Source organism: Cryptomeria japonica, chromosome 3, assembly GCF_030272615.1.
Source record: "Cryptomeria japonica chromosome 3, Sugi_1.0, whole genome shotgun sequence".
NCBI lineage: Eukaryota > Viridiplantae > Streptophyta > Pinopsida > Cupressales > Cupressaceae > Cryptomeria > Cryptomeria japonica.
In genome coordinates this window covers 852,420,619-852,492,707 of record NC_081407.1, presented here as the reverse complement: position 1 = coordinate 852,492,707, position 72,089 = coordinate 852,420,619, and the positions used below count along the sequence as shown (strand labels likewise).

General features: G+C 35.8%; 1 protein-coding gene across 1 annotated transcript; it reads left to right on the top strand.

The window, feature by feature from the left end:
• The first annotated feature begins 50,592 nt into the window (after positions 1 to 50,592).
• LOC131047139 (uncharacterized) lies at positions 50,593 to 51,933 on the top strand. Its single transcript, XM_057980988.2, has one exon. The coding sequence runs from the start codon at positions 50,593 to 50,595 to the stop codon at positions 51,931 to 51,933; it is 1,341 nt and encodes a 446-aa protein (XP_057836971.2).
• The last annotated feature ends 20,156 nt before the right edge of the window (positions 51,934 to 72,089 follow it).

Sequence of the window (72,089 nt, the reverse complement as noted above, 5' to 3'; positions counted from 1 at the left end):
ACAAACTCCTTAGGTAAGAATTAGTGTCTCCACTTCCTAAGAGCTTGGACAAGAGCATATAGCTTGAGATCATAGGATGAATACATCTTCTTGGCATCATTGCACTTCTCACTAAAGAAAGCTACATGTCTATTCTATTGACTCAAAACAGCACCAACTGCTATATTACTTGCATCACATTCAATTGTGAACAACTTGTCAAAACTAAGAAGAATGATTACTGGTTGTGTAGCTACCTTTTGTTTCAAAAGTTCAAACCCTTTGTTAGCTGCATTGGTCCACTGAAACTTAGTCTTAACTCCTCCTTTGATGGTATCCAGCATGGGTGCACAAATCTCACTGAACCCTTTGATAAACCTCCTGTAGAACTGTGCCAAACCATGAAAACTTCTTACTTCGCTTGCTGTCTTTGGTGTTGGCCAATTTGTGATGGCTTCCACCTTTGATGTGTCCATCTTCAAATCTTCTCCTGAAACTACAAATCCAAGATAGACAATTTCCTACTTCATAAACTCACACTTTTCTAAGTTTATTGTTAGTTGTTCATCATACAATTTTTCCAATACAATATTAAGATGCTCTAGATGTTCCTCTTTAATTCTACTGAAAATCAAGATATCATTTAGGTATACAACAACAAATTTACCAATAAAATCTTTCAGCACTTCATTCATGAGTCTCATGAATGTACTGGGACCATTACTAAGATCAAATGGCATAACAAGCCACTCATAAAGTCCTTTATTGGTTTTGAAGGTTGTTTTCTATTCATCACCTTCTTTTATCCTAATCTAATGGTATCCACTCTTGAGATCAATCTTAGTGGAGTACTTTGCACCTCCCAATCAATCCATCAAGTCTTCAATTCTTGGGATAGGAAATCTGTACCTGATAGTGATTCTATTTATGGCTCTTGAATATGTGCATATCCATCGTGTTCCTCCTTTCTTGGGTGCTAATATTGTAGGTACGACACAAGGACTTATGCTCTCTTTTCTCAACCCTTGGTCCAACAATTCTTGGACTTGCCTAGCCATTTCCTTGTTTTGTTCAGAGGCTGCTTTGTTGGGTAATGATGCTCCTAGAATGAAATCAATCTGATGGCTTATGGCTCTAATAGGAGGCAGGGTTGTTGGTGCTCCATCACTTATGATAGCTTTGAAGTTGTCTAGTATTTGTTGCACTTCATGAGGTATTTGAACCTTCTTTTCTTTCTTTTCTTCCCTTGGTTCCATTATAAGAGCAAACCCCACTCCTTCTCCTTCCTTGAGAGTGTTAATGAACTCTTTTTCACCTTCCAGTAACACATTTGGGCCTTTAGTTTTGCTACTCTCTCCTTCATCACTTAGGGACTGAATATGGTATGTAACTCCATCCTTTTGAAAAGAATAAGAGTTCTTCTCTCTATTGTGAATGGTCTTTCTATCAAACTACCATGGTCTACCAAGAAGTAGATGGCAAGCATCCATAGGCAGGATGTCACACAAGACTTTATCCTTATAACTACCTATGTTGAACTCAACCCATGTTTGTTCATTCACTACCACATGCTGCTCCTTGTTGAGCCAAGTGACCCTATATGGATTACTATGTGGAATTCTTTTCAACTTCAATTTACTTACTGCTTCTTCTGACATAATGTTGTCAATAGACCCTGAGTCTATCACCACTCTACAAACCTTACCAAGGACCTTGCATTTGATTCTAAACAAAGCTCTTCTTTGAGTATGTTCTTCTTTGATTGGTTCCTTAATCAAGGCTCTTCTCATTATTAATTTTTCTCCATCTTCAGGAACTAAGCTCACACCTTGTGTCTTGCTGGTTTCTGCATCTTCTTGCGCATATGTCACTCTTCTTTCACTTCCTGGAGATGAAGAGGATTTCTTTGGACATCTATAGGCAGGCTGACCCAACTTTTGGCAATTGTAACACTTCATGGTGGAGAAGTATGACCCTCTTCTTGGTCCACTAGATCTACCTCTTCCTGGGTTGCTAGATGATCCCCTTCCTCTATAGCTTCTCTTGCTATTTGAATCCTCACTTTTCTCTATAAGTTTGGACTCTCCTTGGGACCTTTGATCTATTCCTCTTCCACCAAAACTACCTATTTGGCCTCTACCATCTTTTCCTCTGCCTCTTCCTCTGTTGCTTTGTTCTTGCTTCTTTTTACTCTTTTCCTCCACCTTCAGTGCCAATTGATAGCACTTATGCACAGTGTTAGGACATAACAAACTCAACTCCTCTTGAATATTCCATCTCAAGCCATTCAAGTATCTAGCTACCTTGATGCTCTCATCCTCTACCACCTTGGATCTCAGACACAACTTCTGAAATTCCTCAGTGTAGCTGCTCACATCCAAGTCTCTTTGTCTCAGGTTTTGTCTCCTTTTGTGCAGTTGGATCTCATAATCTTTAGGGACATAGGATTCCCTCACCTTGGCTACCATTTTGTTCCAACTGGCTATTTGGTTCTTACCCTCTTTTTGCCTTTCTTCTTGGATAAATTTCCACCAAGTCAAGGCTACTCCTCTCAATCTAGACTTAGATACCTTCACCTTTTGGGCTTCACTAATTCCATCACACTCAAAGTGATTCTCCAATCCTTCAATCTATTCCATAACTACTTCAGCCTCCATTTTCCCATAAAAAAGTGGCACTCCTTCTAGAGATTTTCCTCCTAAGGATTTAATTGCTTTAAGGAAAGGTTCTTCAGGTAAGATAGGGTCTGGGGGAGGTATCCCATCCTCTTCCACTGATTCTTTACCCTTCCCTTCACTGACCTGGATTGTTACTTTCTCAGTTTTATCCTCAACTGTGTCTAGTTTTCTCTCCAATTGTAGCAATGTTTCTTTCAGGAGTCTATTCTCTTCCTCCTGATCTTCTACCTTCTTGGCTAACTCTACATTAGTCACCATTTTGAGACTATTTTCTCCTACTGATTCAGTGCCTAACATCAACTAATTTCTTCCCAAGTCTAACCTTGCATCTGATACCAATATGATAGGGATGCAACCTAGTTTTCCATCAATTTGGTTTCTTTGATGGTTTGCTTCTATCCCTTTCTAGGTTCCAAGTCTACCCCTCTAGACTTCTAAGGGCTTCCCTACCATTTGTTTTCTTATCTCATCTTCCTCAAGCTCACAAGGTAAGCTTGTTCACTAAATCCTTGCAGGGGTTTAGGACACACACATTCGCTCTCTTTTTTCAAAACCACCCATCTTGTTTGGTTTAGCAAAATTTTCCCTATGGTTACACAATGTCTCATTTTCAAGCTTGTAGCCTTCTGGATATTTTCCCAGTTCTCAGCAGTTTCCTTCCCCTGCAAGTTATCTCCTTCAAATTATTGATACCTAGCTGGACTATCACCAAGCTTTCCTAGGCTCAGTATACAGAAATGGCAATTTCCATTTTCTGGTCTCTCTCAAATGAAAACATACTGTACATTTTTGGCTCTGCTTGACAATTTCCAAAGATCTTGTGGAGTTTCAAGTCAGAGCCATTTGATTATTGCAAACAGGGAACAAAAACTGAAAAGGAAAGCTTTATTTATAGATCTTGAATTTATTCACAGGTTCAAACCAACAACTCACAAAACAAAGAAATGAAACAATTACATTAACAGCATACGTGAAACGAACAGAAATGAAACTCCAATTAAAAACCAGAAAATGGACTTCTCTATTGCATTTCAGAAAAAACAAAATGTGTTCTCTGAGGCAATCGGCAAACAACAATCAATGATCCACGATTAACCATTAGCCTCTTACAGATGCCCATTGGGTCCTTTTATACATACATCCTCTGTTTGGAACTCCTCCTATTAGACGAGATAAATCTCATTACCAACAGTTTCCATTTACAACTGCACCAACGGTTTGAAATTTAACCGTCTGATCTTCCTTGATCTCAATCTGTGCTCTGCCACGTGGCACCCCCTGATTGGCTATGGGGTCCCTGCCCTGCCACCTTAGCACGACCTCACTAACCGCCCGGAATGAAGCTCTTCTTTGTCGTTGGGTCGCAATGGATATTGTAACAAGCAGTTTCCCATCACGACCTAGCGACCACTGTTGGATCAACCTTGATCTACTCGACCATTATCTCCCCTGAGCTGCTCTCTTGTCAGGCCCCACCTTGGTCACCAAGTCATGAAGGATAACCTTCGTGCATCTTGCCATAGCGGTATAGCGACACTCGTTCGATCATCCTGAACTTGCTCACCCGTTAACTCACCTGAGCTACTCTCTTGTCAGGCCCCACCTTGGTCTCCAAGTCATGGAGAATTATCTGGCAATCATCTTCCCAGCGCGACATAGCGACAGTCGTAGGATCATCCATGATCACCGTCCGAATACAGGTCAAGTTAATCATTGGGGTAAGACTTGCCAATCGGTGGTAGGTCTTGCCGATAAGAGAAATTTTAAAAACTGCAATTAAACTCACCATACAAATGGACTAGAGCCTATCCTTATGTATTTACATGACCACTGGAAGGTCTCACAAGCCAAAATTGGTTAAGGGCATTTCAACCCTTAGGTGCTCTTGCACCACACCGATTACCGGTTCACTCCACAAATTCTTCCTACCAGTTTCAGTAACAATATTACAACAATATCAACAATATCATTACCGGTTTAATCAACATCAATGACAACATAACATATCATCAATGTAATCTTCATGCAAACGCCAACAATATTGTATGAAAATGCCAAAAAAAAATTCAATGAATAGCCAAATGCTTACATCATACTAATAACACTGTAGAACATTGTAGAGTACTATTATCCAATACAATAATAGATAAAACAATTAATGTCTTTTGAAAAAATATAGACATTAGAAAAATTGGTCAAACTATTTTAATTCTTGATTGTCATTGATTGATGCCTTGACATCAATAGATTTGGGTGAATGCATAAGTATTCCTGCCAATGGCAAGAACAAATAATACTTTCTTTCTACTTAACTTTATGGCCTTCCAATTTTGTGTTTTCTTATGTCTAATAAGATTTTAATATATTTATATGATTAGTTTAGTATCTTAATTTGATCATGTAAATATTTTTTTTGGGTCAAATTCTATGAGTCATCATCAAGATAAAATAATTATAGAGGAGCGCATATATATAGAGATATCCACCTCAACCACCAATATATGTATCAGTACAATTTGACAATCATTTGGGAATACTATTTGACAATCTCCATTTCTTTATAGCTCCAATTACGTCAATTCAAGGGGGTGATTTTGCACTCGTACCATTGAGATTGATTTGGGCACTAATAGTACACAAGTCTCAAGGTTTGACTCTTGACAAAATTACTATGATATAAAACCAACAAAAAGAAAAGGTCTTACATTTGTGGTGATCTCTCGTGCAAAGTTCTTACAAGGACTAAGGATTATGCTACATTCAAATATAACAAATACAAAAAAATGAAGGGAAAACAAATTGTAAGAAGAAAAAGAGAAGAAGACGAGTTGAAAGACTTGGAAAATAATCAATATAAAAAATCCATTTATCAATTCAATTTATTTGTCATTTGTTTAAATAGTACTACACTATTCACAGATATTGAGAATTTAGTAATCAAAACAACCTTATTTTACTTGATTATCAATAGAATTTTTTATTAATTGTTCATCATATCATGAATATAAAATGTTCCCCCTTCATTTCTTTCACTATTTTTCAAAAATTAATTGTTTGTACATTCTTTACCTAAGCACATTTTCATGATCAGTTTCAAGCAGAGTGTATGACATTGTACTTCTATAAACAATCTAATCCAAAAATGTGACATTGCTATTGTAAATATGATTTGAACCTTAACCCTAAAAGTATTTCTCACCCCAACACTAATAATACTTATAAATCTAATCCTAACCACTTATTTCTAAATGAAACACTATTTCTAATTGAAAATATAAAATAATTATTTTAAAAATTTATTATTTATATTATCTATAGTTAAGTTGATTTTCATGACAAAATTGTAGGGGATTGTATCATATATTATCTTTATGCACAATCTGTTACTTCAAAGCCGATTTTAGATACATTAATAATAATATAATTTTGTTAATAATTTAATTCTTTGTTTGTTTCATTTATCTTAATGTCAATTATAGTTTGGGTTCTATTATTTTGATGATTAATCATGCCCCTTATGTCCCTATTTGATCATTTACTCTAATTGATCTAACCATCAACCTAATCCTAACCCTAAAACATGGGTCAATGATTTTGACTAAAAAACCTACACAGTCGAACCCTAGTAGCAATATCATAGTTTGACTTGTTGTGCAAAAAACCTCCTACTTATCAATTGAAGAGCTAAAGGGGACCTATAATGAATGGTTCATAAGGCACAACACTTGTTGAAGTTTTTGCAAATGGGGTTGCAAGCTAAGTGGTTTTAACCTTCGAGGGAACTTTGTGGTTAAGCGCGCTTGAGTTGGAGTAGTACTAGGATGGGTGACCTCTTGATAAGTCTCATTGCTTCACCCTTGTGAGAATCACCTAGATGCAATGAGTGATAAGTGGACCATTCATTCTCATGAGAGATGGGTTCTTGTGAACCACTAAACATGAAACATGGGTCAATGAGTTTGACTCAAAAACCTACACAATTGAACCCTAATAGCAATATCACAATAATTATAGTTTTAAATGTGACCTCAACCCTAACCCTATCACTATTTCTAACCTCAATAATAATAGTATGTACAATTATAGTGGTATCCACTTGTTTCTAAATGCAAAACTATTTGCAATTAAAAATACAAAACAATTATAAATATAGTATTGTATACACCTAAAAATGGTCTAAAGAAAATTAATTGAATAAGCAATTATTTAATTAATCCCCCTTCTCAATTTAATTGAATTCACTAAGCATTTTGATTAAATTCCCCCTTTCAGCTACTTATTATTTAATAGGTTCATTTTCATAATCCCCTTTGATTAATTAATTCACCCTCCATCCATCTTCAATTAATTCTCCTAATCCCCTAATTAATTAAAACAAATCAATTTATGAGTTGTTGAGAATTAATTAGTCTTATTTGAATTTTTAAATTCAAATTACCCACATGCCTCCTAACTTCTAACACCTAACCTAACCCCTTCTAAACCTAACTCATTCCATCTAGCCCTAGGTTTAATTAAACCCACTCTCCCCTTGAGACACATGGCATTATTGGGCCACATGTCCCCTTTCTTTAGAGACTTTCTCTCTCATGAGTAAAGTTTCTTGACACTTGTCACCATAGAGATGGCAAATGTTCCCTTTCATCCAACCTTTCTAGAAGCTTCTTGACACTTGTCACCATAGGGATGGCAAATGTTCCCTTTCATCCAACCTCCTCCAATTTCACCATTGAAACTCAATCTTGACCGTTGATTCCTGCCACCTCACCCCTGGCCTTGGAAAGCCTATAAATAGATCCCATTTTGGAGCAATAATGATCCCATCTCATTTGCATTTTGAGCATTGTTACTATAGGCAAATTAGCTCTTAGTTTATCATTTGAGCATTGTTATTATAGCTTAATTGCATCATTTTAGCATATATTCTAGCATAATCATGGAATCATGTAGCTTAATCATTATCATTGCTAGCTTAAATGCATCATTATCATCCTAAATCCTCCATCTAGATGTAGTCAAGTCACTGGAATTTGCTTATCCAGATCTGAGAGCAAATCTACACTTGCATTTATTAGGAGGCAATAGATCGATTAGCCATGGTTTTATCTTTCTTTGTTTTAAATTTGCTAACCATGCTTGTAATGATCTATTGAGTGTTTTGTGTTGCAACAATAGGTATACATTTCACAGACACGACATTTTGTCGCCCACTGTGGGGCCGGAATTATCATTTTTGGCCTCTCAAGCTTCATCAACCTTCATTTCTTATTGGGCTAGAACCAGAAACTTGTACGAGCTCCTTTGCTGACTTGTATGAACTTCTTTGCGAGTTGGCACGATAATGATTCTTTACTCGTGTAAGCTCATTTTTGTGTCATACGAGCCTGTTTCTGCTTTTGCACGAGATCTAATTTTTTGTCGTACGAGCTGGTAAAGCGTGTCGTATGACTTTTTGCTTCTGTTTTCTTTCAATAGACAGCATTTTAGAGTTTGCAGATTTTAATTTGATCATTATTAATGCTAATCCGGGTTTGTTTTGAACTTTTTTGGCAGTCTAACTAGTTTTGCAAGACGATTGTCAAAGATACGCTAGCCAAAGACTTATTTCAACCAAACACATCATGATTACTAATGGATCTATTTTGCAGATTGCCTAAGAAGAATTCAACAAAACTTTGTGTATTTCTTTAATCTTTCTAAGCACACTTATCTTTTGCTAAAGGAATGAACAATCATGTATTTTGTGTTTTTGATGATAGGTGAGTATGCTCTCTCCTTTCTTAGGTGATCAGAAAGCTAGACTCATCTTTTACTTTCATTAGTACATATCTTTAGTATGCCTGCCCTCCCGAGGAGCTAATAACTCTTAGCCATTAAGGTCGGTGAGAGGGGAACAACCTAAGTGGGAACGGCTAACGCCAAGTAATCCAACCCACTATAAAATAAATATGATTTGATGAAAATCAAGTCAACGGCAGTGCTCGGGAATAGCTCTCCTCCATACCTTCGGGTATAGAAAACCTTGGTTTTCAAGGTTGGGAGACCTCTTAATTGAGTATTATACCCCGACGCGCCCAATGGATCCCTTACTAGTGCTGGTTTAATTAGAAGCGACCCGATTCACCTCCAAAAGGGTGATAATCTTTGTGCAAGAGAGATAGTAACTCTCCCAAGATACTTGCCATATTGTGCCCCCATTAGCGTTCGGAGTCAAATAATACAGCATTGAGAATCCATTGTGTGAGACTCAGCGGTCGTATTTTGATTAGCTATTGGGTGTGTACCTAAGTTTGCAAGCAAAGTTTTTCTCTCCTCAGCCAACTTCCTTAGGGTTTAGCATGCTTAAGGTCACTTATCATATTGCATGTTTGTCGTGTATTCATCCCTAAATTGAGAAATCAGACATCCAAAACTAGAAAACATAAGCAAAACATCAAACTTCAGTGATCAAAATTCATCCAAACAAGCACATTTGCCTATGTTCTGCTCTCAGTCGTACAAGTCATTTATCTTGTCGTATGGTTCAGGAAAGTTTGTTGTATGGTCTCGTCATTTGTAGTATGCCTCAGTAGGAATTATCGTACGAGCCTCTGCTTTTTCACATGAAAATCTTTGTTTTTTGTAAGGGCTTGTATCTTTTGTTGTTTGGGGTTGTATAGTTTGTCGTACAAGTCTTTGTTTCTGCCAGTCCAGAGCTATGTCTGGCATGCCTTTTTCAGATTTGTCATTTTTGCTTGATCAATTTGCAGTAATCATAAACGCCCGTTCTCTATCATTTTGTGCTTGGATTGTCTTCTTGGTTCACTTGGTCAAGTTATCATCCGTCAAAATGAGACTTTAGAATGTAAGCACCTTAAGATTTTCAAGTGCTCTTCCTCAACAAGTTCAAGATCTAAACATCTCAAAATGCATTATCACCCTCTTTGGTAAACTGATCACTCAAACATAGTTTCTCATCAGGATCTATCATCCTCTATCACAAAACTGAAATGTTTGGTCAGGATAATCTTGTCCCACATCGTATGATATATCATTCCTACTGGACTTGGTTCTTATCAAATCATCACCGTTGCCCTCCAAAACCAAAGATCAAAAAACTTGCAAACCTTTAAACACTTGAACCATCTTTTTGTGTCATATCGTGCTATCACATTTACCTTGACAATTGATCACTTACCAAAACAACTTTTGGACAATCGAATTCTAGCACAATATCTAACACACGTGTATGCCTATTCTAACTAGAGCTTAGAGACTAAGAATCGCAGAGATGGAAATTAAAACATTGGAAACAACTGAAGAGCATATAACCATGGAACATGAAGATGAAATACAAGTTGAAGGAGAAATAACTGATAAAATATCAGAGATGTCAAAAAGGATCCTCAATTCAATAAATTTATGCAAAAATTATTGGAGGGAGAAAAAGAAAAAGAAATTCTAATGTTAGCAAAATCTGGTGCTACACTTCCCCAAGATTTTGATGTAAACAAATTAACACAGAAGAAAAATGATCCTCCCCCTAATAACGAACAATATGAAGATATTTTTGGTCTCCACATGAATGACACATCAATTCCCAATAACACCAAAACCAATGAAGAAACTTACATAACCAAAAGAGATGAAGTAGAAATTTTGAATAACATTCAATCTAACGAAGATACAAGGACTAGAGATGAAACAAGACGAGATCAAGATCCTCCTAGAATACAAAATCATGGTTTTGCAAGAACAAATCATGTTGATAATCCTATCACAATTCTCACACAACAACTACAAACAATGCAAACACAAATTCAAGATATGCAAAGAGGAAATGTTAGAAGATACTCACTTCAAGAAATCTATCCTTATCCATTTGACAAAAATCTAAACATGATACCATTTCCTATAGGTTTTGAAACTCATAGATATGAAAAATATGATGGAAACACTGACCCTAAAGATCGTATACAAGAATTTTGCACAATGAGTATGGAATTTGCACATGAGAATACCTACTTAATGAGATTATTTCTAAAAAGCTTAACTGGATTAGCTATGGAATGGTTCTCCAAACTTCCACCTGGAATCAGATCATTCTCAGAATTGATGGATAAATTTGATTTACAATACTCTTACAACATACAACATGAAATAACAATGCTAGACCTATGTAATGCCAAACAAAAAAGTGGAGAACCTTTCATGACATTTTTACAATGATGGAGACGATTAGCTTCGCGGTATCCTCGTATAGTGCCAAAGTACAAAAAAATGGACATACTCATTGACAACTTAAATGATCAAATGAGTTATCACTTAAAAATGCAAGGAAATCAAAGTTTTAGAAAAATGATTGATAATGGAATCAGAATGGAGGAAGCCATGATAAAGAAAGGCAAATTGAAAATATACAAAGAAGGAGTTCATCCTCCTCATAACAACACCAATAACAACAACCACAATGATAAACTAAAGTTTTGGAATAGAAATTGAAATGTCATCAACGATGGAATAGTGGATAACAACAATGTGAAACCAAAACAGTTGGTTTTCAATCTATCCAATCACTCAGCAGCAGCTCAACAAAACAACCATCACCAAAAAGCAACTATCAAAAATTTCTTTCGAAGCCAATTTACAAACATTGGTGAACCCCTTGGGTCAGCACTAAAGACACTTCTCGCAAACAAATTGATTACTTTGCCAAAAGAAAGGAACTACGAACCTCAAATAAAACCACCTTGGTGGAATGATAACCATTATTGTGATTTCTATCGAAACAAGGGACATCACACAGATAGTTGTCAGTGGTTGAAACATGTCATCCAAGATTTGATTGATAATGCAGTAATAATTGTGGGTGGAAATACAACAAATGCATCTCATACAACTTTTAAGACTCGGCTTCCAAACTATGAGAAAGGTGAATCATCCACAACAAATAATGGTAAGGGTAAATCAAAGGTAAGCTACGCTCATACATATGACAATGTGGTAAATATGATTGTAGTTAAAGAAAAGAAAAATCAAGAACCTGCTCACGCTATCACAAGAAGCAAAGCTAAAGTAGTTTTGTCGGGTCCTACGACAAACACATCATCCACTACCAAACAATACAACCTAGTGGATCAATTGCAGAAAACACCCGCACAAATATCCATCTTAGAACTGTTAAAGCTTTCACCTATACACAAATAAATTCTTGAACGAGCATTAGTAGATACAACAGTTTCCAAAGATCTTGATATCGACCAATTCCAAACCATGGTGGGACACCTCACAACCCCTCACTGCTTATCATTCACCAAAGAAGCCGACATGTCCTTGCAACATCCCCATAATGCTCCCTTGCATATCGAAGTCATCATTCATAAGACGTGAGCTAAACATGTCCTAGTAGATGGAGGAGTTGGCTTAAACATATGCTCTTTGAGTCTTGTCCGTGCTCTAGGTTATTCAGAAGATGCAGTTGATCCCCGGAAAAAGATCACCATTAAAGCCTATGATGAAGAAGAGCGTTCCTCTAAAGGAATTGTGATGTTACCCATCAGAGGTGGACCTTTGCAGAAAGACATAGCATGCCAAATTCTAGACTTAGATTTATCATATAACATACTCTTAGGAAGACCTTGGATACATGACATACAATTTGTTCCATCAACATATCATCAATGCTTAAAGTTTCCCTACAGTGGGTAGTAAATCACAATCTCAACAGATTCAAATCCATTTCAGTATTGTAGTAATCTTAAACTAATTCAAGAAGTCATTGTTCCTCATAATAGGGAGGCATCATCTTCGAACACACAATCCAAGGAATAATCATTTGCCTCTATCTTGTCAAGTATGGAAAACCAAATGCAGCTAAGAGATCGAGGGAACGAAGAATATTCAATATCACAATTACCACTTTCTCCTAAATCCTTTGGAAAACTATCAAACTCTAAACTATAACCAATTGTAAAACATCTTCTGATATTTGATGGAGTATTTGTTAGTGCTAGAACCTTATCAGAGGAAACAGAAGACAAAGATGTGCTACAATGGCTAGACAAGGATGAAGAATTTCAATAAAAGATCAACAATGTACGTATACTTATAGAAAAGTATGGAAAAGGATTTAACATTCTCAGAAAAATGGGATACACTAGAACAGGTCCTATAGGAAAAAGAAAAGAAGGTATCTCAGAACCTATTCAACCTTACACTCAGCAGACTACAGACAAAATAGGCTTAGGGTATGGACAAGTTAATCTACTAGAAGACACATCTTTTAGTCAACAACAAGAGGAATATGCAAACAAACAATAATAACTGGCAATTGAACAAGAAGACACATCAGCTAAGCAACAAACACAAGCAAACATGAAATGGAAAAAGAAGCAAGCTTCAAATCAACAAGAGAAACAAACTAAAAGCATATCTCAAGAAGCATTAAATCTCAATCAAAACAAGAAAGAAGCTAATATAAATCCAGGAGAGCTCATAGCAAAATTGACAGAACTCAATCTCAGTCTTGAAGAAGCTGAATATGAAAGAAGAAAAGATATAACAAGAAAAGAAGAAGAAATACTATATGAAAAAATCTGTAGATTGCAAGTTGTAAGTGATATAGAATCTAATGAATGGGAATGGGATTCCTATCACTCCAAAGAATCAGCTGAAGAAAATTGCTTTGAAGGAGATGTAGGAGTCAATGTAGTTCACACGTGTGCAGGACAAATGTTAGGAAATAGTTAACTTGAATTAGAATCACATTTGGCTGACTTGGACTTAACCGAGGATGATCAGGAATTTCTTATGTGAGGTCATTCTGATGAAAGTACCATTCTAGACATCGACATACATATTGAAAACTTTGATATATCTATCATGACCCTTGATACCCTCGAAACATCCCAACTTGAAGACCTCTTACCTCTAATCCACCATGAGCTTATTGATTAGGAAAATGAAAGACATACTGCCATTGATACCTTTCCAAATGACCATGCCATATCTGTATATCTTAATGCAATCGAACCTGTAACAAATCTCACCAGGAATTTCAGCAATGCATCTTCTAGTCAAGTGGGTGCCAAATATCCTAGTCTCAAAAGTGAAAATAATGAAAAAGAATATCAAGTCTAATGCTGAAAACCATTTATTGGCAACATTAGATCAAGAAAAAGTAAAAATAAAGGACGCATCTAGCAATGAAAACCTCCTCAAGGCACCGGAAGATGGGAGATTTGACGCTTTACTTGAGCAATATCAAGAAAGGTCATCCATTTTGATCGAACCAACAGAGGTAGTTAAAATTGGCACAACAGAGCAACCAAAGATTCTTCACCCATCGAATTCTCTGTCTGAGCAAGAAATGCAATATATGAAATTCTTCAAACGACGACAAATCAATTTCGCCTAGTCATATGCAGACATGCCAGGGTTAGATCCAGAGCTTATTATGCATCACTTAAATGTTAGTCCAAGAGCCGAACCAGTCAAACAAAAGTTAAGGAAAATGCATCCTCATATTGTCCTTCTAGTTAAAGTAGAACTAAAGAAATTATTGGATGTAGGATTCATCAGACCTGTAGCATATCCTCAATGGGTATCAAACATCGTTCCTATTTCAAAACCAGATAAAAGCATCAGAATATGTACAAACTTCAGAGATCTTAATAATGCATGTCCAAAGGATGACTTTCCTTTGCCTAACATCGACATCATTGCAGATTTAACTATTGGACACTCCATGTTCTCTTTAATGGAGGGTTTCTCCGGATACAATCAGATCAAAATAGCACCCGAAGATCAAGAAAATACAACTTTCACATGTCCATGGGATACTTTCTGATGGAACGTCATGCCTTTTGGAATAAAGAACTTAGGTGCTACATATCAAAGAGCTATGACAACTATATTTCATGACATGATGCATACATTCATGGAAGACTATGTGGATGACATATTGGCTAAATCATACAACAGAGAAGAACATATAGGGATACTGGAAAATATCTTTGACCAATTAGAACAATATAAGCTACAGCTAAATCCTAAGAAATGTTCCTTTGGTGTCACTTCAGGCAAGCTATTGGGATACATTGTTTCAGCTAGAGGTATCGAAGTGGATCCAGCTAAGGTAAAAGAAATCATGGAAATGGAATCTCCCAAGAATATAAGTCAACTCAAATCACTCCAAGGAAGACTCTAGTCAATCAGAAGATTTGTTGCTCAACTAGCAGACAAATGTCAACCATTTACTCATCTATTGCACAAAAATTTTCATTTTAAGTGGGACCACCAATGCAAGGACGCATTCAACAAGATTAAGGCATATCTCATACAACCACCCGTCCTAATGTCACCAATTCTAGGAAAACCATTGTTACTTTATGTATCAACCACTAAAGCATCATTAGGAGTTTTGCTTGCACAGCAGGATAATGAAGGAAAAGAACGAGCTATCTACTACATTAGCAGAACACTAGTAGGATATGAGATCAACTATTCACCAATAGAAAAAGCATGCTTGGAAGTAGTTTTTTCTCCTCAAAAATTACGACACTATCTACTATCTCACTCCATCAAGTTAATAGCTAAAATTGATCCTCTGGAATATTTACTCAGCAAAGCAACATTAACAGGACGATTAGCAAAATGGATCATGATCCTGAGTGAGTTTGATATTGAGTATGTTGACGGAAAATCTATAAAAGGACAAGTCATTGCAGACCAACTAGCAGAGGCACCACTTCAAGATGATCATCCTTTACAAATTGAATTTTCTGATGTTCATATCCTAACAGTCACCACAAAAACATGGCAACTATACTTTGATGGTTCATATACACAACATGGATCGGGAGCAGGTATTCTATTCATCACACCACAAGGTCATACAATCCCAAAAGAATACAAATTAAGCTTTCCATGCACCAACAACACAACAAAATATGAAGATTTGGTTACAGGTATCAAAATAGCTATAGAATGGAACATTACACAACTTCAAGTCTTTGGAGACTCTCAGCTCGTCATTAATCAAATCAATGATGACTATCAAACAAAGGACAAAAAATTAATGCCTTATAAAAATATGGTTGATGATATCAAGAAATACTTTGTAGAAATAACTTTTCGGCAGATTCCAAGAAATGACAACAAAGTAGTAGATGCCATGGCTACACTTACTTCTCTACTTTAGACACAGGAAAATCAACAGCGTTATGAATTCCTGGTGGAAGAGTTGTTTTACCCTACTCATAATTGTCTTGATTCCCAAACTATCTGTCACCTTGTTGGACATGATTCCTCACGTTATGGCCAAACTTACACATACCTGAAAGATAACACCTTACCTCCCGACTTATCAAAGAACCAAAAGAGGAACTTTATTCGCTAATCCTCCCATTTTACTCTTGTCGCAGATACCCTATTTAAACAAGGTCTAGACGGTACTCTTTTAAGATGTCTCGAACAAGAATAATCTGCAAAGGCCTTACATGAAGTCCATAATGACATTTGTGGCACTCATTCAAGTGGTCTTACCCTTTCGAAAAAACTCACACGTTTGGGCTATTATTGGTCGACTATGGAACGAGATTCTTTTCAGATAGCTAGAACATGCAAACAATGTCAGATCCATGGGAATTTGATTCATGCACCAGCACAAGAACTTCATGCTTTGACAACATCTTGGCCTTTTTGTCAATGGGGTCTTGATCTAGTAGGAAAGATAAATCCTTCTTCATCTAATGGTCACAAATTCATCCTTGTAGCTACAGAATATTTCAAAAAATGGATTGAGGCAGTACCTCTCGCAAACATCACAGGAAAACAAATTGTTGCATTTATCTTAAATTACATCATCTGTCGCTATGGAATACCAATGATCATTATCACTGATAATGGGCGACCATTCAAGAATCAAGATGTACAAGAGCTATGTGAAAAATTCAAGATCCAACATAGATTTTCCACACCCTAGTATCCACAAGGAAATGGACAGGTAGAAGCATCAAACAAAACTATTCTAAAAATCCTCAAAAAGACAGGGAATGATGCTGGAAGAGATTGGCATATTCAATTAAACCCTTCTCTATGGGCCTACCGTACCAGTATCCGCACACCAACAGGTGCCACACCTTTCTCTCTTGTTTATGGATCAGAAGCAATAATACCAATAGAAGTAGAGATCCCTTCTATACGAGTATCATTAAAAGGTCTCATCCTAGATGAAGAATAGCGAGTATCTAAATTACAAGAGTTAGAACTGATACATGAACGAAGGAAAAATGCCTTTGATCATCTAAAGTATATCAACAAAGAATGTGTCAGAGCTATAATCACAGGGTCAAACCATGAATCTTTCAAGTAGGGAAACTAGTACTAAAAGAAAATCCACGCAACCAGGCAGATCGAGAAAAGAAAGGAAAATTTGAACCAAACTGTTTAGGTTCGTTTGTGGTCACAACAATATTTGGATCAGGAGCATATCAGCTATCAACACAGGAAGGAGATCAACTTGAAGAACCCATCAATAGCATGCATCTAAAGAAATTCTATGTCTGAAAAAGCAAAAAAAATCAAAAACAGTGAAAAAGCAAAAAAATCAAAAACAATGAAAAAGTAGAAAAAAAAATCAAAAACAATGTAAAACCAAAAAAACCAAAAACAGTGAAAAAACAGAAAAAAAATCAAAAACAATGAAAAACCAGAAAACAACAAAAAAAATCAAATATGAGAAAAAGTGCAATAAAAACAGATGGTGAAAACCTAGCAAACAGGCGTTATCTGTCCGCTAGCTCTTCCATCTATTAGTTCATGCATTTTTCTGCTTGCATTCATTCTCCATTAGCGTTGTTCATATGCATAATAAAGCCTTTGTACATACGCAGGCATCCTGGGTAATCTCTCGCCATGGTTTGGATTATTGAGTATATCATAATGACTTTGTTTCTAGGCTTGGGCCAAAATCCTACACCTAGCTAGGGGCAAACTTCTTGATCATTTTGAGCTTAATCAAACAAGTAGAACAACAATTAGACAACTCTTAACAAGCAAAAACTAAGACACATCCAACGTTGAACACAAGATCAAATTATTAACCATCAAACTATGAAAAAGTCAGTCTACACGCATGGATGATATCTTTTGAATAAGGATTTTATCATGATTGTTCAACTTATTTTCTATCTTGATTTTCGCTATCATGGTTTCTGAGTGACTCCAGGATGTCTTTGGCTAGAGGAACAAGGAAGGAACATGATATTTTTCTTGTCTGCTGTCTGAAAATTAATCATTATATGTGCAAATTTGTCTCAAGACATGATCATTGGAGTATCATCGAAGACATTTCCGATTTGCATATTGAAATGATACAGCCTGTTTTACACAAGCAACACTCAGGTCATCTCGGTTTAATTATACCTCGATGCTTGTGCTAACTTTCCATATCAAAAGCCAGGAAAGCAGTGCTCAGGTCATCATGGTTTAATTATACCATCGATGTTTGCACTCACTTCCCACATTTCAAAATCTCAATGATGACAAAATGCAATAGTCCAGTGACTGGTCTGATCATAGCTTTGCATTTTATTTGCATTTGCATTTGCATTTAAGCTTGCATTTCATTCTTGCATGGGATCCCACATGCTCCTTTTATCCAAGGTTAAATATATCGCAGGAATCATCAAGGTATCATCACAAGTGTATACGTAATCAAACTAATGACTCATATCTCTCAAGATATTGTCGACCCAACAAAAATCTTATGCTACCCTCTCAACAGAATCAACATCGGCATATTTGAATCTTTCTGCAACTTGATATCAACAAACTGTTTGTTCTTTATCCAATCAATCTTATCAATTCTATCGAATCAAACCTAATCGACTCTATCATATCTTATACAGGATGTATCTTTCATGAAACCAAACGTTCTGATCATGTCTTATACAGGATATATCATTCCTGAAATCAGATGCTTTGATCATCTTTGTCTTATACAGGAGGTGTCATTCCTGAAACCAAACTGAATCTCAATCTTATCAATCTAACCAATCAAGCTTTATCAATAATCAAGAACCACATCACCATGATTGTAGAACTCGTACTTTCATCAACCATAGTTGCAGAAATCAAATCATTTCTAATCGGGATATCAATTTTGCAAAAATTCGCAAAACTCCAAAGATCAATTATCTCAATTGATCTCCCGAGGGGGCATCATCATATCGCAATCTATCAATCAAGAGTTGGGGCATCCTATCAAATCAATACCATCATCAAAATGAGATTATTCTTTGAATCAACGCGTCATCACACCTCACTTCAATGAGGGGAAAAATGTATACACCTAAAAATGGTCTGAAAATAATTAATTGAATATAATCCCCCTTCTCAATTTAATTGAATTCACTAAGCAATTTGATTAAATTCCCCCTTTCAGCTAGTTATTAATAAATCTAAGGATTTTTTAATAGGTTCATTTTCATAATCCCTTTTGATTAATTAATTCAAATTAATTAATTCACCCTCCATCCATATTCAATTAATTCTCCTAATCCCCTAATTAATTAAAACAAATCAATTTATGAGTTGTTGAGAATTAATTAGTCTTATTTGAATTTTTAAATTCAAATTACCCACATGCCTCCTAACTTATAACCACCTAACCTAACCCCTTCTAAACCTAACTCATTCCATCTAACCCTGGGTTTAATTAAACCTACCCTCCCCTTGAGACACATGGCATTGTTGGGCCACATGTCCCCTTTCTTTAGACACTTTCTCTCTCATGAGCAAAGTTTCTTGACACTTGTCACAATAGAGATGGAAAATGTTCCCTTTCATCCAACCTTTCTAGAAGCTTCTTGACACTTGTCACCATAGGGATGGCAAATGTTCCCTTTCATCCAAACTCTTTTCCAACCTCCTCCAATTTCACCATTGATATCTTCAGACTCAATCTTGACCATTGATTCCTGCCACCTCACCCTTGGCCTTGGAAATCCTATAAATAGACCCCATTTTAGAGTAATAATTATCCCATCTCATTTTCATTTTGAGCATTGTTACTATAGGCATAATAGCTCTTAGTTTATCATTTGAGCAATGTTATTATAGCTTAATTGCATCATTTTAGCATATTTTCTAGCATAATCATGGAATCGTGTAGCTTAATCATTATCATTGATAGCTTAAATGCATCATTATCATCCTAAATCCTCCATCTAGATGTAGTCAAGTCACTACAATTTGCTTATCCAGATCTGAGAGAAAATCTACACTCACATTTATTAGGAGGCAATAGATCGATTAGTCATAGTTTTATCTTTCTTTGTTTTAAATTTGCTAACCATGCTTGTAATGATCTATTGAGTGTTTTGTGTTGCAGCAACAGGTATACATTTCACAAGTACGACAAGTATAATAAATATGAAACCAATATATATGTATGTATATACATACATATATGTGTGTGTATGTGTGTGTGTGTGTATACACATACACATGCATATATACTATATATATACATACACACACACACACGCATTTGAATATAAATAAAAATTTATATAATATACTATAATATAACAATTAGGATTAGGTGTAAAATAGGAGACAATGAACTCTGATTTGCATAGAACCCTAAGTGATGAAGGCAATAGGGAAGGAAATCATGCAGGCAATTCTAGGGATGGCATAGGAGTTATAGAGGGCGACTCAATAGATGATGATTCAGATGGTGAGACAAAGGAAGAAAAGTTTGTTGAGGTGATAGTCAATCTTCTTTTGAAGAGGTAGAGATGGGATATTGGAGAAAATGTTATTTCTTGGAGGTGGCTTTAGTATTGAAGTCATAAAGGCCAATGACAATGAGCATAGTAGGTCCACAAATAAGCTACTCTAGGATCTCCTTTTTAGGCTCAAATGTGTGGTTTTGGTAGATTGAAAAATTCCCCTTTCTCTCTCAAGTACAAGAGCAACAATTTTAATTAGGGTGATTTTGATGATGAGCCCTTACTATATATCTTGCTTAAAGCTCATTGTGTTGCTACTCTTTCTCCCAATGTGTTTTCTCCCTCTAATTTTGGCCTATATGAGTCTTCCTCCCCTCTTTTTTGAACTTGGATGTGAAGTCTCAATAGTTCCCCCTTCCTTGTTCTATGGATCAGTGCATGAGTTCAGATGGTGTCATTTATGGGTCCCTTGCTCCCTTTTATGTTGTGTGTGACATGGATTCTAGGTTCCCTCCAAGGCCCCCTTTAGATGTGGTGGTCATTTTTTGTACTAACTATTCTAAGTTGTATCTGTGATCCTAAAAATGTGGTATATAGAAGGCATACACATATAATGAGACAATAAAGCTTAATTGAAAACTAGATTAAAAATGCAAACCATAAGCCTTCCTTGAAATGTCCCATTTTTCTCTATTCTTGAGGACCTTGAAGGTGTTGGATTGATGGGCTCTCAGTGGAGCAATGACCTCCAAAGTGGCAACTCAAGAGTTGAGTAGCTATTTGATCATGATTGACTATGGAGATGATATGAAATGCATGATTTAAGAAACTAGATTAACATGCTATGATTAATCCAAGATGCTAATTACTAGATGATTGAAATGTAAATTTCCTATAGTATTGATGCTAAAGCTATGAATTCAAGGGATCCTTATTGCTCCAAAATGGGGGATATTTATAGGATTTCCAAGGCCAAAGCTGAGATGGCAGGAATCGATGGTCCATATCTGATCTGAAGATATCAAGGGCCAAGATTGAGGAAGTTGGATAAGAGATTGGAGACAGGGACACTTGTCATCTTTGTGGTGACAAGTGTCAAGGAGCCTTGGTCATGAGAGGGCAAGTGTCCAAGGGAGGATACATATGGAAAAAGTTCCATGTGTCTCAAGGAGAGAATATCCACACCATGGGAGGTTAGGATAAGGAGGTTAGAATGTGCAAAATAAGATATGGTTAGTTAGACCCAGGATTAGGTGGAATGGGTTAGGTTAGGGGATGGTTAGGTTAGGTGGTTAAAAGTTAGGAGCCATGTGCTCATTTGAATTTAGAAATTCGAATAATTGGAAAATGGTAATTAATCTCAACAAACTTGAGTTTGTTAATCTTAATTAGGGATTAGAAGAATTGATTTATATGGGGGGACATTAATTAATTTAGAATTAATTAATCAAAGGGGGATATGAAATCAACTATATAAATAAATCATGTAGATTTATTAACTAGTATATGAATAGAGAAATTAATTAAATTGCTTGTGAATTCAATTAATTGGGAAGGGGAATTAATCAAATAACTGTGTATTTAATTAACTATCTTCAGACCATTTTTAGGTGTATACAGTATCAATCTAATCTTGCAATCAAAAGGGTTAGTAGGGATTGTGTTGTATTGTCTGCTAATCTATACCTACTAGTATGCCCATTATTGGGTCTTCCCCCTTGGTCCAAGGAAATCATGGTAAGGGGATCCATTCATACTCTGTTCAACTTCAACTTAAACCCCTTGGAGGGGATCTTGAGGTTCCTCTTCTTGCATATAAATATTTGGATGTTGCTAGAGTTGAGGTTGTCCCCCTTGATATCCATGTTGTTTCTCTTTAGCATAAGAACCCCTCTATATGCTCCCATGTGGCTCTAATGACCAAGATTTGAAGTAACCCTTCACTCTAGTGTCAAGGGGATTGTAACCTCTAATGGGTTGCCCCATGATATTTCTCCCTTCTCTCTTACTATTCCTAATTGATATATTGATATAACTATTGTTTCCCTACATTTAAATCTCGGAGATTTTAGGGCTTTAGACCAAATATTAGCCTTATTTGTAGTTGGGCTTCAAATTTATAGGAGGCTCTAGATCTCAAAATTCTTTCTATGAGGAATGGTTATATGTTATCTTACAGGACTATACTCACATTTATAAAGGTGGCCCCTTATTTTTTGGTAAGACCTTTCTTCATTTACAATAGTGGTCGGTTGGTTTTGACGCTACCAAAATTAGCTTGTTCTCGAGGTGGGTTCGTTACCTAAAGCTCCCTTTGGATTTTTGGGACAACTGTATTATTAATGGTATTCCTTAAATCTTTTGGTGATTTTATTACCTTGGACAAAATCACAAAATCTAGATCTAGCTTTCTTATTGCTAGATTCTATGTCAGGTGATTTTGATTCAATGTTGCCCAATTGTGCTAAACCTTGCTCTAGTCTTGGGGCTTGGGTTCAAGATCTGTAGTATGAGACCTCTTTGCTTCATAACATTTAAGTCTCTTTTGATGTGGATTTCCTTCAGCCTCTGGTTGGAAGTATTTTTTTTTTATCGGTAGAGTTGATACAGTACTATATTAAAATAAAAAAATTATACTATCTAAAATATCATAACCATCTTTAGATCAAACTATCCATCTACCCATATACCATATAGAAAAATTTTACAGTCAAATACATAACTATCATCCCCAATTTTTAATCCTAACATCATATCTGTATAAAACTGATATATAAGTCCACATATTAGCATATTTGAGTTCAAATTTTTAACCAAAATTACAACCCATCAAAATACTGACTATCTAAACATTCAATTTCTTATCTGGATTTGAAACCCAAATGTCCTCCTATAGGAAATTGAGTTGTTTGCATTTTATTCTAAGGCCACTGTCCTTCTTTGCATGTTTCTCCTCCTCACACTCCTGAATGTACTCCTTAATGAAGCAAAACACAATTGCCACTTCCTCTCACCGCTTATCCTTGTTCAATTTTGTGCTCCACATAATGAAAGGGTGAAGAGGAGTAGTATATTCTTGAACCTCAACCCATTCCTCTTCCCTGGCAATAAAACCTTCACCCGACTTCACCATTGAAATGAATGCACCAAGACCCAAACACCACTCACTCTTCACACATGATTCCATTATCCACCAAGTATCTTACTTCGAAACCAGTTCTAAACACCATGCGAGCATCATGGACAAAATGTCTACATTGGAATGATACTTATACTCTACACTCAAACTCTTCCCCCAACAACATTCTCACCATTTTCTAGAAAATAAGATCATCAAACTTGAAAATATGCTTCATATATAGCTCAGAAATCTCCCTCATGAATGAAAACTATCTTTTCCTCAATCTTAGGATAAAGTTGGCCTCCATATTTTCTTGTACCAACTCACTACACACTGCCCTTTGCTAATTGGGAATGAAAAGTGGTGGTGACAAACTATGAACCACCACAATATTAAGAAATAGCATGCTTTGACCTTTTGAGAATCCCACTTTCATTAACATTTTGGATGAAATAGAGTTTGTCGCTATAGGTTGTAATCATAATCCGTCCATCAACTCTCCTCAAAAATCCTCCGAGACCAATTCATTATGATTGGTCTTTAATGTCATCGCCCATTTGGAGATGATGTTGACCACGTCATCACCTCCATGTAATGTGTGGGTAATTTCAAAAGAATTAATTTTTTAAAGTTTTAATTTAATTGATTTAATCCATTTATTAATCCTCCATACCCAAGATTTCCAATTCATAATAGAATTAATAATAATTTGTGAATCTCCCTTCAGCTAAGATTTGAAATAGAGAGCTTATTGGCCAAATTTATCGCTAGATAGGTTGATCAAGCCTCAGCCTCATTGTCAGTTTTGTATTTTAACCTCTAGGCTCCTATTTCCATGATATTCCCCTTCTAGTCACGAGCCACAACTTGTGCCCCCAATGGCCCTAGACTGCCTTTCAAGGTGCCATCAAAATTAACTTTAATCTTTCTCTCTTTAGTCTAACCCATTCTATTTTTCTATCCTTACTACCCAATGTATTAACCCATGACTTCCCATTACAAGTAATTGGATGTGTTGGTTAACAAGTTTTCCCTTTTGAAGATAGTAAATAAAAAAACTCTTAGTAACTCAAAAATAAAGACAAATCATAATGACCATTTGCGTAAACTATCAATTAGTTTCCCTTTGAATTATAAATAAAGATACAATTCCATTCGTAAGATCAAATATTTTGATTTTTTTTTTTAATTTTAAACTGGATATACTTGTAACAAAAAAGTAGGAAAGGCATCTAACATTTGCACATCACTATGAAACAAATGTGAAAGATAAAACTGAAATAGAATAAAACATTTGAGATATCAACTTTGAGGCTCATGGACCATTTATTTTTTGAAAAATGAATCACCATTGTCATCAACACATAAATTGGAATGCCAATACAGAAATGTAAAGCTTAAATTTTAAAAATTTGCTAAGATTCCAAGATAATGAAAGTGTAATGGATGGAAAACTAGGGTTTCACAAGTTATGCTTTGTAAACTAGGAAATGAACTAACTTCCATATACATCACATTAAAAGGAGGATGAACTCAGTTGTTCCAACCTCAATTCTAATAAGAAGAGGCTTGAATGTTGATTGGAGTCCTGTTTCCTTTTGTTAGAGTTGAAAATGTAATTGAAAAGATGTAAATTAAATCCCAAACCTAGGGTAAGAGGTACCTGCATGAACTAGCAACTTGGACTGATTATGCTAACTGACAATGAAACATAAATTTCACAACAGGTACAAAAATGGAAGGGGAATCTAACTATGCACTTGTAATTGAAATCTGGAGCTAAACTAATAGGACTAAGGCACCCAACGCCTTGATCATTTGAGTTGTGGTCTGAACTTTTGAATCTTGATGCAATCTGAAAGACTCCTATTGACATGTTCTAGGAGTACCATGGTGCCCCAAAGTGCCCTAGTCCTAGACCATGGTTCCAAAGCACCCTGTTCCAAGCACTTTCAAATGAAATTTGGCTAGAGGCTCTTTTTTTGGGTCCTAGTGTTGTTCTAGTCTCCTTGGCTCCACTTGGTACTTGTAGTTGCACACAAGAGGAAAGAATGGGGGTTGTGGATTGGGGTTTTCCTTAGGTCAAACACTAATTGAAATAGAAATCAAATAGGAAAAGCTTTCCTTTTGAGGGCAAGGCTAGAGCTAAAATTGAAATGCTTGAATGTAGATAATTATAACTTCAATAGATGATGCAATGTTCTTAGGATAAGTCCTCCATGTGTTGACACAATAATATGATAAATCATATAAAATACATCATGAAATCATAATTGAAACACAATATGAAGATGTCTTCATGTAGTTTGTTGTTCGTTGAATCAAGTCTGCTCTTGAGGAAGAAGAATTGCTCTTGACGTGATGATAAAGTATGCATAAGATGTAATAATAAAAATAAATTGAGAGGGATGCCTTGTATAGGAATTCCATAGTTATCACCATTGAGCCGAATTAGAATTGATATATTTTTGTACACAACAAGATTTTAATTAAATAAGACTGCCAAATTATCCTCTCAAAATTCAAGGAAAAAAGTGCAGGTATACTACCTAGTCCTGTCGATATTTTTTTGACTTTTGGGGAATGAAAGATAATGGGGTTCTAATGTCGAATCTAACTCAATGGCTCAAACCATAATGCATAGGTATGCAAAATATGCTTTGATAGTTGAAATTGGGGTAAGATTAAGAATAAATTAGGATAAAATAATAAAGGGTACACCTAGAATTAAGGGCCCAAATAAGAGTGTGATGATGTAATAAAGTGGAATAAGATCCATAATATTAATTTAAATCAATAAATTTCCTATAATGTATAGAGGGAAGGGAAATATTAAAATAAGTGCTAGGAGAGTGTGAAATTGGACACACTAATAAAAGTGTACAATTTACGATGCTACATTTAGCACCTAGCGGAGCATGGTCTTACGATCATACTCTCAATAAAGTAGAAACAAAGAGATAGAGCATCTGAGAGAAAGACAACTAGGGATAGGATAATTTAGAGGGATGACCAAGCCCACAAACAAAGTATCCTATAAATCCATGCAATTAACCTTCAAGTATAAACAAAAGCAAACAACATTAGTACTAAAACACAAATTTCCGAGTCAAGTGGTTAAAGATACCTTGATAATCAAAAGTGTCTCAACCACTAATATCATTCTCGACATGTTATTTCAAGAGCACAAGTGGACTTAAATAAAGAACAAGGATTCACACCAATTGAAAGCATAAGAAACCATGATCCAACACTATCAAAGTGTGTTATGTCATGGGTTCATGGGAGAGAAAGAAGGAACATGGATTCCATGGGCTAGCAAGTTCTATTATACTAGGTGATCCATGTAGGAATGAAGAGTCGGAATAGTCTACCAGATTGTATTATGCTAGTTCAACTCATTTTGCTAAAATATCATCTGGTTTTAAGAGTTAAGCATCTCGTCTAAGACTTTGGTCTAGTTTCAAGCATGCAATAACCTGCATAAGACATGCAATTCAAAATTAACGTTTTTGGTATCATGAATGCAACATGAGGATGCAACAACCCATCTAAGACAAATGATGTCCAAAATCAGGATGAAGCATGAAGATAAACAATCCTATAAATAATAGATAAGTTGATGATTATGCATGAGGATTCAATAATCCCAAATTTATAATCTGTAGTTGAAATTCAATTAGGAGATAACATATATTCCCCCACTTTAAAGATGTCACCATAGTCCTATGTTGATGTCTTAAGTTAGATAGAAACAAGGATATCCGCCTTCAACACCAAGGAAATATTTGCTAAGAAAAAATGTATGCATTCCAAGCTAGGAAGAAAGATGCTTGAATAGGCTTCATTCACTAAGCAAGGAAGAGATAATTGTAAAAGAGATATCTGGCAACAAATGTAAAGGGATCCTTTCGAGGGATGCATGAGTGACAAAGGAGGAAGAGATATTTTCATAAAGATACCTAGCTCCAAGAGTAGATGAGATCCTTAATCAAGATGACATCTTGGAAAGGAGAAGGGGACCAATAATATACACCTTCTCCAAAGTTTAGAAAAAAGTGGATTCTTAGTTAAGGATTGCACACATTCACTAAGTGGAGATTATATATAAAATATAAACCATTTCAAGGAGTAATATGTCCTAAACAAGGAACACACATGAACTCGCATGAAGGATAATTCTATGCAAGAAATGACATCAATTTATGAGAAAAAATGCAACTATACAAAGGAAAAGTTAATCCTTAGAAAGAAATAATGACTCAAAGTCTGTTATTTCCCCCCAAGTGTGGAGACAAGGACAAAAATGATATTATGTTGCTATCTAAGTATGATGCACCTTAAATTATACCACTATGAATGACAAAGAACCCCAAATAAATAAGCTAAAAATATCACATAGTGAGGAGAAACATAATAGGAACATAAATGTTATTTGGAAGGAATAATATGGGAGTCCAACTCAATGTCATCTAGTATTTGAATGATACCGATTACAATAAGTTGTTGAATTTTATCTGCTAAATCATGGCATTCATCAATGGAATGGCCATGGATTTGATGATACTTGCAACAACAAGAATTGTGTTGATTTTTCTTATGATTATTTCTTTGATTTTTTAAAGGGAGGGTAATCAAGTTGGGTTTAAGAAGCTCATACAAGATACTCTTTTATTGTGATGAGAATTTGTAACAAGACATATATGTATTAGACAATGGGGGAGGGGATACCAACAAATGAGGACTTTGGAAAACTAGACCTTCTTTGGAAAAATGTGATGTAGATTTCTTATAACCGTCAAAACTTTGTTATACACATCCTAAACCATATCCATTGTATCCATGTGTAGAATTAAATAATGTATTGAAATGTCAAGAGGAGAGGGTTCATTCTTAGTGTCAAAGTCTAAATAACCCCCATCATCATCAAGACATGTGTTGGAAGGAGAGGTGGGAATTTATTTAGAAGGAGCTTGGATAAATGAAACACAAGGCTCCTTCAAGGCTTCATTCTTAGATTGAGGGATCTTATACCCATTGAAGGAGGGTGTAAACTCTAATGTACCCTAATTCCTTGCTAAGGAAGTGACATTGATAGGATATTTTGTTGTTGAAAGAATCATAGTATTAAAGGGGGAAATGCATCCCACTTCATCATGAATGAGATTATAAGGATTAGGATAAACCTTTATTGTGTGAAGTTCATTGTTATATATATGAATTTGATTGTACGATGAAGGGAAGAAGGAGCTATTTTCGTAGTATGAATCTATGGTCTACCTAGAAGAATATTATAATTAAGATGGTTGGGCATGACATGAATAGGAGTAGTTAAAATCATGGGTCCTACATTGATAGGTAATTTGACTATACCAAGTGACTCTGTAGGAACATTATCAAAACCACAAACACAAAGAGGATCAGGTTGAAAAGTAAACACTTTGGTAGAGAGGCTCTGCAACCTAAGGTTTTCATAATCCTCCTAGTGTGAAGGCCAACTCCGCATGAGCGAGCGCTCGCTTGGCTTGGGTGAAGTCGACCTTACCCTAGTGGCGTATTGCCTACATTGAATGCTATATTTTTGTGGTGGCAAGGATTCCCTCACAATTTTTATGGGTAATGACTCCTCTGGAGTCAGTAATAATGCTATGCTCGACGTTGTCAAAGAACGTGGTAAATATTTCAGAGAGGTTTTTGTTGACGCCCCGAACGCTTCAGATGGGGCTGAATTTGTGGTTTCTCATCTCGTGTCATCTAAGGAGATCACTGGCAATGGAGAAGAACGAGTAAGGACTCCTCTGACGCTACTCTCATTGTTGTTCATAATTCTTACATGACCATAGCTTTAAACAATGAAAAGGATAGACTTGGGGATATAGCTATATTCCTTGTGGTTCTAGACCCTAACAAACTGCCTTCCGCAACTATATGAGCAATTGGTTGCAAAATGTATGGGTGAAGAAATTAGGGCTTCAATTTGCTTTTTGTAGAATGATTTAGCAAGGTCTTTTTATAATTTTCTTCAAGGATGATAAAAGTCAAAAGGAGTTTGTTAAAAAAGAATTATGTACTATTGGAAATGGATGCTTTAGGGCCATTGGATGGACACCAAAGGCCAACAATGATGAAATTGCGTCACTTTTATGCCCTAGATGGGCTACGATAAAGGACTTTTCCCTATTTAGTGGAAATTGGTTCTTAAAACCCTTGAATCTATAGGAAACATGTTGAGGATGGATGAATCCCCAACCGTCCTACCGCACATGGATGCAAGAATGTTAATTTTGATCAAACCAAGGCCTGATCTCCCAAAAAAAATTAGAGTGGAATTAGAAAAGGAAATGATTGTATGCCCCATAAAGTTTTTGGGAGGTATAAATGTCTGCTTTTTGTGCAAGGAAGAAGGGTATGTAAGGAAGCAATGCCCTCTATTGAGAAAGAATAAACAACCTAACAAATCCTTCTTGAAGCATAATACTGTTGCTAAACCTAGCCCTAATGGGAAGGGTGATGCCATTATTGGTTCCATGGGACCACCTAAAACCCTAGATTTCCACCCCCTAAACCTAATCTTGATCTGTATTTCACTTTCTTTGTCTACCTTGATCTCTAGACCTATCTCTCTTCCTATGACTCACCATCCCTCTCTCTCTCTCCCACATCTTTCTATATCACTCTCCTCTCTCCCCAATCTCTAGACCTATGTCTCTTACCCTTCTACTTTGTATCTCCTCTTTCTTCTCTACCTACCTCACACACATTCTCTCCTCCCTATCTCACCTCTCTCTCCCCCTCCCCACCTCTCTCTCTTTTTCCCTCTGTTTATCTCTATCTGCTCTCTCCCTCTTCCTACATACCTCCCATCAATCCCTTCATTTACTTCTCTACATACCTCTCTCTCTCTCTCTCATTATCCCACTCTCCCATGCTTCCTCTCTACTTATCCCACTCTCTATGCTTTCTCCCTTTATATTTCTCTTTATCTCACTCTCTTTGTCTGCCCCAAGATTTATACCTATCTCTCCTTATCACTCTCCCTCTCTCCCATCTCTCTACCTCTATATATCTCATTCTACTCTCCACCCCAAGATCTAGACATATCTTTCTACATCTCTCTCACCATTCTCTCTCTCTCTCTGCATACCTCCCTCTCAATCCCTTTATTTTTCTACATAGATCTCCTTCCCTCTTCTCTCTCCCCTTCTATCTCTACTTATATCTATCTCCCCTGTCCCTCTCTTTATACATGCATCTCCCTCCTTTCATACCTACCTTTATTTCTCTAAATAAATCTTCGTCTCACCCTCTCTCTATTCAAACATCCCTCCCTCCTTCCCTCCACCTCTTTACTTATCTATCTATCTATCCTCTCTATCTCCCCTCTCCCTTTATGTATTCATCTCTCTCTCTCTCTCTCTCTCTCTCTCTCTCTCTCTCTCTCTCTCTCTCTCTCTCTCTCTCTCTCTCTCTCTCTCTCTCTAATTACTTATATCTATCTACTTGACCTCTCTTTGAATACCTCTTCTTCCACCCCTCTCTTTGAGTCTCCTTCTCTCCTTTTCTCCTTCTCTCCCTCACTCCAACTCTCCCCTTCACTTTTGTTAATCTCACCTGTATATATCTCTCTCCTTCCCTCTTCACCTCTCTATCTATTTCCCCCTCTCAACTTATTACTATCTCCCCTCTTCCTCTCTCTATTTATCTATCTTTGAATACCTCTCCTTCCCTCCCTCTCTTTGAATACCTCTCCTTCTCTCCCTCAAGTCTAACTCTCCCCTCCACTTTTGTATATCTCACATGTCTTTATCTCTCTCATTCCCTCTCCACCTCTCTCTATATATTTCCCCCCTCTCAACTTATCACTATCTCCCCTCTTCATCTCTCTCTTCCTCCCTCTCTACTTATGTCACTCTCAATATTTCCCAATGTACTAACCTCTATCTCCCTTTTCCCTTTTTCTACATACCTCTACATCCCTCCCTCCCTACCTCTATTTGTCTATATATATATCCCCCTCTCTTACTCCCTCCTTCGAGATTCTTCCCTCTCTATTTCTCTGTCTCCCCCAATATTTCTACCTATCTCTCCTAATCACTCTCCCTTTCTCCCCTCTCTGCCTCTCTCTATCTCACTCTCCTCTCCACCCTAATATAGAGACATATCTTTTTTATCTCTCTCTCACCATTCTCTCTCTCTCTCTCTCTCTCTCTCTCTCTCTCTCTCTCTCTCTCTTCCTACCTACATATATCTCTACCTATTTGTCTTTTTGTTTCTCTCTACTTATCTATGTCTACCTACCTTTCTTGCACTCCCCCCTACACTATTTATCTAAATAGAAATATAGATAGATAGAGAGATGCAGAGGAAAGGAGAGAGATAGAGAGAGGTGAGAGACAAAAATGGATGGGATATTTTGAGTGAGGTAGGGAAGGAGAGGTATTCAAAGAGAGGGAGGGTAGATAGTGTATATGGTGAAAATGGGTGACAATGATAATAATATTGAAAGACTAAATGAATTCAACCACAAAACCCTAGCCTAACAATCAACAAAGATCCACCATAACATATGAAGATTACCTAAGACAATGCAAATCACATGAAATCACAAAGATTATACCATCACATGTCCAATAGGGTTTTGATCTCCATTCTTCCTATCTCCATTGATCTTGCTTGATATATTTGCTCTCAGATTTTATATGCACAAGAGCTCAACAAAGAACGGAATGTGGTTGCAAGTAGGATCGTAGTGTAGTCAATTGATCAAGTCATTGGGGTTTGATAATGGAGAAAGCATCTCCTTATATAGAAGACACTATATGAAATGGAGGGATAAGATTGAGAGGTGTAAAAGGAGGTCGGCTATGATTAGAGGGTAGGTAAAAGAAATAATAAAATAATGAGAGGGGTAGGTAGTGTATGAATTAAGAGATGAATGACATGTGTCATAGGTAGAAAAGGTTAATGAATTAATTAAATAAATAAAAATTTATTTAATAAATAGAAGAAGTGGGATCAATCAAATAAATAAGATATTTATTTAATTTAGGAAAATGATAATTTAAATAAATAAATGTATTTATTTAAATGAGAAATAAGGCTATAAAAGGATAAATGAATTAATTAAATAAATAAAGATTTATTTAATTAATAGAAGAATTAGGCTTACATAATTAAATAAATAAAATATTTATTTAATTAGACTGGACAATTTTGGGTGTCTACATTTTGCCCCTCTTTGAGACAATGCGGCTTGTCGTGTTGTTTCAAAGAAGATAAGATGAACTGATACAAAGTTGCCCCAAGATGGGAATGATATGCCCCCTCGAGAGATTGGATGAAAATGTCTGAAAAGATTGCAGACAATCTCTCGATAAGAAAGACAAGATAGAATGGATTGACCGGATAAAGTGACAAAGTCACGGGATAACGAAGACTAACTCGAGAAATGAATGCGAGGGCTAGGGTAGGCTATAAGATAGACCACGGGGGAAAATACATCCTTATTGTCATCTACACATTCACAAGAGCATATTGCAGAGCAAAAATAGAGCAGAAGCAGTCAGCAACGATAGCTTTCGCTCACAGATTCGACCACGTTCGCCGATTTCAGAGGCCAGCAGAGGCAGGAGAGCCGGTAAGTACCACAAAACCTCCTCGTACTCTGACGCATTTAATTTTGTCATTAATGCATGTCGAATAGGGTAATAAATGCACTTAGACTAGGGTCCAAAAATTGTCAAAAAAACGTCCAGGCGCGTTTGTGCAAAGCATAGGCACGTCTATGTCAAGAAGGCACGTCTATGTTTTTCAGGCGTGTCTATGCAGTCTTTGAGCGCGTTTATGTCATGTAAGCATGTTTGCGTTTGAAAAGTATGAATTTGCATCTTCTAGGTCAAATCGGCAGTTCTGTGATGAACATACGTTGTCGATTGGATAAGTTGCTGAGAGGATACACTCAAGCAGGTCCTCTAGGAAGACTAGGATAGATCAAGGCACTTTGTGATGAACAGGGAGTACCAAGATAGAGTACTTTGTGATGAACAGGGAGTACTAAAATATGAGTAGCACTTTGTGATGAACAGGGAGTGCAAATGTGAGTAACACTTTGTGATGAATAGGGAGTGTCACACACGTAGTACTTTGTGACAAACAGGGAGTACTACTAGGATAAAAGCAACACTTTGTGATGAACAGTGAGTGTCACTAGATTAGATAGACATATGCATTTAGATAGCGAGTAGCATTTTGTGATAAACAGTGAATGCCACTATGACTGACATGATTGATTTGCTTGACTGCAGGAGTATTTGCCGATGTTGGAGTCATGGGAGAGATTCCCGTCGACACAGAGGTTGCGACCTGAGTTGTCGCTCGAGGACAGAGCTGCCATCGAGGAGATGGGTTTGAGACATGTGCTGTATGTGCCTGAGTTTCGGGCAAACATGGGTTTGCTGACTGCGCTGGCTGAGAGATGGCACTCTGAGACGTGCACGTTTCATCTGCCGATGGGTGAGATGACAGTCACCCTGGAGGATGTATATAGGATTATGCAGATACCGATTGATGGGGAGCTGATTCCGTACGATCGAGATGGAGACAGGGATGCCCTTAGATGAGTGTTCTAGGATCCAAGAGTGGAGATGAGGGTGGGACACGTGGCATGGGATACCATGACATGGATAGGATTAGCACTACCAATAGTGTTGGCAGGAGTGATCAGTGAGTTCCTCTGTATCAGTTTTGTACCATTTTGTATAATGATGTAGACACCTGCGGGTGATTGTAGCCATATGATTTTGACATTATTGTATCATGACACTTTATATATATATATGAGATGATTCATCTTTGCGGCAGCTATATGCATGTGTACCTATGTGATGAGATGTTTTTATGTGATGCTTATGATATGGATGCAAATATGTATGTAATGCAATATTTTTGTTCTTTTATGTTTTTACATGTGTATGCCAATGCAAATGTGAATGTAAGTAATGCAAATGAATATGATAATGCAAATGTAGATTGTGCTAACAGGTGTTGTGTGCAGGATGTGATGCAGTTGTGATATCTATATGTATGTATGAAATGCTTATATGTGGTAATGCAGGTGAAACTACATGAAATGCAAATGTTTTTGGTGTGTCATTATACTCAGTCATGTGATAGCAGGCTACGCGGACTCGAGAAGGATGATGGAAGTCAATCAAGAAAGGGGGATGGAAGACAGAAGATATGAAACTGAAAAAGCTTCTTGTGCGTTATCATCATTGAGCTTTATTATGGCAAGTAGGTTATGACAATCGAGGTATATGTTCGACCCAGAAAGTCATTGTACCCGTTTGCATGGAGATAAGACAGTCACAAACAAGGAATGCCCCAGTTCATACTAGACTCACAGTGTCCTCATATCCTTGGACAAGTCATAGCATTACTAAGAGACAATCCACAGACAGAAAATACAAATAGGTGACGATACCCCATCCTCACCTTTCTAGTCAAAGACATCCTGGAGATAAAATCTCTAGTCAGAGACATCCCAGAAAAGCTAAAAGACATGTCACCAGAAAGATAAAATCAAAAGAAAACCAAGACTCGACACCAACATCCACTGTAGTCCTCAAGTTTAGTGTCTCTTGTCACTTGTATAAGTCTTATTTGATTGTGGTCACAATGTTTACTTTCACAGAAAGGATAGATAGCACTGAACCATAATGTTGTCTGAGTCTGTTGAAAGATTTGATTTGTTAAAGCCCATTGTTGTTGTTGTGTCTCCTCTGAAACTGACTGAATCCATGAAACTGATACTTTATTGCGGAGAAGATGAAACTTTATTGCGGATCTATGATGCAGATGTTGCTTTATTGCGGATTGTGCGCGAATAGACTGAAGAAAGCTGGAAGAAACTATACTCCTCGAAAACATGTGATGCTCTCAGTTCCACACCCATCATTAGACGTAGGATTTTGCCTTAGCCACAGATAGGATCTGATTTATTATGGATGGAAAAGGGGGGTTTAGGAATGTTTATTATGAATGGCTAACCAATCTTGGGTAGGTCAATAACAAGCCATGATGGGAATGGGTAAGTTTATTATGAACGAATAGGTTGTGAGTGTGTGCAAAGTGAAAGGATGAAAGTGAATCCTGAAGGAGGGAGGAGCAATGTCTCTATGCATGGTGCTGGTGACCCAGTTTTCACCATGGTACTTGCCCAGGGCGCCACCGAAGTGGTTTTCACCGTTGGACGAAATTATTTCTCTTTACTTTTTTTGATTTTTTCGATTTTTTTTGTGTCACAAGGCACCTGTTTGCCAGGTTTTCACCAAGTAACGATTTTTTTGTTTTATAATTTTTTTGTATTTTTGAAATTTTTGATTTTTTTTTTTTTTTTTGTATTTTTGATATTCTGAAGAGCTATGTGTAGAACCTGCGAAGGTGCATGTTGTTGATAGGATCCTCCAAAGGTTCACCTTTTGTAGTTGAGAGCTGATATGCCCCAGAGCCATATACTGCTGTGATGATGTAAGGACCAAGCCAATTTGGTTCGAACTTGCCCTTCTTCTCTCTGTCTTGTTGATTTTTAGGATTTTCTCTGAGAACCAAGTCACCTACCTCAAATGTGCGAGGCTTGACTTTGTGATTGTAGCTGCGACTCATTCGTTGTTGGTAAGCCTTGAGATGATTAAAAGCAATTTGTCTCCGTTCATCTAGCAGTTCCAGTTCTTGTAAGCGAGAGACTCTGTAATCTTCATCAATGATGATGTTTTGCAAAGAGACCCGTAAAGAGGGTAACTCGACCTCGATAGGCAAGATGGCTTCAGAACCATAGACTAGTGAATAGGGTGTAGCTCCTGTAGGTGTACGGACGCTTGTGCGGTAGGCCCAAAGTGCAAGATTAAGTTGAATATGCCAATTACGACCAGCATCGTCGACTGTCTTCTTTAGGATTTTAAGGATTGTTTTGTTAGACGCCTCAGCTTGGCCATTGCCTTGGGGGTAATATGGTGTGGAGAAACGATGAGAGATATGGAAGCGGTCACAGAGTTCGTGAACATCCTAATTTTTGAAGGGACGCCCGTTATCAGTGATAATGGAAACAGGAATACCATATCGGCAAATGATATAGTTAAGGATGAAGGTAGCAATCTGTTTTCCAGTGACTTGTGTGAGAGGCACAGCTTCAATCCATTTTGTAAAATACTCTGTGGCAATGATAATGAATTTATGACCATTGGAAGAAGGAGGGTGAATCTTGCCTATGAGATCGAGTCCCCATTGACAAAAGGGCCAAGGAGACGCAAGTGGCTGTAGTTCTTGTGCTGGCGCATGTATGAGGTCTCCATGAATTTGACATTGCTTACATTTCTTGACAAACTGATATGAGTCTTTCTCCATATTGGGCCAGTAATATCCAGTCCTAATGAGTTTCTTGGCCAAGGTAGGACCACTAGCATGTGGACCACATATCCCTTCATGCACTTCCCATAACGCAATCTGAGCTTCGTCGCTTTCTAGACATCTAAGAAGAGTGCCATCTAGACCTCGCCGGTATAGGATATCAGCTAAAATGACATATCGAGAGGATTGGCGAATGAAGGTGCGGCGTTGGTTATTTGATAGATCAGGAGGTAGGATATTGTCGCGAAGGTATGTGAAGATGGAACCATATAACTGGGATTCAGGACCAACAACACATATTATTTCAGTAGGAGTGATCTCATATGAAGGGACCAAAAGGTTATCCACCAAGAACTCATAGCGGGTCTCATTTGGAGGTAAATTGATCAATGAAGCAATTGTAGCCATGGCATCTGCGGCGCGATTCTGCTCTCTTGGTATCTGCTCAAAATCTATCCTTGTAAAGTGTTGTTTCAGACCATCCACCATTTGTTTATAAGGCATTAACTTTTCATCTTTTGTTTGATAATCACCAGTTGCTTGACGGATAACAAGTTGGGAGTCTCAAAAAACACGAAGTTCCTGGATCTTCCATTGAATTGCAATTCGTAATCCTGTTGTTAATGCCTCATATTCTGCTATATTGTTAGTGCAAGGAAATGATAAGCGGTATGATTTTGGTATAGAATCCCCTTGAGGAGTTATAAAGAGGATGCCAGCTCCTGCCCCGTGCTGTGTGTATGAGCCATCGAAGTACAGTTGCCATGGCTTTGCATGTGATACTGTTAAAATGGATTCATCTGGAAATTCTGAACGTAAAGGAACATCATCTATCATGGGAGCATCTGCTAATTGATCTGCGATGGCTTGTCCTTTTATTGCTTTTCTGTCCACATACTCGATGTCGAATTCACTCAGTATCATTACCCATTTGGCCAGTCGCCCAGTGAGTGTTGCTTTATTGAGAAGGTATTTTAATGGATCAATTCTTGCAACCAACTTAGTCTTATGAGTGAGCATGTAATGTCGTAATTTCTGTGAAGCAAAGACCACAGCAAGACATGCGCGCTCAATTGGTGTGTAGTTTAGCTCGTATCCCACCAATGTGCGACTGATATAGTATACTGCTTTTTCCTTGCCTTCAGTGATTTGTTGCGCTAAGAGTGCCCCCAGTGCTGTTGGAGTAGCTGAAATGTATAATAACAGTGGTTGATCTGGAACTGGTGGCATCAGAACTGGCGGATTTAGAAGATAATCTTTGAGCGTCTGGAAAGCCTGTTGACAGTTGTCATCCCATTTGAATTTGATGTTTTTATGTAGCAGGTGCTGAAAAGGATTACACTTATCTGCTAGTTGTGCTATGACTCTTCGAATAGACTGAAGTCTACCTTGTAAGGATCGAAGTTGACTGATATTTCTTGGTGGTTGCATTTCCAAGATAGCTTTGACCTTTGCTGGATCCGCTTCAATTCCTCTTTTGGATACAATGAATCCTAGGAGCTTCCCGGAGGTTACTCCAAAGACACATTTCTTAGGGTTTAATCTTACTTTGTATTTTTCCAACCGATCAAAGGCAACTGAAAGTATGTCCAAATGTGTATTTCTGTCTATTGATTTGACCAAGAGATCATCAACATAATCTTCCACAGTTACATGCATGAGATCATGAAAGATAGTAGTCATGGCTCTTTGATATGTAGCACCTGCATTTTTTAGCCCGAAAGGCATGACATTCCAGCAGAAAGTTCCCCATGGACATGTAAATGATGTTTTGTGTTGATCCTCGGGTGCAATTCTTATCTGATTATAGCTAGAGAATCCATCCATTAATGATAGCATTTCATGACCTGCTGTGAGATCAACAATCAAGTCAATGTTTGGTAATGGGAAGTCATCCTTTGGACAAGCTTTATTGGTGTCTCTGAAATCTGTTCAAATTCTGATGCTGCGATCTGGTTTACTGACAGGTACCAAGTTAGAGATCCATTCAGGATAATCAATTGGACGTATGAATCCGACATCGAGTAATTTCTCAAGTTCTGCTTTGACTAGTAATGCCACTTGTGGATGCATTTTTCTTAATTTATGTTTTACTGGTTTTGCCCCCGGTTTGACTGTCAGATGATGCATTACCAAATCTGGATCCAATCCAGGCATATCAACGTATGACCAGGCGAAGTTGATTTGTCGCTCTTTGAAGAAACTTATGAATTTTGACCTTTCAGACTCTGTCAATGATTGAGCTAGGAATATGTTGTGTGGAACCTCTTCTGTACCGATGTTTGTTTTGATAGTCTCCTCTACCAACATGGATGATTTTTCCTCATATGATGCTGGGAGAATGTCGAGCCTTCCATCTTCGGGCGCCTCAGAGAGGTTTTCACCCTCAGATGCGTCCTTTCTTTTTACTTTTTTGGGGTCAGATAGCACCACAATGTGGTTTTCGCCATAAGACCCTTGATTTGTTCTTATTTTCACATTTTTGCGACTGGAAGGTCCGACACCCTCACCAAAATATGCCATGCTATTGAGTTCTATGGTGTATCCCGCTTTATGGTCTCCAGGGGGAAGATCATCTCGTATGCCTAGATAATCAATAAAAGCTTCATCGTTTTGGAATGTATCCAACTGTGCAGGTCCTTCACGATCCCAGTCAATGAGTTGGTGGTGAACAAGGGGAAGGCCGTTAATGTCTTCAAAGTTAGCGGGGCTAAGAGTGAAGATGTGGTTATATTCGGGTATGTCAAGGTAATTATCGAGGTCATCGATGGCACTCTCCTCATCAGTCTCGATCACAAGCGAATCCCAATTATCATCACTAGTAGCGCATTCCGGGACAGGTGTTCTCATCCTATGTGATTTCAACCTAGAACCTTGAGACAAGGACTGTGTAGACTCCTCATGGGTTGTTTCTTGACCAACTCTGAATTTGTTATAAAACTCCTCCTCTTTTGTGGGTTCACCTGGCTCTCTGAATGTCTCGGTGAGTTCGTAGTCACTGGAAGACTTGTCGGAACCCCATTCCCATTCGTTGGAATCTGTGGAATAGCAATTCTCTTGTTGAATTTTGGCAGCTTTGATTTGTAAGGCTTCTTCTATCCTTTGGGTGTGGACCTTGGAAGTTAAGAAACCAAGTCCTTTCGAGCGTTCCTTCTTGAAAGTCAATTCAGGTTGTAAAGGTTCAATGATGCCTTCCTTTCGTAACCCCAGAGGGCTTTTTCCATCATACCCAAATTTTTGTAGAATTTTGAAGCCTTTGCCATATTTCTCACATGGTAGATTGACATGATCTTGTGTTTCCTCTTCATTATCTCTGAAAAGCATTTGGTATAAACCTTCCTCTTCTAGTTCACCCCATCTTTGACAGGTAGTAGGGTCCCATTTGAGCGTCATGATGGAGATTTGCTTGCTAGGATGTGGTCTTCCATATTCTTTTGGGGAACTCATGACTTGTCTTAAGTACATGGTCTGATTGAAAGTATATTCCCCCATGCCTTTGTCCTGAAACTTGCCTCTAAGCTCACCTTGTTTGGGTGTCGAAGGTTTTAATGACTCAGGATCAATGTATGCCGACGAAGGAATAGCCTCCCGATTACTAGGAATGATGGTCTCAGTCTTTGATTTCAGGTTATTGCAATATATGAATGGATTAGGATCGCCATTAACTGTTACTTCCACTCCATTATGAGGAAACTTAATGCATTGGTGATATGTGGATGGGACTGCCCTCATTTCATGGATCCAAGGACGTCCTAGTAATATGTTATAAGTGAGATTTAAATCCAGGACTTGACAGACCACATCCTTTGTAACTAGTCCCACTCTGAGATGTAAGATGACTGTACCCTTGGATGAACGCTCTTCATCATCATATGCCTTAATGGTGATCTTGTTTGTAGAATTCACAGCTTTATCAGAATATCCCAATTGTGTGATAGTGCTTAATGTGCAAATGTTTAGACCTGCTCCTCCATCTATCAGGACTCGTTTTATTCGATGTTTGTGTATGAAGGCTTCAATGTGTAAGGGTGCACTATGCGGCTGACTTACAGAGGCGTCATCAGCTTCTGTGAATGTAAGGGAGTGTGGAATGGAAAGGTATCCCACCATGGCTTGAAACTGGTCCACGTTAAGATCAGTAGGAACAGGAGTGTCTCTCAAAATTTTGTTAAGAATGGCTTTATGTGCGGGGGATATGTGTAAGAGCTCAAGTATGGAGATGAGCGTGGGTGTCTTCCCTAACTGTTCTACAAGGTCATACTCAGGTTTGGTCGATGAAGAAGCGGTGTTTTTAGTTGGAGCACCTTGCAAAGTGATTTTACCTTGGCGGGTTGTAACATGACATTCAGAGGTAGGTTCAGAAGAAGATCCAACACCTTTTAGGACAATCTTGGGTCTCTGGGTAGAATTCTCAGATGCTTTGTCCTTGATGATAATAGTAGAGACGTAATTGTCCATCGAGATGTGATTGATAGTTGAATCATAGTTATAGGATGCTCTGGTATAGTTGGTTTGATCCTCTGTGGCTCTAGATTTTCCTTTGTCATGTTTTGGGAATGGTTCCTTAAACATCTCATGTTCTTGATTAGATGAGTGTCCCTCAATCTCAATGTCACCTCTATCAATGAGATCTTGTATGATGTTCTTCAGTCGATGATAATTTCTTGTCTTATGACCCTTGCTCTTATGAAATTCACAATACTCATCATCATTCCACCAATTTCGTTTAACCTTTGGCTCATATGGAGGAAAATCTGGAACTGTGATTACCTTGTTTGCCACTAGCTTCTTGAAAACTGACTCAAGTGATTCTCCCAATGGAGTGTACTTCCTTCGTGATCTAGAAGTTGTTTGAGTATTCACTTGATTGTTTGTAGAACTTAATCCTGAAAAGATGAATTTGGGTCGCACTGTGTTGGCATCAACAACACCATCATTGACTGTGTTCTTGTTTTTATTCCAAAATCTTGGCTTGTCTTTTCCTTTAAAGTCATCTTTGTTTTCCTTGAATATCTTAATGACTCCTTGTTCAATTAGGACCTTTTCTGTCACTAAGCCTTTTTCAATAACATCCTTGAAGGTGGACAAACAAGCTTTCCTTAGATCATAGCCAATGTCTTTGTTAACATTTTGTGTGAACATCTCTACCATTTGTTTTTGTGGGATTTCACAAGAGCATCTGTTGGCTAGATTTCTCCATCTTTGTAAAAATGATGCAAAAGATTCTCCCTCTTTTTGCTTAGTATTGCACAAAGTAGTGACTGATATTTCTGTCTCTATGTTGTAGGAGAAATCTTGAATAAATGCCTCTGCTAAGTCACCCCATGACTTAATTCCAGGTGGTAGTTGGGAGAACCATTCCATAGCTTGATCACCTAGGCTTTGTGGGAATAATCTCATCAAATATGTCTCTTCTGCTGCTACCTCAATGCAAGCTATGAAAAACTGTCTTATGTGTGCCTTAGGATCCCCTTTTCCTCTATACTAATCAAATTTAGGCGTCACAAAGTGTGTAGGAAAAGGAGGCATTGGAATGCTCTTATCAAATGGATAAGGACATATGTCTCTCATTGTGTATGTTGGCTTCGATGTATTTATGTCCTCCATTTTCTTTTGTAAGTCCCTGATTTGTTGCTCCAAATTGCTCTTAGGTGGAGATCGACTTCTTGGACCATACCCCATGCTTGAGGCACCAATTGGAGGAGGAGCATGTTGCATATATGGATGATATTGATCATACACATGTTCATATGGAGGAGGTCTGTAATGATGCTGTGTATATGGACCACTTGGTATAGATTCATGTTGAGGAACCCCATATCTATTTTGCGCATGTATACAATATTCTACAGGCATGTCATGTTCCATTGTGTTGCCCCCAAATTTGACATGAGGTTTCCTTGTGTCCAAATTTTGAGCATGCCTTTGAACATCCAATTGTTTTGGTGGTTGATCCTTAGAATTAGTATGTGATTGAGCATATTTGTTTGCATAAGACTTCCATAATGGTCTACGAAGGTAAGTATCATATGTTTGACCATGTGTATGTGGGACCTCTGGTTTTTGAAGCAAAGCTGATGGTGATTCAGGTACCATGTGTGGTCCTCTATTTCCTCCACTATTAGGTCTCCTTTGATCCATGTTGGAGTGAGGTTGTTGCAAAGGTCTATGTTCCATTATTTGAGACATGTCAAAATCATGAGGTATCTTGGCTCCACTTTGTGCCATCATGTGTAAGAAGTATTGTCTATCTCTCCTCATTATTTCCTCAACCAATCGATTGAAATGGGGATTCATAATGGATTCTTCCACATCTACTAAATGTACTGAAAAGTTGTCCACAATGTCATTTTGTGTAGCATTGTTGTTTATAGTGTCCATGTTCTCAACATTTGGATTGTTTCTATAGACATCCATGTCAGGTAATGTAGTATGATCAGAATTGAAAAAGATCTCATTGTCATACTCATAAGAACTCATGTTTGCGGACTCTTGAGCCTCTTTAGTTTCTCTCCTAGATTTTTGAAGACGAGTTTCAACCATGAACTAAGTATTGACCAAGATGTGAGAGACTAGATGAAAAATGGAAAGAGTATGGAAGACCAAGAGTTGAATGGAATGTAAATGAGTCTGAAGTGTACTTGTAATGTCCAAAGTGTAAGACCAAGTATGTATGTAGTAGAGTAGGTGTGACTTCCAAAGAGAGGATAGTTTCTCTTGATGAGGTAAGTTGACCTTGACTCTAAGTAAAACCAAATGAGACCCAAAGGTAAGAAACCTTGATGAGGGACCACTTAGCAAAGTGTTGTTGTATGTAGTGTGTTGACAAAGTATGATGAGGACAAGCAAGTGACCTTTTGACTCAAGTTTAGACAAGTGTGAATGTAATGAGAGATGTAAAGCAATGATGGACTTTGTGAGACCCAAGGACAGGTTGAATGCTAAATGAAACCTTAGAGAGATGACCTAGGAAGCTCAAGATTTCTGAAACTGACTGTATTTGCTTGCTAGACTGTAACAGTTTTTCAATTCTGGACACAAATGCAACTGTATACTTCACTGACGCGATCTCCTGACATAGACGCTACTCTGTTTAACACAGACACACTTCTGAGATTTTCTTGTTTATGCTTGCTGGACTGTAACAGTTTTTTTTTTTCAATTTTGGACACAGACGCACCTGTATACTTCACAGACGCGGTTACCCGACACAGACGTATTTATATTCCACACAGACGCTGTTATAAACACAGACGCTATTCTGCCCTTCACAGACGCGCCTAGACAACACAGACGCTGTTAAAACAGACACAGACGCGTTTCTGTAAAATTTGTGCAATTTTTTCCAATCTGTGAAGTCATTTTGTTGTGACTCAATCTGACTGTTTGACTGATTTTCGTGACAAGAGGACACAGTGTTGATGAAGACCCAATGTTTGCAAGTGTCTAGACTCAAAATGACTCCAAGAAAAGTGTGTTGTTTGATGTAAAATTGTTTTGCATACACTTGAAGACACAAAAGACACAATGTTTTGCTGTTTGGTCTTGAATGTTTGAATGTTTAAAATAAGTCAAGCACAATTCTTATGGCTGGCCAAGACAATAGTTGTTGATCCCACATAGGGTTTTACCCCTGAGGCTACACTATTCAGAGCGGATACTTAGATGCTTGACCTCACTGGCTCCACCCTCGGCACTCACTTCTCGGGTCAGCCAAGCATCAGTCCCCATGGCGAACTTTGTATCTCTACTAAGAACCGTATGTGTGTGGGCCGCTACCAGAGGTCCGACCTCCTGCCCCAACAACTAGAAGGATTTGGGCTTCTAAAACAAAAAGGTGCTAGTAAGGGCATCCGCTCGTGTGGCCATACATGCGGCACTTTCAGCTCTGTAAAGGTGCTAGTAGGGGTTACGCCCTACAACTGATCAAATAAATTTGATCAAACGGGTTTATGGGGAGACATAGTGTCGGTATGAACTAATCAGCACATGTTATTCATAGTTTTCACCATGAATACATTTATTTATAGTGGTTCAGAAGAAGATGCCTTTTCTTTTGCTACCACTTGGGTCGTTCTCTTCTCACTAGTAGTCCTAATGACCACACGGGAAGACGGGCCCTCTAAAGAATTAAACAAAAAGAGCCTATTGCTCAAGACACAAAAGACAATCATTCAATTTTAGTGCACCAATGGAAGTGTTTGCTAGTCTATGAAAACAAGGAACACAATAAAAATCAAAAAAACCTTGCCAAGGACCTGCACCAAAGATTTGTTAGTAGTTCGGGTTGTTTCAAATGATCACCCCTTCCTGCAAGCACACAAGTTAGGTAAATTTTAAAACCCAAAAGACTTTGTGAAAATAGGGGCCTTCAACCAAACGATTTTGCTTCCAAGACAAGCTGCACCAATTTTGTTAGCTAGATCTGAAAAATGCTAGCTCAAAATAAGCCAGATCTGAAACCCTACATGCAAAATCCGAAAACTGAATCAATAAAATTTCAAAATTTTGAAACAGGCCACACACAAACACGATTACCCCTGACGCAGACGTAGTTCTGAGATGCAAATGCGGTTCTGTGAGACATAGACGCGAGTAAAAATCATAGATGCTCTTTCCAAACACAGACGCGGGTAGAAATGACACAGACGTGCTTTTGTAACACAGACGCGCCTCCCTGGAACCTGCAAAATGAAATATTGACAAAACACAGACGTGGATCCAGTTGTCGCAGACGTGCCTGAAAATCAAAAACGCAATCCGAAAGTGCGCAGACGCAAAAATACCGAAAATGTCCGATCTGCAACTTCAAAAACACAAGATCTGCAACAAGGAGGTTAAATGCAAAGGGACAGGAGTCCCACCGGGCATGCCAAAATGTATATGGTGAAAATGGATAACAATAATAACAATATTGAAAGGCATAATGAATTCAACCACAAAACCCTAGCCTAACAATCAACAAAGATCCACCATAACATATGAAGATTACCTAAGACAATGCAAATCACATGAAATCAGAAAGATTATACCATCACATGTCCAATAGGGTTTTGATCTCCATTCTTCCTATCTCCATTGATCTTGCTTGATATATTTGCTCTCAGATTTTATATGCACAAGAGCTCAACAAAGAACGGAATGTGGTTGCAAGTAGGATCGTAGTGTAGTCAATTGATCAAGTCATTGGGGTTTGATAATGGAGAAAGCATCTCCTTATATAGAAGACACTATATGAAATGGAGGGATAAGATTGAGAGGTGTAAAAGGAGGTCGGATATGATTAGAGGGTAGGTAAAAGAAATAATAAAATAATGAGAGGTGTAGGTAGTGTATGAATTAAGAGATGAATGACATGTGTCATAGGTAGAAAAGGTTAATGAATTAATTAAATAAATAAAGATTTATTTAATAAATAGAAGAAGTGGGATCAATTAAATAAATAAGATATTTATTTAATTTAGGAAAATGATAATTTAAATAAATAAATGTATTTATTTAAATGAGAAATAAGGCTATAAAAGGATAAACGAATTAATTAAATAAATAAAGATTTATTTAATTAATAGAAGAATTAGGCTTAGATAATTAAATAAATAAAATATTTATTTAATTAGACTGGACAATTTTGGGTGTCTACAGATAGATACATGTAGTTAGAGAGAGAGAGAGAGAGAGAGTATGAAGGGAAGGAGGTGGAGAGTTAGGGGAGTTAAAAGTAGAGAGGGATAAAAAGAGAGGTAGGTAGAGAGAAGGAGAGGGGAGATAAATAAAAATAAAGAGGGAAGGAGGGAGGGAGGGAGGGGGAGAGAGAGAGAGAGAGAGAGAGAGAGAGAGAGAGAGAGAGAGAGAGAGATTTATGTAGATGAATAGAGGGAGGGAAGGAGGTAGAAGTGTGTGGAGAGAGGGAGAGGGGAGATAGGGAAGTAGAGACATAGCATGGGAGGGTGCAACAAAGAGAAAGGGAGAGAGAGAGGGAGAGGTATGTAGAGAAGTAGAGGTAGAGAGGGGGAGGGGATGTATGTATAGAGAGAGAGAGAGAGAGAGAGAGAGAGAGCTTGGTGATTAAGTTTGAGAAATTATAAGATCTAGAGCTTGGGGAGAGAGAAGAGAGTAAGATAGAGAGAGGTAGAGAGGGAGGAGAAGGGGATATATAGGAAAATGGATAGGTCTAGAGATTAAGAGAAAAAAAATCATGAGATAAAGAGATAGCAACAAAATGATGATAGAAGCCTACTGATTACTAAAATTTCACTATCTGAAAAATTATAAGATCTCCTAAAATCTATAATCTGCATTATGACTCATGGAGATTTGAAACCACTCTCAAGCATCCTGACAATATATACATAAATATAACTTAAAGTATAACTTATACTTAAATATTATATTTTATGTATATATCCCGATGAAAAACTAAGGGAATGCTAAAGGAATTGCCATCTAAGTCCATGTTGCTTATCTAATTTAATGTAAGCAAAACACGATCGTGTTTTCCTTGCTAAACATAACACAATTGCATTTTCATTTATTTTTTAAACACAATCATGTTTTTATTTTTGAGAACACAGTCATGTTTTTAATTTAAAGAACGCATACGCATTTTGGCTCAGATTTTTCGAGCCTTAACACACATGTGGTTTCAAATTTATTAAAAACATGATCACGTTTCATTCGTTTTAGGCATTTTTTTGGTAGTGTTTGTTTTCTTGTTCACCATCTTTGTGCACTTACCCATGGGTGGTATGGAAAAAAGTTGGATTTCTCATATGTAAGAAAACATTTTGCAGGTGGTAGCATGAGAGAGCTTGGAAGGAAGGCTTTTGGATGCCATATTGCCACTGTTATGCATCATATTGCAGGTCTATGATCAACCATCTATCAAATTGAAGTATTGTAATGAGAAGCCAATAGGCCCGACATTGTGTTATGTAAAGTTGTTTCAAATTTCAATATGAATTTCACTAGTTTGTGTGTACAAAATTGATGTTCAAATCATCTTATTTTTTCTATTATAAATCAAATTTCTTTAAATATTTTGAAGTGTCTAGCTAGGTGTTTTTTGAAGAGAGTCTCCCCTTTACATCAATTTGCTATTATTTCAATCCATGAGAAGGAATAAGAAATTTTCAGTTTAGATTCTAATAAAATCACTATTTCAAATTAATAACTAAGAACATATTTAAAGATAAACCTCATCAACAATTGTCTCATTTGAATATTTCTAAAAAATAAAAGAACAACAAGACCTACTTGATTCTAGTGATGGACAAACAAAATAGAGAAATGCTTCTTCTTCCTACATTCTAGTTCTGCTTCTCCAAACCATAAAATTCTCTATTTTATTTTGAAATAAACCCACAAAAGTGTTGCTCAGAGCATTGATTCCATGAAATAATTGGTAAAATAGGTCATTCTGAAAATCGAGATGGTCTTTGACAATGATATTCACTTTTTGAATGTGAAAATATGAGAAAAGAAAGCTCTCTATATGTAAATTTGATTAAAATGAAGGCTCTATTTTTTTGGGTCTATATGTATTTGACCTTATTCTTCCCCATTATATTGTATGAAAAGTAGAGTTTGATGTTTTGGTCGGCTCTCATAATGTAGTTGTTAGGGTTTTGGCAGATCTGGAGCAAATACAAATTAACAATATGTAGATTCAAATACAAAAAAGATGAAGAAAAATACACAACACAAATAACATAGAGATTTAACATGGTTCACACAAGATGGGCTACACCACATAACACGACCATCCAATATTTTCTTATTATCTAGTAAAACAGTACAACACCATTACAATATCTTTTTACATTCCAACCACTTATAACATGCAATTTTTAGGGAAGCATACAAACTCGATTAAAAAAATTAACCCTGACCCTAAAAGAATATTCTCGTAATCTTTTCCTCGTACTTGTATTCCCGTACACATATTCTCATATCCTCGTACACGTATGACAAAATTCTAGGGGGAGCCTTTGGCTCCTCTTTATGTCGACCCTTCTAGCCAACCCATTTGCCCAAGGAGTGTATAGTACTTGCATGTTAGTTGCCACATGCCAACATTAGCCACCTCCTTTTTGGGAGGTGAATCCATTATGGAGTTGTTCTCCAAAGAATATAGCTATATTTTACTAGCTCGACCAATGAAATAACTAGTTTTTCAAAACATATTCACATGTGGTAGGAGTTACATTGCATAACGAAGGAATAATGCTATTTTAAACATAGCCTATACAATCTATTATAAATCAATTTTTGTGAAGTTTTGAATGGAAGCATCAAACCATTATTCATGTTTGATTTAGCAAGTGAAACAATTATTTAGTAGCTATGAGGTGATAGGGTGCACTTGGCATATGCTCCCAACCAATGCAATAAATATAATACCATTGTGATCCCCATAACATGGGCTAAAAGCATATTAAATAGATGGAAAAAAAATATGTTTAATATGGTCCTTTTAAAACATAGCTTTGATATGATAAAAAAATAATTGACAATATGTATATGACAATATGTATAAAAAATAAAAAGTCTAGAAGATATTAAATAATTGACAATATGTATAAAAATCTATTAAATAAATTTCCAAAGTAAAAACATGCCATCCATTATGTTCATAATGCACTCGTAGAACATCATTAATGTTAAACAACCAATACAACTTTATTCCCTCCCAAAGGTTGGCAATGACAACTTCACATATTTCTTTGATAGATTTATCTATTTCTCAAACATGGTAATTGATTATTTTCTAGAGTCACGAAAAAAATTATCAAAATCGACCTAAAATATTAATTAATTCGACAATTTTTTCCCTTAAGTTTAAAAAATCCATACGCAAGAAGATTTATTTAATTTTCCATTAATAAATTAAAGTTCTTATTATATCCCTACCCTTGAATTATTAGAGTTTTCTAATGATACCAATACTCCATAAAGATCATTTTGCATGATTATCCCATACAATTTATAACACTTTGCTCATGAGAATTATCATGCTAGATACATTTAAACTCTTCAAAAGCTGCTGCTAGAACTTAAATTCCTACTTGCTTTATTTTCCATGCTCTTACTCCTCTTATACCACACTCCCTCCTCCTCCTAGATGGCATTTCTTATCTTCCCCATCTTTCACTCACATAGCTTGAATACTTTAGAACTCTTTATTCTTCCTTACCTCCATTATCATTTGAGTCTTAACATATCATTGAAATGGGATATCACTTTCTCATCTCCAACGTCTTTATATAAGAATTGAACTTTCATCTCCAACATGAAAAAGTTCAAAGCCCTGTGTCTGACTTTGTATCTAACCCCAAATGTCTGTCATTCATCAGAAATAAGGAAGAATGAGCAAGAACCAACTAAGAGATCGAGCTCTTTCGCGGGTAACAGCTTTTCAGCCGAATGAATGTGCCCTAGCTTTCTAAAGCCTAGCTTGAAATGGGTGGTTCTGAAAACTAATTTTAATTAATAATTTTATTAGATTGTGTTATTCCGATAATTACGAGTTGGATTCAAAGGCTTCCACTTCCTACGGACACGCCCTTGCGGGATATTGTTTATAAATAATAAATTCAATTGTATTCATTACTACTTGAATAGAAGATCAAGAATTTTGCCGTTCAAATTCATCATTCGAAACCCTTTTGAGTCACCATCGTAGCAAGAGAAAATGGATGGACATGATAGGAAGAGGTGGTCAAGAATGCAGAAAGAGGTGGTCAAGAATGCAGGGAATATTGCGGAAAATAGTGAGAGTAGTAACCCACTGGTAAGGTTAAGTGATGAACCTGTTGATCATCGGGGCAATGATTTTCTTGGTTCAAGCTCTGTTGGGCACATACACCCTGGTTTAAGTCCTGCCAGGGATGCTTTTGCAATGGATGATCCCCCAAGTTCAAGCCAAGCTATGGATGCTTCTCATGGTATACGCAAGGATCTAGTGTCAAAATCAAGAGATGCTTCTAATAAATATAAGCACGATGATCGCCCAGGTTCAAGCTCAGCTGGGACTATAAAAAACTCCAGTAGGAAGCGAAGTAATTCAGAATGCTCTGATCTAGGACAGGGTGAAGACTACCATCCAAGTTTAAGATCGAGAGGTCATGTTCCCTATGTCAGGAACAGCAATAGATATACAAACATATCTACAAATGAAAGAAACTTGTGTCGAAGAGTACAAGAAGATGAATTTTCTAACATTAGGCCTTCAACAGTAACAATCAGGAGAGCAGAAAGAGATGATGAACCATTTGATATTTGTTTTGCATCCCGAGTATTATCCCCTCCTCCACAGAGTAACGAGACATACAAGAAGATAGAGAACTTGATGCCTGGTATGTTTTTGCTAAAGAAATGGCTCAGTGAACATGAACAAGATGCATTAGTCAAAAAATGTCAAGAACTTGGTCTTGGGAAAGGTGGATTTTTTCAACCCAGTTTTGCTAGTGGTTTTAAAATGCGTTTGAGGATGATGTGCCTTGGTTGGAACTGGAATCACAGAACACAAAGATATGAAGAAATTCGTGCACATGATAATGCACAGCCACCAGCCATTCCTGTAGATTTTGTTCCCTTGGTTCACAGGGCCATTGAAGATTGTCACAATGAACTTAGAAAAGACCACACTATAAGAACCCAAGAAGAGTTGTTAGAGGCTTTGCCTGGCCTAGACCCTGATGTTTGCATTGTTAATTTCTATGAGGAGAGTGGAAGATTAGGACTACATCAGGACAAAGATGAAAGCTTAGAAAGTCTTAAAAAAGGTTTGCCTGTGGTATCATTTAGTATTGGTGACACTGCAGAATTTTGTTATGGAGAGGAGAGGAAATCTGAGAATCTTAATAAGATCATGTTGGAATCTGGAGATGTTCTAATCTTTGGAGGGAAATCGAGGCTTGTTTTCCATGGCGTCTCTGGTTTGCGCTGTGGTACTGCTCCCCAGTGGCTTACTCAAAATACTTCGTTGCGCCCTGGTCGACTAAATCTCACTTTCAGGCAGATATTTGTATGACCGAATGCTGATTTTATGTATGACTGCCCACCTTAAAGAGAAAGAGTACTGAGTTGTCATCTTAGTGGGAAAAGATCAAGATGTGCAGAATCAAATTTATTAATTGGTTATTCTTATGCGTAGCAATGCCTTTATCAGCTATGTGGATTTATGTATAGCTAAAATGATTCAACTTCATTGGTTTCTGAATCACCAGTAACTCCTATACAAGAATGATTATTTTGGGTCTTTAACCTTTTAAAACAAGTTCATTTATTTAGACCTCTCGTATTTCATTCGTCATTGGTGAGAATGGGCTGGACTAATGAGGAAACTCAACTCCATTTTTCTTGTTTGTTAGGCTTTTATCTCAAAAGTGACATTTTGAGGGCTAACGGTTGCATTCCTTCAATGTGTCTTGTTTTGATTCAAAATAAGGAGCCCTCTCTTGTCTAAATATTGGCATGTGGAACCCCCAAAATATGGCCCGTATTTTATACAGTTTCCTTCTTAACAGTGGTGACTAGGTTTTGCAGAGGGTATTTTGTATTCCTGAACACCCATCATTATAAAGAAATACTATTTATTTAATTATTTGAATGAACACCCATCATTATATTAATTAATTAGAAGAAAGGTTAGGCTAGATCAGTTAAATAAATAGGGTATTTAACTGCAATAAACAATAAATAGAATAATATTATATTAATTATTGGTGACAATGGAATCTAGTTTTATATTTAAAAAAATTGACAATGAAAGGTAATTAGAGTCATGTAATTTCTACACTTTATTATGTTAGGTTTATCTATTTTTGGTTCGTTCAAAGTGAGTGAAACATTTTCATAATCAACATTTTAGATCATACTACATGATCCATCAAAGGTTAACTTGAATAATTTAATAAATACTATTTATTTAATTATTGATGATGAAGAAGATTGATGATATGAATGGATTAGATTATTTCATGATGGGATGATGCGGACAAATTCAAAGTATTTAACAACAATTTCACTTTCAAATGTAAAATCTCCAAACATCATACGTGAAGGAAATTGCCTTGCTCTTATGTTCCTTGAAAAGTTTTTTTTTCTTCTTTTAAAGTTAAATGTACATGTTTCAATCATTTTTTGGTAGGCAGTTCTAGGAGGCACTATTTGTAGAAGGTCATGTGGTGTTTTGGTGACTCTACAAATTGGTAATGAAAAAATTAGTTATCAGCCCAATTACATTCAACTTTATTTAAACGACCCTAATTTAAGTCCTTAATATACACTAGTTGATACCAACATGAGTTAATATTAATTAGTTTGACTTCTTTATCTTTTGGATCATCAACAACTATTCCAACTAAATATTTTGAAAATCTTGGTTAGATCAATAACTCATATTGATCCACAAATGATTAGCTAGCAACTCAAAAAAAAAGGCTAATGTAGAGATTTATAATTGCCTTGAATTTATCATTATCTTGAGGTTTATGATTATGAAACACATCATCAATAATTACTTCGTTAAGTGGCTAAAAAATATGATTGAGGCAAGTGACGAGTAAATTGAGTGAGACCACTATCATGTGTCATTTGATGACATATGGCAATCATTACTTTATTAAATGACTAAAAAAATATAATTGAGGCTTTGATGAGTAAATTGAGTGAAACCACTATCATATGTCATTTGATGACATATGACAATCATTCATTTGCTTCTTATAATACAATCTTATTTGAGAAACTCTTATATTTCATGGGGTGATGATATATGGCAATCACTCATTTTCTTTTTATAATATGACATTATTTGAAAAATGCTTATATTTTATTTGGTGGTCATTTACTTGTTATAATATAACCTTATTTGATAAACTCTTATATTTCATTGGGTGGTCATTTGCTTCTTACAGTTTGACCTAAAATATGAAAAACTCTTAGAGTTCATTTTTATCTAATGATGCTTTTTTTTATAAATTAAAAATACATATACAAAATTAGTACAACAATTGAACAATTATTGTCACAACAAAACAACAAAATAGTATATAACAACAACATAAATAACAAAGATATGATCAATGATAAGTTTTTTAGGTTAATATTATGTGAGAACCTTTTATCTATTCCTTTGTCGATAAATTCAAAATGTAGATAAATTAAGTTTAACAATATAATCCTTGAAATATAATATATGGGTTACTCTGATTTTTCCTATAGAGGTGGTCCTATCTTCTATTGAGGGGAAGATGGGTGTGGTCGGAGATGACCTTTCTCCTAGATGGAGGTGGATTTAGATGCTACTGGTTATGCTTGGAAGTGCTATTGGGGGGTTGATGGAGCCCTATCTTTTGGTTGTAAGGGAGCTGATGTTGGCCTTTTTCTGACTTATTTCTTTTATCTCCTATTGTGGTAGAGATCTTGTTAGGCAAGTTGTTCTTAGTGTTTCTCATTCTCAAGGATATGGTTATGGGAGCCTTGATAAAACCCATGGTTAAGGTTGAGGGAGCCTTGTTCCCTATGCTCATTTATGTCTGAGCTCTTTGGAGGTTGGCTGCAAACTTTTTCTTTTACAACTAGCTCTTCACCGTTTAATATTTTTTGTAAGGTTGTGATTGGGTTGTTGAATGGCTATGTTGTATCTTTTTGCAGCTCTCTTTTGAGGGTTCTGGATTCATGAAAAAATCCAAGGGTTTCAGGTCCCTTCAAAACTTGTTGTAAGGGGTTTCAAATCCCCTCAAAACATGTTTGATCCTTAATAAAAAACACACAACTCAATTATTTATTATATAATATTTAGAAAAATGAAATTACTTAAATTATTTGTGAATTAGGGTCAGTGCAAGAAGATGAGTCCACTTTTTGGCCAAAAAGTGGAAGTGTTTTCCCTGTTTTTCAGATTTTGTCTCACTTGAGCTTAAATTTTGAAACACTTAGAGATTGAATCTTGGAAAAAGTCAGTAATATAAAAGATAGCTCTCTGAGTGTACTTTTCAAATATGTAATTTATTTTAATACCCACATAATAAAAAATAACTTTTTGAATGGAGTTCTAAAAACTATGTTTTAAAAATGCCTGTTTCAGGACCATACCATGCATGTGTACGACCTACACTTTTGACACAGTTAAAATTATTTTCTCAAACCATTTTGGGAAATGGTTTGTAACACACTGAAGATTGATGAGCATATTTTTCTGTATTTTTTTTCAAATATTTTTTTTTTAATTAATTTTTTAATGGTCGTAATTATCTTTTTAAAAATTTGACGTGTACGACCCACATAATTTCACGTAAACTTAGCATTTTTTGAAAAAAAAAAAATTTAAATTGAAAAGAATTTTGTGTAGATTGATGACATATAATTTTTTTTTCAAAATTCATTAAAATAAATAAGTTATTAAATTAAGAAAATTAGTTAATATTTCAAATTTATGAACCTGATTTAGTATAAATTAAATGAAAAATAGTTAAAATAATCAATTTTTAAATTAATTTACATATTTAGAATCTAGACAGCGTAATCTGAAATGGGTTTCAATTCTGTATAAAAATTCTTTGATTAGAGGCACGTAAACTATTTCATTTCATCATATTTGTGCTTTCATTCATGGAGCTTTGAATTTGCAGGTTCATGTCTCAGGTGTGGCCATCCCAAGCCTATCCCGGGCCTAATCCCGAGGCAAGTGGCGGGTTGTGAATTCAAATTGGCCCGTTTCATTTTTTGCCCGTTGGATTTAACAACGGGCCCCCGTTTCTAAATAACCGTTACTATAAAAAAAAAATAGATTGCATCGATTTACCACACTATCATTGAAATCCGTACTGACAAAGATTTTTTACATCATTTGGCAGTACTTTTTAATATTTTTTACACGATTTTTTAAAGAACTCAATAAAAAAATATTATTTTTTGAAGACGAATTTGTAAAAATGGGTTCTAAGCAACGTCAAAAGAAAAAAAAGAGGACAATGACAATGGACGAAATTCAAGCACAAAGAGAGAAGGAGACAAAACGCTAAAGAGATCGAAGATCACAACAACGTCAATTGAATAACACTTCTGAAGCATCTAGTTCAGTGCCTGTTGTAGATGAGACCATTGAAGACATCATGATGGATGCAAGAAATGTAGAACCACACACGGGTATGACTGTTGATGCAAATGTTGATGTGGATGCGAATCCTGGTATGTTTTTAAATCCTGATGACTATGATGCCAATCAAATTGCTGATTTAAATGAAGCTGGATATAAATTTCATACACCAATACGAAAAGAAATAAAAATTGAAAATATTACACCACCCTCTCTAAAAGAAAATGAATGTAATTTGTTTACTATTGATAGCAATGTGCTAGATAATCTTAATGGGTTAGTTTCTTGGAGACAAATCAGAACACATGCAAACAGATTATATAAACAATTTTTCTATAATAAAAAGTTAGGATTCCAATGTCAATTAATGCTACAATTAATAAAAATGTTAAAAATGCATAAAGTCATGAAAAAAATAGGTATTTATGCAAAACCAAAAAGAAAAGATGAATCATATAAGCAAGTTGTATCTACTGTTGCCAATGCCATCGATTCTATAGGAAAAACAAGTCGATCTAAAGATAAGAATGCAGCACGTAGAGTTATAATGACTGCTATAGTTGACAAAATGATTGTTAGTAAAAGAATGTTAAGTGATATAAGTGGCTATTTGAACTTACATCGTAGAACCTTGTCAAGAGCGGCCAAAAGAAGAGACACAATTGAAATTGATCCACTAAACCATTGTTGGAGTTTTAGTGGTAGACTTCAAAGGTCGGACATGAAATTAAATGATGAAACTAAACAATTAATTGCAAAATTTTGGCATGATAACACTAGAGTTTCATCAAATGCTAGAGATGTTTTAAAGTTAAGGGTGGGATCAAAAATTCATGATCCTCATCCAAAACATCTTCTTGACATGACTCAAACTGAATTCTTTAAAAAATTTAGTGATGAATCTGTGTTAATGAATTTACGAATTAGTCAAAGATCATTTGAAAAATGCAAACCCTGGTATGTTAAAATCAATAAACAAAGAATATCTTGTTGTTATAAAACTCATGTCCAGTTTCATTACTATTATGATGTTTTTCGATATATTCGTTGTATGTTGCATGGTAATGATCTTGTGCAGGATTGTGGTGTTTATGTTCCACCTGAAACTATAAAAGATTTTATTGGAAGTTTATTTTGTAAACCACCTAATGAACAATTATTTCTTTCCAGTTCATGCATTTATGGTCTTTGCAATTTATGTGGGAACTATTATAGGTGAATGTTTGCATGAACATGTTTCATCTGAGTTTGGACAAAAAATGGTTGATGTTAGGAGATTTAAAAATATAGAATACCCTCTAAAGGATGGAAAGATGGGGAAACGTTTAGAATTGATTATAGAACAAAATAGTGTGAATGCATTTATTAGTGAGTTTAAAACTCATATTGTTCCAAAATATGTGAAACATTCCCAACATGCCCGATGGCTTGATGGACAGTTTCGCATATGCAAGAACACATTTCCAGTTGGAACAATAGTATCAGTTGTGGATTTTGCAGAAAATTATATTCTAAAACCACGAGAGGAAACTCAATCACAATACTACAACTCAGTGCAAGTGGCCATATTTGTGCACATTATATATAGACATGACCATGACAGTACAGAAGATAATAGAAAATTTTTGAGGGAGTATCATTTCTATGTTAGTGATAATCGATTACACTCTTCAGAGTTTGTCCAACATTGCTTCGAGGTATTTTATGATAATCTTAAGGAAAGAGAAATTGACATGAAACAACATATGATATGGTCAGATAACTGCACTGGACATCTGCAAGAATCGATGGAGCAACAAGTGGAACTATGGGTGGATCCGGTAGGGGATTATTACTCCGTGCCCCTAATCTATGTTGTGGCATTCCACGACCAACACCCTGGAATGACTTAATATCAAAATAATTTGGTTTTTGATTCATTACAAACTCACAGTATAATTTCTTCAAAAAATAAAAAGGGACCTCATAATTACGATGTGGTGGATAATCAAAAACCATCCACCATCTATCCCAAAAGTATCTAGCCATTTCTGGATGCACACACCACCTAATTGAAATTCTTTTCTGGTTAGGTTGCATTGGTTCTCTTGTTTTTGGGTTGGTAAAATATGGACATAAATGAGCTTTGGTTATTTTCAAATCAGTGATTTGTCTATAAGTTAAACCATCGGCATAAAAATCACGCAACTCTTGTCGTCGTCTATGAAATTGATCTAATTGAGAATCAACAGATCTAACTGACTCGACAACAGTTTGCATTGATTTTGCAAACTCTACAAGATGGGGTGGCGTGACTTGCTCATTTTGGATAGCAGCAATGTTTTGTTCAATCACTTGTAGGTTTTCATTAATTCATTCTCTTAAATGAATTTCATCCAATCTAGGGGGTTGTGGTGGTGGTGGTGGTGGTGGTGGTGGTGGTGGTGGTGGTGGAGGTGGAGGAGGAGGAGGAGGGGGTTGTGGTGGGGGATTTTCACCTAATAGTTCATCTATGTCAAAGACATCCATGATAGCAAAGAACTCCTACATATATAAAGATATACATGAATTATATACAACTCTATGTCAAAGAAGAATCATTTGTTTTCATATATAATCTTTCTATAAAATTTAAGATATCAATCCATACACAAATTCTCTTACAAAGTTGAATAAGAAATGAAACTCTTACATAAAAATCAACACAACATGCCAACAATTAAAAACAAAATTAACCTTGCAATATTTACTTTTAAAATAATCAATTTCAACAATATTTTACACATGCATTTATAATTATCAACTAGAATATTATTTTGACTAACATTCCAAATAAAATTCCTAACATACTATATGATCCTCATTAATACGCATCCATAATATTTCTTTAACAGATACATCTCCTTCAAATCATCACATCGTAATGCTTTTTATTTTAATAATTGAAAGCTTTAGGAATGCGGTCACGCACAAAGGGGTCCACTATCATACTTGCAAGCACTTGTTCATCACAATATTTTATTGTTTAATATGCAAAATTTTGAAAGATTTTGATATGTATAGACAAATTAAATTTTTCATATAATTAGAGGTGAAATCAATTTTGAATTCTACCTCAATGATTGAGGGGATCTTACAATTTTGACTTTAAATATGGCTTCATTTATACTCTTTCATAAATAAACTAAAATAGAAGCTATAAAGAATTGCTAAATTCTAGCAATATATGTGTATGCAAGCAAGCATAAAAAATAGGATGTAAGGTGCTTAAATTGGCAACATAACATTGCATTACAAGAGTTCTTGAAAATAGCTCATATAATGATTTATTTATAGTCATGAAGGATAGAGGATTAAATACTAAGATTGTTTTGAGAGATCAATGGAGTAGATTGATTGAAAGGATTGTGTGCATTAGAAGCTTCCAAGTGGCAACTTATGTTTGGTGCACATGAGGAGTTCATGATCCAAGAAATTTTTGAGGAAAAGGTCTTCTTAGGGGCGTATACACCAAGATGTTGTAAAAAAAGGTAGCCAAATGACCAAAAAAAGATAAACACGAGTGCGTTATTGGGAAATTCATTTAACGCATTTGAGGTCTTTTTTGTAGTGATTTTTTCTTACACTATCCTAGGCTTGTTTACACTATCATAGGTTCATTAGGACTATCCTAGGTTCATTAGGATTGTCCCAAGTTCATTATGGCTTTCTTAGGCTCATTAGGACTTTCTTAGGTTCATTAAGACTGCCCTACATTCATTAGGATCATTTGAGGCTCATTGGGACTATCATATGTTCATTGTGATTGTCCTAGGTTCATTAATTTAATTCGTGTGTTCATTAGGACTATCTCACGTTCTCAAATAGCTTCAACTAATATCTTAAATTAACTATTTTAAAAAAAAATAGCTCCTTAACAATTTAATATTATATACAATCGAATATGATTTCAACTTCAAACCTTGTGCACCTTTTAAAACCAAAAGATGTTATTAAAACCATTCTTCTAATATTAGCTTAATCATAACATAATCTAATAAATCTTCCTCAAAATATCTACCAACTTCAAATCATATATTAAATCTTTTATAATATAAATTACATTCTAGATATACCAATATACTTCTAAAGATATTCAAAATACTTCTTGGGAATTATATTTTTCAAATCTTTCGGATGTATATATAATTAGCACCCCATTTAGAAAACTCATTATCAATCAACATTATAAATCAAGAATATTTTTTATTTTGTATTAATGAATTATATATTTGGCATATTAGCTTCCTTTATGAACCTATGTAAACCAAACTCCAATTTTAGTAACTTATCTAGCTTTGCTCTAAAATTGTGTCCATAATTGATCCTTTTATACCATCAAATGACATAATAGGACCATAATAGGACCTTTATGCCATGACATGGCATAAACCTAAGCCTAAACTTTCATATCTAAAATTTGAAGAGTAATGTTAATTACTTTTAAGGTTATACTAATTTAGTGGTAACTTTTGTATTGCCTAATGAGGATTAAGAACAATTTAGGTACATATGTTCGGTTTTATTTCAATTTCATTTTCGAATGTTTTTGTTTTTGTTTCCATTTCATTTTCGGTTTTTTGTTTGTGTCGATTTCATTTTGTTAATTATGTAGGTTTGGTTTTGGTTTCTAAATTTGTTGATTACGGTTTAGGGTTAACTGTTCAAAAATATTTTAGATCAAAATCAAGAATTTACAAATATAAAAAATAATTTATTTATATGCTACTATTAAAAAAAACTAAATAATACACAAAAATATATATATATATATACAAGAAAATTATGAAATGTGAAAATAGATGACTGAATGTGTACTTGGGATAGTGGTGGAGGCTTGAAGTGGAAACCACAGCATGGGGGCCCGTTTTTTATCTCTTCTTGTCAACTCACTGTAACAGTGAAAATGAAAAATTGTCCAAAAAAAGGGTAAAAATAGAATTTCAAAATGGGCCCCCATTTTTTAAAAACGGGCCCCCGTTTTGTTTGTAAACGGGGGCCCGTTTTCTGACAAAACGGGGGCCCATTTTATTTGGCTTCGGCACCCCGTGACCTTTCGGCTCGGGAGGCCGAACCATTAACAGGCCCCCGTTTTGCGGAGCGCGTTTTCCAACGCGCAGACTTCCGCGAATTTGTGACTCATTAGCTTGCACATACCCATTATCATTAAATTAATTAGTTAATCCACAAACTTTAAAAAAAAATCTTTTCTCATATATAAATTAAATTGTGAATTATTCCTTCATTGTAGATATGTCCAATCACATATTTTATAAAACTAAGAATCAAAAGATTTTTTTTCACTTTCTAAAGTGCATTCTCTTGATTAATTAAATAGTTCACCTCATAAATAAGCAATAATACATTAATTAGGGGAAAAGTTGATGTATCGAAAGTTGAATCAAGTAAGAGTTTTTTTCTTTATAGTTTATATTTGATATAGGGGACAATCTTCTTTTAAAACAAAGTGTTGATTTCTTTAATTTTGTCTTCATCTATTTGATTTCTTTAAAGAACATCAAAGATGTTATGTAAGTTTAATGAAAGTGTTGCACACATAAATATGATAAAGGCTATTAAAATAAGGTTGTATTGTTGAGAAGTTATTGTCAAACGCTGACATGATGGTTAAATTGTTCTTTGAAAAGTAGTCAAGTTGAGAGTAGCACTGGTCAAATTGAACTAGTGTTGGACATGGTATTATTGGTCATTTTAAAAATCAACAATACTGATATAGATTGCTAAAATCAATGAATACTACCTTAGAATTGTGCATGTAATTGTAGGGGCTTCTAGGGGATATGAAAACTATTAGGAGTTCATAGTGGATTATGCCTTGACAATGCCGATTTGACTATCAAAAGTATATAAAACTATACCAATTGTCTTATTTGCATTTCAGTTGTGATTTTGAAATGTTTGATAATAGTACCTTTAAATAGATAACAATATGCATTTAATTAAAACTTTTACTACTATGTTGATTAATAACAACTATGTTCAATAAAGCTTTAACTATTTAAATAAAACATTCTTATTTATGTGTTTGTAAAATAATTTAGTGCTAATGACGAAAAGAAGAGCATCATTATGACAAAAACCCCTAATTTAATATCTTAAAGTAGTGAATGTTTAATAATTTGCCACTTTCTCTTTTGTTACATGATGGAGCCATTATGTTACATAATTGGTATAAAAAAGCCACCATATTATGCAAAATTGGCATAAACAAAACAACAACATTAAACAATTAACATAAAAAAAGCAACACATTACACAAATCAACTAAACGAAAGCACTGCATAACATAATTCACATAAATGAAATCACTACATTACACGACAAAAACACAACTGTTGGGATGACAATTCTAAAATCCCCACAAGAAAATCGTGATATGCAACCGTTGCATGCATAAACTGATAGTTGTGCCACTACCACCCACTTGAACTAACAACAACACAACTACCATATGCTTCAATTGGCATTTCTGCCACCATACACAAAACTCTAATATTTGATGAATATATTATATTTAATTTCACATAATTCCTTCTTCAATCTTTTCCTAAAAATTGGCCTAGTTTCATTTAATGAACAATTTTACTTCAATTATCAGGCAACACTTTTTGTGTACAACACACCATCAAAAATGACCTTTAAAATCATCTTCTTCAAATCCAATGTTCAATAAACACTTACTGCATTAGTCAAAGCCAATCTAGCTGATCTAAGGATCAAATATCCTAGCTCTTTTTCCTTATTTATATACAAACATTATACTCAAATTGATTTTAGCTCAAATTAGTAATAAATGTTAACCTAAGAGACTAGAGAAAATAGGACCATGGACAAATAAGGTGGTCAATTTGAAATAACTCAGGATATTATCAATAAACACAAAGAAGGAGATTAATACACAAGATGAATGAATTCTAAATTTTGAATGCAAAACCTTATAAAATGGAGTTTATTGCCATTTGAAATAGATTCCTATCAAATTTGTGAGTTGATTTTTATTATTTGCATTAGGAGTAAATAACATCAGCTCCAAATGTGCCTTGTCATTTACTAAAATATGATAGATCAAATCATCATTGAACTTGCTCTACTATTTCTATAGAATAATCACCCAATTGATGACTCTTAGTTCTATAGAATAATCACCCAATTGATGACTCTTAGTTCTATAGAATAATCGCCCAATTGATGACTCTTAGATGGCTAACACATAAGGAAAATAAAAATGAATTGAATTGAAAGGCACCTCTTCACTGTAGATTGTTTTTCTAAATTCTCTAACAATCCCATACATAGGGAAAGACTTTTAGCCTTAATCACTCCTCATGACATATCATCTTCGTGTTGATTCTCTTTGTGTTGTTGAGGTTTATTTTGGTGTACAGATGTGGCGTCCTAAAATTGCACCTGTTTGCAATTTTGACCATATTTGTGGGTCTTCACCTTAGTGTTTACGCCCCTTGGACTATTCGAAGACCTGATTATGCTCACACCCATCGTAAATGTCATAAAAATTGATTCACTCCCTTGGGCACCTTGATCCTAACCCAAAATAGGGTAGGAATAGGACATGGCACCCTAGTCCTCACTAGGACCATGGTGCCACGCCATGGCCCTCCCTAAATTAGCCCCCCTTTAAACCCATTTTTGCAATTCAAAATTGAGAGAGATTCCCCTCTTCGTCATGGCTCATGTTGGAAAATTAGGTCAATTTTCTTGACCAATAAGTATATAAAGAGGATTTCCCCTCTCATTTTGATACACATTCACAACAAGGAGATTTTGACATCAAGCAATCATACATTCAATAGAAATTGAGCATTAATCAGTCTTCCCTCAGCCTAGGAGCAACAATAAAGTCAAGACATTATTCATCCTATTTTGTTGAAGACTTCATCAAGCCCTAATTCTGCGTGGAGACAATCAAAACTTTATAAGGAGGTATTATCACTCAACTTCCAGTCATAATTTAGCATCTCCCTCAAAAGGAGAATCTTTGATTACAGTCATTTCAATTATCTCTATTTCAATTTCATGGTTAATTCCAAAATTGAGGTTTGACCTAAGGCAAACCCCTATTCCCAACCTATTTCCCTTATTTTTGTGTGTAGGAAATAGGTACAAAGTTGCACTTCTCAGAATAAGCTTTATTTACAAAGACGAATCAATCCCCCTTTGGTGTGCGATAAGTGCGGAGGACTAGGACCACCACCACCATAGTCTTGACATTTCAGGAGCTCTTTCAAAGATCAAATCTGACTCGGCTTACATTGCTCAGTTCCAGGTGCCTAGCTCGATCCTGCATTTGTAGCTTACTGTTTACATGTTTTTAACTCATGTTTTCAGCACTTTAACCAATTTCAGCAATTCAACTTACAAAAGAGAAATAAAACTATCACATGTAATTTACCCAAATCCATTCAATATTTAGCCCTTGTTTGATTTGTGATTGAATCTAGTCGATTCCCTTTTCTCTTTTGAATGTAATGTCCCCTAGGTGAAAAATTAGTGGTTTTCATCTCTCTTGGGTGGAAACCCTAAAAAAATTACAACAAATTGTTTTCTTGGATTCTCTAGCAAGATACTTAGGGATAAATACCTCATACTTAGCAAGGATAGTTTGTTGAATCATACCATTAATTCTAGTCTATAATTGTAGAACTCCCATATCTCTACCTTACAATTTTTCTCAAGCCAAATTTTCCAAATGATACATGAGGGATCGATAGACCAAGCCATCTAAAGAAATAAAGCCTTGGCTAGAGTTCTTCCCAATATTTTCCAAAAAAGAAGAAGCATGGATACAAGCCTACTTCCAGACACTCTACTAAAGGTTCCAAATGTCTCTAGAATATGAACATTGAAAATATAAATGGGAAGATATTTCTTCATTGTTACCAAATAAGACACATCTTCACAATTCTTGAAACCCATTCTTATGCAGGTTGTCCCAAGAGACATCTACTGTGTGTAGCAAGCCAAAGAAATAAGTTACATTTAGGCCAAGAAAACTTGTTCCACACATTTTTACACCATGAGACCGCATCTAGGCATCACATTTCATTCGATCTAAAATCTAATATTTAGAGGAGATCGAAAAAATCCACCTTAGGATTGGGACTCTAGGCCAAGGTGTCCCTATCACTCGAATAGTTCCATACTTTCCCAACCAAGATCAATGATAGCTCTTCATGATCCTCCACTGAGCCCCTCTACAACAACTCACAAGGCTCCTTCCACCTCAACACCTCCAACTTCCCAGCTCTCTAAACAACTTTAAATCCTCCATCGAGACCACCTTGCCTCTAAGAATTCAAGATTGATCTTCACTAAGTGTGGATACATGGATAAGGTAGGGTAAAATCATCCTAGGACTCTTACCAAAAAAGCATGTCAAATCCCTTGTTGCAAACCCAAAACAAGCCATATTTAATCAAGTTGGCTTCCTTTTTAAGACTGACCCATATCATAGATCCTTTACTCACAAAGCTCACCCTAGGAACATCAATACTCTCAACACCTTTTAGGTATTTAGAAGTTAGGATCTTGGCCTAAGACTAATTATAACAAGTACACCATTGCCAATAAAGCTTCCAAGGCTTAACCTACAAGGGAAATTTGTCTCAAATCAAGACCACCCTCCTACTTTGGTCTACAAATAGAATCCCACTTAACCAAACTCCACTTTGACTACTTCAAAGATCCAACCTACAAAAGATGCTTAGACAAAGCATCTTGATCCTTAATGAAATTTAAGGGGACAATTTGCACCATGCACTTGTAAATTGGTATTTATCTTGCAACAAATATTTTAGAAGCAACACTCTATCAACGAAATAGAGCCACCTGTGCGTCCAATAATTGACTTTCTCATGGAACATAACCAAGACATTATTCCAAGTCTCCCAAAGAAAGGGGCCTACAAAGAGAGGAATGCCCAAATACACAAAAGGAAGAAATCTAATTTGAAAATGGAAAATGTGAGAAATCCTAGTTTGAATAAGAGGTGTTAAAGAAAAATATAGATTACAATTTCCTCATTAATTTCTTGACTTGAGGCTGCAAGATAGGTATCCAAGGCTAGTTTGAAATGTGTTGCTTCTCTAATTTTAGAAATTTCAATCAAGGCAATTTCATCCACAAACTATAGGTGAAAGTGTAGAAGTAATTTACTATCCCAACTCCATCCTTGAACCCAATCTCACATTGGATTTTAACAATCTACCCAGACCTCCAGCCATAATTATGAATAAGGGGAAAGAGGATCTACATGCCACATGCCTCTTGAGGCATTAAACAAGCTAAAAGCATTGAAATATATATTGATGGGCTAACAATTTTCTTTTTTCTTTTTTCTTTTTTTTTTCTTTTTTTTTTCAATTTTTTAAATTACTTTATAATCAATTTGTTTGAATCAAATTCAAATAAACATAAATAATACTTGAGAAATAAAATGAATTTTAGTATGTGTATATTTTATCAATTGATTGAAATTATAATCAATCAAGAATCCTTATACCACATTTAAAAATAAAGATATCCCTATCTATAACTTTTGTGTGATCTTTTTGAATAATTATGACATAAAATTAATTATATAACATGATGAAAATAAAGCTATGAGATTTCCACAATCCATTCTAAGATACACTTATTGCTTTTGGATATGATTGTGTGAGCAAATTTTTGTCTTCTCTGAATACTTGTTCAACCTGATGATGAATCATAGAGTGTGATTTAAAATGTTGATGATAAAAATTTGCTCACACAATCGAATCCAGAAGCAATGAATATTGTATGATGAATATAATTAATTATCAAATATAAAAATTATTAATCTTTACTTTTATACATCTATTTCAATGCTCTAAAATATCAATATTATAACTTTAATTTTTTTTAACAAATGATAAATTAAGATGGACTCAAACTACACAATTGCCTTACAACTCGGAACATTTGAAACAATTTAGTATTTTGTATTCTTTTAAGTTTCATATCTAGTAACATAGACAATTGTGTATCTAGACCAGCTACATTTTTTTAATTTCAAGGGACAGTGGACTAAACAGTTGTTCCACATTTTCATCTCTGTGTTAGATACAATCAAGAAGTTAATAGAAATATGATGTGCTTGAAATGATACAATTAAGTCATATGTCATTAGTAGAATGATTATATAAATATGCCTACAAAATCAATTTAGCTATATCAATACTAGGTTTTAACTAACTTGCATGATAGATTCTTCTAGTAGGGTGACTTTAGATCCTTTCCTTTTGCCTTTGTCTGTGTTGTCCTCCCCTGCTCAGCTTTAGACCACTTCCCCATAATGCTTTCGCTTCAAGGAATCCAAGATACCTCTAGATCTCCATTTAGATTCGAGAATATGTGGATGAAAGATCCAAATTTTCTAACCATGATTGAAAATTGGTGGAAGGAAGAATCATTTGAAGGATCAAAACTTTTTTGCTTTATTTCAAAGTTGAAATTAGTAAAGTAGAAATTGCTACAATGGAATGCTCAGCATTTTAAAAACCTTTTTTCAACCTAAAAATCATTAGAAGGGCAATTGGCAGCTCTAAATGACAAGGTTATCTCGGTGGGTATGGATCAAGAATCCTTTGAACAAGAAAAGAATCTCCTTTTGGAATATGAGGATATCCTTTCAAAAGAAGAAATCTTTTGGAAGCAAAAGTCTAGAGAGAATTGGCTCAGAATTGGGGGATAAAAACACCAAGTTCTTCCATAATGTTACAAAGCTTCGCAGGAGCAAGAATTGGATCTTAAAATTGGAGACAAAGCAAAATCAAACCATAGAGGACCTTGAAGAGATTAAGAAAGAGATCATCACTTACTATTTCAACCTCTTAAACAATGTTGAAGGCTCTCACCTGACTGAACATAAAAAAATTTTGGATGTGATCCTAGAAGATCATATCAGATGAGCAGAATCGGAAACTAAATGAGAAACTCAATCTGGAAGAAGTATCTCAAGCTCTAAACCAGCTTCCCTCTGGAAAGGCTCCCGACCCGGATGGCTGCCCTGCAGATTTTTTCAAGAAATGCTGGCATATATTGGGTCAGGAACTTACAGAAGCTTTAGAATGCACAAGAAGATCAGGTAAAATACTCAGAGAAATTAATAATACGTTTATTGCCCTCATTCCAAAATAGGAGAAAGCAACAAATCTAGGAGATTTTAGACCCATTTCTCTATGCAACACAATTTATTAAATCCTTTCAAAAGTCATGACAAAAAGAATGAAGCCTCTCATGGATAGCATTATATCAGAAGAATAGACTGGTTTTGTTCCAGGCTGCTCAATTCTCGACATGGTCATTGTGGCACAAGAAGCAATCCATAATCTTCAAAAAACGAATAGACCAGGTATGATAATTAAGTTAGACATTTCAAAAGCTTATGATAATGTATATTGGTGATTCCTTTGTAAAATTATGCAAGCCTTTGGCTTTGCCAAACAGTGGATCAACTGGGTCTATGAATGAATTTCTACACCAAAATTTTCAATTCTGATAAATGGAAAGCCAGTAGGCTTCTTTTTTTCCTCTAGGGACATTTGGCAAGGAGATCCTATATCTCCATTCCTCTACATCATAATGGGGGAAACTTTAGGGAGGGAAATTCAAACAAGACAAACCAACAACCTACTAGAGGGAATCAAAGTAACCACAAATTTTGTGGTCACATAGATCAGCAATTTGCAGATGACAATCTCCTCTTGGGTGCAGAAAAAGTCAAGGAAGCAACTCATCTAAACCTGCTATCATAATCCTTTGGAAAGGCCTCAGGACAAATAAGTAACAAAGAAAAATTCAAAGTTTTTCATTTTTTCCACTCCAAACCTCTAACAGGCTAAGATTCTAAGAATCCTCAAATGCGGAGCAAGAACTCTTCCATGTATTCATCTGGACATTCCAATAGATCGAGGACTAAGGAATAGCAAATTCTAGGATCCTCTAAAGATAAAGATGGAACAAAACACAAACTCCTGGAAAGGGAAGTGGCTCTCATGGGCTGGAAGGCTAGTAATGATTCAAGCAGTGATCTCGGCCCTACCTATCTACTTATTATCCATCTTATCTCTAACAGCTAGTGCAAATTCCTTCATAATCAAGAAGATGAGAAACTTTTTTTAGCAAAAGATTGAGGAAAAGCACAAAATTGCCCTAATTGCTTGGGATAAAATAATCAAACCCAAGACAATGGGGGTTTAGGTATCAAAGATCTAAAACTGCAAAACAAAGCCCTAGGGGCAAAACTAGCCTAGAAGTTTATAAAAGACCCTAATACAACATGGGTCAGGATGCTAGTAACTAAATATTTACCAGATCAGGATCCTCTTAATTTGCTAAGAACAGATAATCACCTGAAGGGATCCAGAACTTGGAACTTCATTATCTCTTGCAGAAATTTGATTTTAGACTCCATCTCTTGGGATATCCATGATGGAACTTCTAGCCTTTTCTGGGATGACTCATGGGGAGGATCTCCCTCCATTACAAATTATCTCAATATTCCAATAACAGAGTACTGGTTTAAACAACAATGGGGAGTCCGAGTTAGTGACTACATATAAGTGGATAGCACTTTGAATATTCAAAGTTGGAGGTGGAAACCTATGGTTGGATTGCCCATCATAGGGGAAAAATTAGAACAACTCTTAGACCAGTTAAAAGAAAGAAATATCAACCCTAGAAGAGGGAAAGATACTCTAATTTGGGCATCCTCCAAAACATGGCAATATAATTCTAAAGATGGCTACAGAGTCCTAGTTAGTGCTTCAAACCAAGAAAAACAAGACATTCCAATTAAGTTGTTATGGAGTAGTAAGATTATTCCAAAAGCAAGGATTTTTGTGTGGTTAGCCTTTAAAAAAAAATCCTAACTACAGAAAAGTTCACCAAACTAGGGTATGAAGGACCATCTAGGTGCATTATGTGTAAAGCTCAGGCAGAGACAGTGGATCACCTCCTCTTGAATTGCTCCTTTGCTTCAAAATGTTGGCGATGGCTCTGTGCTAAATTGGGGTGGATCTATCACGAACCGTATTCTTGATAATGTGTATTTAATATAAGTTTTTATCTATGCATTGAAATTGAAACATAAATGAGAATTTATTTTTATGATAATTTAGTTGTGAGAAAATGATGTACGCATTTTATTCATGTAATTTATATGTAATTTGATATTTATTATGGGGATTGTCAATGCTGATGAATTCTTGAGTGCAAGTGATGCAGGAATAGGTGAAGAAGTCGAAGGCGAGAACATGACTCAGGTAGAGTTATTTTTAACTAAAGACTTTGATAGAATAGGGAATCTCACACACCACATTAGTGAAGTTATGCATATACATTTATGTCTGCATTGATGAATGATTTTGAGTCATGAATGAAATTTTGTGAGTAAAGGCAAATGTTATGTTTTATTTGTCTATGAAGGGTGAAAAAAAAATCGTTAATAATTTGAATTAAATAGTGACTCTATGATTTAACGTTCTTTGTGTAGAAGTATGTAAATTATTGAAACTATATTTAATGTTTGGTTTTCAAAATTATACTATAATTATACGTATTTTATATGTATATTCTAGGACTCGATCATATACATATATATATGTAGGTAATTATGGTACATGTGTAATTAAATTGATTACTCTTAATATGGTTATTTATAAGTTGAATAATTTGGAATTATGCTTATGCGATTTTTATTTTTATATACAAACATGATTATTTACAATAATGTATTGATGAATATACACTTATAAAACTATGATTATATATTATATCTAAAAACGTTTAAGTTAGACTTACCTTGCAAACTTATTATGTAGTCGCTTACTATATATTTATATACATTAAGCAAGGTGGCGAGTTTTAGTGAACCAAGGATAGCAACTATGTCGTATGATAGTTAGGGTGGTTGACTAAGCAAAGACCATCAGTTAAATGTAGAACTTAGAGGTTGCAGTGACGTGGAGATCATGGCAATCAACTTGGCAGCGAGAGCAATAATCTTGCTCATGACAAACACTTAAGTGTTTGTCATTACATTAAACTTTGTCGACCCCTCGACCAAGCAAACAATCTGCCACGAGATAGCAGACACTTCTCTAATAGTGATTGCAGACTCACTGATTAACATACGCTTCTCACTGCAGATAACTCCCTCATTCCACGAACCCACGGTGATAACTTGGAAGTAGTCCACGATCTGTGGCATATAACTACAGAAATAAATGAATTAGCAAGCACATGTGCCATGGTATTAGGAATATCCACAATAAGATGATGTTGCGTAGTCGACTCATGCACTTAAACTGCAGAAAAATATAACTAGAATTGCCATCTTTGTTAGACGTGTAGACTTGAGAGAGAGTTAAATGGAAGACTCAACGTATGCAAAAGAAGACTTCAAATCAACAACCATAACCGAGCCTCTAAATGGGGAGAGATCATAGGAGAATTTAGGATAAATAAAGATGTAGGATAGAAAGATGAACACACACAAGGAGAGACACGATAGACACACGGAGGGAAGAAAGAAATAGTAGAGAAAATAGAGAAGATATTCAGATAGTATCAAAGAGAGAGAGAGAGAGAAGAGGGTTGTTTAAGAATAGAGTGAGTTTATAGATTGGTGATAGTTTTGCAAGCATTCAAGGAAGGCATAGATCTATTTGGAGGAAGCGCGTCAGAGATCTTTCGAATCAGCTTCAAGCAAAAAGAGGTCGGAATCTCTTTTATTTTGGTTATTATTTGAAATAAGGAAGTGAGAAATTAAAAGCTTTATATATAGTGTACGATTTCTTATATGATTTTCCATATGTTATTTGTTTACTGAATATGTGTTATTAATCTTTTGAAAAGATAAAAGGAAATCATAGGAGAAATATATGTTAGTTAATTTAATTGCTTAAAAAGTGATATTTGTCAAAACGATTAGTTTATATTTTCAATTAAAGAACGTGTTCACAAACCTTATGCCTTATATGAAAGAAAAATCATACTTGTGTTAC

Excerpts from the sequence above, each read along its gene's own strand:
- LOC131047139 (XM_057980988.2), top strand. The coding sequence starts at position 50,593 with ATGGATGGACATGATAGGAAGAGGTGGTCAAGAATGCAGAAAGAGGTG.